Raw genomic sequence first — 69,732 nt, forward strand, 5'->3', positions numbered from 1 at the left:
CTCCACTCTGCTGTGTAATGCCTCAGGCATCCTTCCAGATTTGGTAAAGGGTAAAGCGTTGGTGGTGACGAGAGGGGAGTGTGATTTTAGCCAGAAAGCTCTAGTTGCTCAGAGCCTTGGGGCTAAAACTTTACTAATTGCCAGCAATGAAGATTTGGTAAGACATTTTTACCCATCTCTATTTTGTTAATAGCTTAAGAGTGACATGCATTAATATTTTGCTTCACGTTTTTGCATGTTTGATCTGTATGTCTTCCTTATTGCCTTTATCTGTTTAAACTGTTAGTGTCAGGATACAGCTGTACAGACGTGATTCAGAAATAAGGAAGTGATACACCACTGCTGCAGATATAAGAGTTTCCAACTAAATACACTCATTTTGTTTTTGAAATGTCTTTTCCCTTTTCCTAGCATCATAATCGGTTCATCTTGACAGTTTTTTTTCCTATATTTGCTTGAAAACAAATCATTTATAAAATGATTAGATAAGAAAAATTTCCAGTCTACCCAAATGTATTTGCAAAAAATTCCTCTCTTCTGCTTGGCTTGTTAGACGACTCCATCAGCCAATGACTCAGAGTACGCCAAGGTCAATATTTCTCTGGCTCTCATGAGGTACAGGGACTTCCTGGAAGCACGGCAGGTTGGCAAGTTTTTGCTTTTATTCTGACATTATTGTATATGGTCTTGTTTCAGCCCTTTTCTTCAAATTGGCGAGGAAAGTCAAACGGGATGCAAAGTTGTGCATTAGATAATTTATTACCTCTTGTGTGTCCTCAGGCGTTTGGTGAAGGGATGCAAGTGAAGCTATATGCTCCACCTTACTCAAAGATTGATCCAAGCATTGCAGTCATCCTGCTGATTGCAGTCGTCACAGTCACGTTGGGTGGCTACTGGAGCGGAGCATATGAGAGGTGAGATTTTGTCAGTTGTACATACAAAGCCATAAGGTAAAAGCTCACATCTGTAACTTTTCTCAAATGCATTGACGATATCATTAACTTGATGAAATCAATGTGACTTACTGAACTGTTAAACGTAGTTGGCATTAACACAAGCATATGTATTTTCCCTAAAGTCTGACTTATTTCGGGGCTGTTGTGTCAGTTGATTACCATCCTAGGTATGTGTGTCAGCATAGGGGATGGTGTAGTGTTGTTCTTTTTGTTTATCGGCCACCATTTTTAAATACAATAGGCATGAAAAGTGCACCAACACAATTAAAGTGTTTTTCTGTTTGTGGCAGGGACCGGTTGAATAGTGGTGTGGCAGACACAGAAGGGGGAGATAACAAAGCAGACAGTGGACAGCTTTCCCTGTACTCTCCACTCAAAGTGGTGATCTTTGTCGCCATGATGTGTGGGATGCTGGTCCTAATGTACTACTTCTACTATGTCCTTGGTGAGTTTGACCAAAAAGCAAGCTCTTACATGTATAACTGAATAATGTTATGTGGTATTTTGTTGATTTGCCCTTTTTTCTTTTTTTTTCAGTTTACATCATTATTGCCATATTCTGCCTGGCATCTGCCTCTGCACTGTTCAGCTGTATAGATGCAGTGTTGGAAAAAATTGGTTGTGGCACTTTAAGGTATGAACATCACTCTTTCAAAAACATATTTGCAACACAAATATTCAAACATATTCCACTTGTTTTAGGGAAACATGAAATGGATAAAAGTCAGTAACACAGAAATGTATTTTTGTACCTGAACTACTGTGTGTCAGTATCACCGGATGAACAGCTCGTCATAAGTGATGTGTGAATGTTTTCTTTGTTTTCCTGCTTTGTTTAAAAGTCCTGTAACTTTTTCCTGATCTAAACAAGGTAGACGTTGTAGTCAAAGAAAGGTGTGAAACAGCTGTACATGTTGCTGCATTCTTGTAGCATGTCTGCCTCTGAATCACCCTTGGTCAGAAGCCTCAACCCCACAATAATTTTTGTTTACTGGACTTTCTCTGTTGTCGTTTTTGTAGCTTCTCTGTCCGAAATTGGAATTTCTCGGTGAGGTCTATCCTGCTGGCTGCTGTGTGCATCAGCATCACCGTGGTCTGGGCAGTGTACAGAAATGAAGACAGGTACCGTCACACAAGACAAACCACACACTCACAATTCTTCTGTCTGTTTCAGTCTTATTTTTAGACGTGGCTGCGCCACTGTCGAGAGGGACTGTTTTGGTGGTGAAGCAGGAAGTTCTTTTGGTTAAAATTAGTTTGAAAACACCCACATCATTTCTAAAAGAATTTCTTACATTGCAACACTCAGTTGCTGTTTCCAGTATTCCATACTCCTGAGTAAACATCGTTACATGGATGTTAAATAAAACGTTTTTGTTTGTCAAAGTTTAACTGAGCATTTTTTCCTTCTTTGAACTTGATAATTTTTTTAGGATACAGAATACGTATGTAATCTTGTTTGAAATGCATCTTCAGATGAATACAAATTAAGTGAACTTTTATCACATTGTAGGTGGATCTGGATCTTGCAGGACCTACTTGGCATTGCTTTCTGTCTCAACTTCATGAAGACCATTTCATTGTCCAATTTCAAGGTACTGTTTCACTCTGAGAGCGACACCCTTTTATCATTATTGGCTTGGCGTTTTTTAGGCAAGAGAAGTACTTTTACTATATTTTGGTATTTATTGTTCCTTGCCATTAACATGTCACCCCCTGCCCCATTGTCAACAAGGCAAACATTGAATATTTACAGTTGCTTCTGTCCTTTCAATCTAATAAAGTGGTATAATATTATATTTTTTCCCCAATTCTAAATTCAAGTATAAATGGTGATCCTATTTTTTTACTGGTGTCTCACAGATCTGTGTGATTCTTCTGAGTCTCCTGCTTGTGTATGATGTCTTCTTTGTTTTCATCACTCCTTTCTTCACCAAGGTATGTATATGTTTATTTTTGTTTTCCAGGTTCTCAGGTCTAGAGCAGTACTTTTTCTTCACATACTTAACAGCTATTGATTTAAAACAGAGATGTTTTCTTTTTCATTCCTCTGTATTTCCTGCTCTTATTTTTAATTCTGTGTTACCTTAAAGTTTAGTCTTTTGATATCCAGAGACAAAATTAACTGATACACAAAATGTTTTTTTTTTTTTTTTTAGTGATTGCGTGATTATTTTACAAAGGGAACATTGCACACAACTACATATAGACACATAACGTCAATAAATAAAAGCTGTTTTTGCAGCTCTGGATTCATAGACTTATGCTTTGCCAACAGAATGGCGTTAGCATTATGGTGCAGGTTGCCCTGGGCCCCGATGCATCTGGAGAGAAGGTAAGTTCCCTGCTTTACTTCCTACCATGAAGGGGAACTCCACCAAATACATTCTTAGGCTTTTGTCAAATACACTGTTAAAATATCAGATTTCTCATTTATTTTTTTTCAGTGTGTTGATTTTAAGATTCAGGGTGGTTAAAAAAAACTGAATGGACAGCAAGTTTTGCATTAGTTTTACTATCTAGCATTATGACAGGTTTTGTATTTGAAGAACATTAGGGCCAAAACACTTATTCATCTGCAAACTCAGGCACTTAACTCTAAAGACTGTCCTCTCTTACTTACCTACCTCAAGACATTCAAAAAGTAAAATCATTAATTTTCTTAGAGTAGGGGTGGTTGATTTGCCCAAATGATCTTATGATGATCTTTTGAAGTAGAATGAGATCACATGACTTGCACTCGTGATCGCACAACGAATTGTGCATGTGCTTGTCTGGAATCTAAGCCTCTCACTTCAAATCAATGATGAAGGCAACAAATCTTTGGATCTTGTTTTACCTCAGATTTTATACTCAAAGTTCTGAACAAATGTCGTGATTTGTGTTTTTGCCTGCTTCCGGGGGTATTCTTTATCTGGCATGCTGTATTCTGCCTAAAAAGGAAGTTATCCCTTGAAGTTTGAAAAGCTTCGTCTTGCATGTGTCACAACCAATCATACATTTGCTCAGTTCTTGCAGAAGAGGAAAGTTTTGTCAGAGTTTATTGCTAATTTATGGACCTGATCTGTACTTTTCCTCTGACAAGATCATCCATGATACAAGTTTTTCAGATTGCCCACCCCTAGTTAAGAAATTGAAACATTGTGCTGTAAATACATAAATTGGCGATCAAGAACAGCAGTGTGCAGAAGTTAGGGACCTTAGGAGGACAGTGGTTTTATTACCGAAGTCACGAACAACAAGCTAAAAGCTAAGCTTGGTGGAATTCCCTATTGAGTTTGACCTAGCTTTATTAACATCGTGGCTGATCTGCACTGCTTGTTGTTGATACCCTGAGCGGAATGATAGACAGATTGACTAACTGTGCGCTGGGGTTGGGTGGGCTCTGTCGTAGACACAAGGGAACATGGTGGTGGTCCCTGCCGAACCCCAGCCTCCCTCTGAGAAAGTAAGGCTTCACTTGTTGTTAACTGCCTTTTGTAATGCCACACCTTTAGGTGGGTGGGAAGGGATGGGGGTGGTAGATGTTTTAGTCTGAGAAATAACCTATTTGAACTTCTCCCAAATAAATGAATGATTAATTATCTGCCTGTTTTGTATTGGGTCTTTCTCTTGCTTTAAATACTATTACATATAGATACACATGGACCACCCAGTTTCATGTTACAATATGTTTAAAATTCATTTAACAGGACACTAGCACTAATACATATGCCTGACTCTACTTATGATTTATATTGTTTCTCAAACAGAGAAAACATCTCAAATTTAATGATTTGCTGACTCAGTTGTATGATCATGTCCATGTGTACCTATAATGTGTGTTCATTTTTTCCTTTTTTATGTGACGACTGGCCACCTTATTAAATCAGAGCACTTATGGGATCTCTTTATATTTTTCCTAGCCTTTTCACTAAAGCGAAGCATTTGAAAGAAACACAGCCCAATTTTCACATGATCATCAGGTGGTGGGTGCTGATAAGTCACCCGTATTTTAAAGGCAGCAATTCTGCTCAAGGTGCATTAGTCTGTAAGAGCTGTTTCAACATTCTTTCGTCGCTGTTGCTATGTTTTTGTCTTCTGGGACTCTTTTGTTTGTTTAGGACAATTGTTTTGTATTCATATCTAAGTAAATATTGCCTCCTCATGAATATTTTAAGGTTTCTGCGCTCTGCAGTTAGAGTTGCCAACAGGATTCAGTAAGGAATGTTAAGCCCTTTCAGGGTAGTTCAAGGCTTTGTTCTGCATTTTCTTGGAGCATCAGCTGTCTACATTCACTTGTGCATGCACAACAAAATTGTGCCAGTTAGCTATTTATTGTGCCAAAGTTTACATAGTACAATTATAACAATTTGGAAAAACAATTTACAGTTTCATTTAGCAGACGCTTTTATCCAAAGCGACATACATCTGAGAGTAGATACAAGGCAGGTAGGCAAGCAGCACTAAGGACCTTTTCCCCACAGTGATGGACAACTGCACCCTGACCTTGATTTGAACCACCAGTCTCCTGTGCCAAAGTCAAGGGTGTTGGGATTAACAAAAACAGCAGTTTATTTATTTTAGATGTCACCTAAAGTGGCTTTATAAGTATTTAATTCTTACAATCCCATCGTTATGAACCATGAATCTGCCCATCCTGTCCAATCCTGTGTTTTTCTACCTGCAGGCTGGCCAGGTCACCGCTTTGGAGGTCATTGACGTCACTTAGCTGCCTCTCCAGTGAGTCTGTAGTCTCATGGACGGAACCCCAAATTTGTGGCAGTCCAAGATGGTGCCATAGGATGAAAGGCTCGCTGGACAGGCAACGTAGTGACATCAAGGACCACCCACCTGACCAACCTGTAGGTAGTGAAATGCAAGAGATGATGAGCTGAGGGATAACTGGTTAGCAGCAACTGACTTGTCAAAAAATTGTTGTATATATATATATATATATATATATATATATATATATATATATATATATATATATATATATATATATATATATATATATATATAGAGCACCTTCTAACAGAAAGAAGTAATGTATCAATGCCTTTCTCCTTGCCATGCAGATACTGTCATATTTGTCAAGATGGAGCTGAGAAGCCAAGATGTTGGAAAATACAAAAAAAAAATCTTCACTAATAATGTATACACCAAAATATCTGTTCAAAGTTTTAGAAATTCATGTAAAGTCAAAAGATTGCAGTCTGATTCAGCATATCAGAAAGTCTAGCCACTGTATTTGGCTGCATGCAACAAGAGCAACAATCTTACTGTCACATTTTCTGCCATTTTGAACTTCTGAAATGTTTTATTTTCTCAGCTGCCTGTGGTGATGCGTGTCCCACGGTTCTCAGCTTGGGCTCAGAACCTGTGTGGGATGCAGTTCTCCATTCTAGGTTACGGAGATATCATTGTTCCAGGTGAGGTTACCTACTTAAATCATATCTGGAAACTATTCTGAACACAAGTAACAATGGCTACTGATCGCTGATCAAAACATGTGAACCTCTTTCATGGCTTTCCTGTAAATAATTGCTTTTGGACATTTTGGATACAAACACAGTAACATCACTTAGTAAATGGTGTTGATATACTACCTGACATCCATGTCAATTTAAGCATTCATTACCTTTAAGTAAAAACAAGAGGAAAACTAATAGTGTTGGAATCCAGTAGCTGAATGTTCAGGGCACATACTAAATAACTGCAGCCTCCACATTTTGATTCTAGCTAGAGCTTTCTCTCTATATTGTCTCCCTCTCCGCTCAGTCCCTGATTGCATTTATACTTTCAACTGTAACTGTAAATACACACAGGCAGAGAATAATTTAGGCTGGATCATTTGTGTTTAATTTAAAAGGCCATTATATGTTACTTTAAAAACCCCAACTATATTTTTTTTGGTTTTTTTTTTTTTAAAGCAAAAGGCAAAATGCAGTACAGTCTCTGAAATGAGACTAAATGGAAGCAAACAATTTACTGTGATGTTTGTTGTTGGTCAAACAGGTCTCCTGGTGGCGTACTGCAGCAGGTTTGATGTTTGGATCAAGAGCAGCAAGAAGATCTACTTCGTCAGCTGCTGCATAGGTACCTCATGTCCTAATCTTTACAATTTTTGTTGTAATGTGACTTGTAAAAGGAGGAAAGATCATTTCTGTATGCAAAGCCTGATAAACAAGTTGCCCAGTGAATTGTGTACGTCATAGGAGCATTGGTTAAAATTTATGTACAGTATGCTGTTTCCTTTTTTCATATTTTAATACTGTTCATCATATTACACATACACAGTAATTATTGTCTAGTTTTCCTGCTATACTACACATACTCTTCTGACTGTGCCCCATACATTTTTAGACTTCATTCAATATATTATAGTGTTGCATTTTTTTGATTGTGCATGCGTTTAAATATGTGTTTAGTGAGAGTCCCTTTAATACTTCTTTGTTATGGAAATCTGTTATTGTTTTTTCTCCCTGTTTATCCCCCCCACCCCCACCCTAAAAAAAGCAGTCTACTTAAAAGCTGTCTACTTAGAGACTTTTTATGTTTACCATGTCTCTTTTTTTTCTGTGTTTGTGTATCTCTTTTATTTCCTGTAGCCTATCTGCTGGGAATGCTGCTGACATTTGCTGTGATGCTGCTGTCAGGGATGGGCCAGCCCGCTCTTCTCTACTTAGTGCCCTTTACCGTGATAACCTCTGCTGTGGTGGCAGGGTGCAGGGGGGAGATGAAGATGTTCTGGGCAGGAACCACCTATGAGGTGAGACAAGCAGAGAAAATACAGTGTTTTGATAGCTGTAGTTATGTCCTCAGTGCTTTTAAACAGAGTTCCCCGTGTTTCTGTGATAGTTAATTGTCAGCACCAGTTTAGAAAACTGCAGTCAATGCAATGCTATTCTGAAGACCAAAGGACACAGCAAGGCTTTTTGTCAAGATGTATGGTCACAACTAAGACAGCATTGTAAATATTTCCATTGCTAATATGCCTAACATTCTTCAGTTGCAAGCTTTCTATGTATAACATAATAAAATATGCATCTTGCCCGTGCAGCAAAAAAGCCATTTCCTGATCAGCACTGCTTAATGATTTGTCTTCACAAATTCATTGCAGTCCTGAGAACAAAACTTACTTGTGTAAGTAGTTTGCATCAGTTCTAATTTGCTAAGCAGCTCTTGTCATGCAACTAAACTGCGAAGGAAAAAAAATGCACCCACCAGACACCTGAGGCTCTTGAAAAGAAGCTGCAGTTCATTACCGCAACTTAAGATATCTTTCAAACCCCATTTGAATATACCTTTTGTTTTACATCACTCAGTTCTCTGCAGCTGTAAATACTGAGTAAACACTGCACCATTTCTACACTGTCATTGCTCTTATTACAGGCTTAAGAGATCAAAACGAGTCAGCCACATGTAGGATAATGACCAATTCTATTCCAGTTAAGGTTTTTCTTCTGGCTCAGAATGCGCCTTAGGGGGATGGCTATGCACGGCAGTAAGCATGATTGGTCTGAAAGTGTGTAGTTTTACATTAATGTGGACCACAAGTTCACCTGCCAGTTTATTTTAAGAGCAATTTTACATTTCTTTTCCAAACCATTCTTTTACTTTCCAGATTGTCTTTATACCACCCAGCCAGTCATTGGTATCAGTTATTGCTTGTACGATATGAAATGCTGACTCACATGTGCCAGGTTCACAGTGCAGGAGTTTTGGGCCAATTTACCCACATTTTACACCCCCTGACAATCGAAGGCTAAATCTGGTCTAGCACCCAGTCTGAACCGATGGTCGGTACATATTATTTGGTGGTGTTAGATCCAATCTTAAACCACCAAAACTCTTCACAGACTTAGAATCACTAATGTCACCTCCAGCTCCTGCTAAAGAACAAACAACCCATGTCAGCTGCATCTTCCCAACCATTTCTTCATTCAGACTTGTTTAGCCTTCTGCTTTTGTTTTTCTCACTGCAAAGTGTTATTAATGATACAGTAATTTGTTGCACTACAGTCTTCACTTTGTTTCAATCTGCTTCCCATATGAGTTTCTCAGTAATATCCTGTAGTGTGAGATAAACCATTAGTTTCCGGTCTTGTAGTGAGTCCTTGATTAAAGACAGAAATATCTTAGAAATTTCTATAGTTGCGTGATGCAACATAATTTTAAAATGTTAGCATTTTAAAACTTCTGTAATGTAAGCTCAATGTCACTGTAACTTGAAATTCCCTAGTCATTCGAATTTCAGGTCTCTGCAGATTTCCATATTCAACTGGCAACAACTGACTAGAATATCAACTGTCCTCTCTGGAAATCATTGTGTATCGAAATTCATGCAAAAATCCTTATATTTCTCGTTCAGAGGTTCAAGATAGTATCAAAACATTCAAATTTTGAGACATTTGCATGGACGGTGGATATGCGCATGTGTGTGTTTGTGAGAGAAAAAGAGACCAGGACAGAGATATGATTCTGACCTGCCTTCATTTTCACCAGGTCTTGGACTCATCCAGAGAGCCTTTGCTGCCAGGTGTGCTTCCTTCCAACCCAGTCCTCTCCTCCTGCATCTTTTTTGTCATTCATGTTGCTCACTGCAGTGCCTTATTTCCTCTTACCAGCTTCTTTTATCACCTTTTCTTTGTCTTTTGACAACTAGTGATTTCCAGGGTCAATGTCATAATCAAAGAATAAAACTGATGTTAACACCTCTACAATACAAAGAATCAATAGAACCAAAGTTTGGACAGTATAGTGTTGTACTTTGATTGACCACCAGATGTCTCTAGTTGACTTAAAATAATCGGATGTGTCAGTGAAACCTTTCTCAGATAAAGGCCTTGTCTTAAGCTATGGCCCTGGAATACCATTAACCTCATTTCTTTATTTCTGCAGCTTTTTTTTTGTTTGCAGTTAATCAGTCTTCACTTTCTACACTCAACCATCTTTTCCAATAAACAGGAAATAACACTCTTACCCCTCCATCCTTCATGCAGTTTATCAACGCGCTCATGTAGCCCTCTGCACGTTGTTGCTTGCAGTTAATGTGGGAGAGCTGTGGCATGGATTTAGAGATGTCTTTTCTTTGTGGTTTGGTACTTGTATATGCAGTACGCATTACAAATTGCAATCCCATCCAAGTTATTGTCTGTGTTTGTCTGTTGGGTATTTGGTGATCTGAAAACAATCAGTTGATTTATTAACATTTTCTTTTCTTTCTTTAGAGGGAAGAACTGATCGCTCCGTAGAAGCCACAGGATGCTGATGTACAGTGTTGAGGATGGATTCCAACTGCTGAATGCTTTTTTTTAATGACATTTTAATATTATATTTGTGACATAAGGGAGCTCATCTTAAAACGATATGGGTTCATTTTGATTGAAAAGTTTGAAGGTGGATCAGAAATTTTTAAGCAGTTAAAAAATGTGTTTAGTGCCTGAAAGGTCTGTTGGGTTTACGTTCAGAAAACTGTAACAGCTTTGCCTTGGTGATGATTGCATACATCAAAATGAGAACGCACTTTATAATATTCAGCTTGACAGTTGTTTGATCATGGGAAGGGTCAGGGTGTTTAAATTACTTGTAGCTATACTATGATACCACATTTTGATAACGGGGGTTTTCTGTGTAACCTGTTTGTACAATGTGATTTCTTTCATTGCCTTTCTGAAATGAAGAACTTCTGTTTAATGTTCTTGTACATGGATTTTCTTTTTTCCATTTAAACTCTCTCACAGTTGTGTAAGAGAACAAAATCTTGTAGATTTATCAAGCAAACGCCTGATAGACCAGTGGAAGGTTTTGTGTTTTGTAAGCGAGCAAATGGCCTGATAGTGCCATACATTAATAATTGAATTGCTTAAATAAATGCTACAACAAAGGAAGTTGCTGCCATGAAGAGCATTAAACAGAGCTGGCACGTTTCCATCTCTGAAAAGCTTTGTATTAAAGTAAAGCAAGCCTGCTGCAATTAGGGTGTCAGTACACCTTAAAGTTTCTGAGCAGGAGCAGAGCAGCATAGTCCCTCTGACTGCTCATAATAGCCACTCATCCAGAGTTTGTAAGTTAATGCTTCCTGAACTTACTTTGATCAGATTTTAAAATCCTCTACTACCATTTATGTCCCATTTTATTTCACTCTGGTTCTCTGAAATGTAGAATTAAGTAATTATGATAGATCTTTTCATTTAAATCATGATTTGATAAAAAATTAAATCGGCAGCTATAGAATATTCTCTAAGGATTTGCTTTCCTTCCAAACCCTAATCTGTGACAGGTCTCATTTATGACTGTTGGTATCAGTTAACCGAACAGCCATAAAAGTGAAGAAAGCCGACTATAGTACCATTATCTAGCAAAGCACCCGTAACATGTCATATAGGGATTAACAAATAGTCTACTGATATTTCAGACCTGTTAAAAGCCATTAATGGCAAGCTTTGGTAGCCTGGTTTAAAAATTCCATGGCTGACTGTCCTCTTACATTGCAGATTAGGAGAGTCTGACTTTCTAAATGTTAATAATTCAGTAATGAGGTATGCTTTCAATACTATATGCAGTCAGTAAATGGATTTTGGTCAAAGTGCTTTACAACTCTTTGACCGGAAGGGTCCATTTGAGGGGTATTGCTGATGAATTATTTGCTGAACCTCAAAACCCACCAGCAGGTGAGAGGCATGTTTTGTTTTTGTTTAAGTTAAAATTACACAATTTCTTACAAACTGTAAAAACTTTTCAGCTGTTCGTGAATTTCATATTGTTGATGTGACATTCCACTGAAAAAGCTTAAAATAGTGATATTTCATTTCAAAAGCACATTATTCTACATGTCTTAATCTGAGCTCCTTGTTGCAATTGATGACTTCGCTGCAACCAGTAGTCAAGTGGAAAAAATTGAAAGTTTCGATTTTGAAGTGCAGGCGGTGTTTCCACCGAGCAGACAGGAGATCAGTATGGAAACAAAAATCTAAGTAGTAAAATATCTATAGCATTTAGAGTTAAAATTATTTTCGGTAACGCCTGTGGGCAATTGAAAAATGTTGTATATGTTTATTACGGTGTTTTCGATTTTTAAAAATAAATTAACGAAGTTTGGTTTTAGTTTTTGTCTGTGTTTATGAATAATGAGTAAGGACTTTGGTCAAAGATATTTTTGAGTTTCCACAGAGGTGCAGAACTTCATATTGCAGTGAAAAGTGAGCCCACACAGAGTAAAAATGTGACCGGAGAAACAATCCTGAGGTTCAGAGAGTTGAAGAGGCAAAGCTAATATGGATGAAAACAAACGGAAAACAACCCACGCAGTGTTGTTATAAGTTACCATGGACAGATCTGTCATTTTAATGGGTAAATATTGATCAACGCACAGTACATTTTGACAAAGTGGATCCAGCGATTGTTATTTTAGAGCAGCTGGTTATCTCTTAGCGGTTCAGTCAGCAGGTTAACAGTCAACCAGACTATATAAGTGAGACACGACGAGCACAGGTACAATCGGTGTATCTTTTTGCTGGCTGTTTGTATTTATTAGGAAGTAAAACAAAGCGCACATGTGGCCGCTGGCTCCGCCTCAGCCATGTGACAGTGAGCTGGCCGAGTCAGCCGGCTCGTCATGCAGCGTCAGTCTGGAGTCGCACAATTATGAAAAAGCAACCTTCCGTTGGAGCTGCAGCCGAAGCGGATCTCTCCAACGTCCACCGGGCTTTCCTTCCAAGGCTAACCGAGAGCACCGCCGATAGATGGATAAAAGCCACGACAGAGCTCTTCCTGCGTCTCAACGGTGAAGAGAATGGTAAGTGGTCCTCTCTGGGTGGTCAGCTGTCTCCTCGGGGTTTTATAGTCTTGTTAAATTGGCGCGGAGGATCGTCGTGACTGATCGGGGGCTTTGAGTGGCAGGTCCCCCCGTGCATGCTGCCTCCTGCCTGTCAGGCACCCAGCCGGGGTCCCGCTGCTATTTGCTGCGTTTGCTGACTGTCTGGGTGTTCAGCTAAAACACTGTAACACGAACGTAGCAAGTTCAGCGCACGCGGTGACACACTGTCTAGCAACAAAACCCCAAAATCACACACGGGCGTAACGTTAGCAGGCTAAATAGCTAGCTCGCTAGCGCTAAATGCTAGGTACTTAACCTAAGCTAACTAGCTAGAGCAGCTGCGGTAGCTGGCTGCTGTTAGCGGCGCTTTATGTGCCACAAGATAACGGAGTCGGAGCTTTTGTAAAATAGTTAGCCAGACACGGATCCGATAATATAGTGCTGTCCAGAGGAGCTGGCACTTGATTGAGACACAATTCTTCCAGCTGTCTCATGTGTCGGACAAGACACGCTGTCATTGCCAGTAACAAGTCAATGCCACCTTGAGGGGCTGCCAAGTCTGCTCACACTGAATGCTTTTTATTCGGGAAAAGTTAAGTGGTGTTCAAATGGTGCGTTTATTAGCTCAGACTCGAGTTAAACCGCTGCACGCCTACTGGTGACTGTGTGCTATTTGTGAGAGGTGAATGTTTCAGGCCTGCTGCAGACGTTGTTGTCCCAATATCTGTGTTTGTAAGTTGTAATTTTTCCTTTCCGTGACAAGCGCTGCCTCCTCTTTCCCAAGAATTTCCTGTCTCGTTCTTCTATTCCCGTACATCGAGCAGCTCAGGGAGAGCAGAGAAGAAGGCTTACAGCCACAGCTGTGACTCACATCTGACCACACTGTTGTTGTACACAGCTGGCTAAAAGTGACCGTATCGACACTGAGAATACTGTCTGTGCTTTGATATCAACCTCGACGGTAGTTAGACTGAAGGCCATCTAAAAATTTGTATTACGCTATACATGCGTTTATATCATGACAACGATACCCTGTGATATAGTGGATTTTCTGCGTTTTCTACATTATGTTGATGCATAGCTGCATGCTATTATCATAGACCAGTAAAAGGGACAGCTCCATTCGTATAAATAGCATGGCAAACTCTTTCCATTGTCAGATCCCACAGCTTGTTTTTTTAGATTATATTGGCACTTTAAATGGCCACTTTAAAGGCAGCACGAAAAGTTTAATCGAAAAACAAGAAATATTCCTTTACGTTAGTTATTGTGAAAGTGACAGCTACAGAATTAGTCATTCAAGTCAGATCAGGGTTTTGTTTTTTTTTTTTGCAGATGGTATTAGTTAACTGTTCTGTAACTTGGAAGATGAGAAACATCTATCATGACACTTAATCTGCCTTCCCATGTTAATGTATTGATATGTTGATATTTATCCTTTTTCTTCAAGATATCTACCCTTTATTCATTGAGACTCCAGAGCAGCCGGAGCCTGTTTTAGTCTTTCATTTCCCTCAGTGCTGGCCTGAGCCGGTCACATGCCCCAGCTTACCTCTGGATGAGGGACACTCCTGTACTGCTGCTCTGGGCAGTCTGGCACTAACTGCATGATTTGAACTAATGCTGGTTCATCAGAGTAGTCAGCATGATTTGATCTGTATCACCAATAACATAGGTAGAGGTTTGTTATTGCAAGTCACAGTCTCTTACGTAATGGTGGGTGGTTTAACTGGTCATCAGCTTGGGCTTTAGTTCCCTTTAGTAGAAAATGGTCTTGCATCATTTTGTGCTCCAGAATAGAGTGTAGCGCAACACACACGCCTGTGTGTAACTGCAGTGACTGTGGCATGTGTGTCTAAGCTTGGTATCTCATGTTCCAGTCCACTTGCACCACACACACACACAAGCCCTTTTAAAGATGACTGATAAAGTTTTTTCAGTGGCACTGGACTTAGTTTTCAAAAAATTAGTCACAGTCACAGTTTGTTTATTTTAATGAATGGACCGCTGCTCTGTGTTATCCAGCTTACGGCTTCCCCTCAGTCTGCAGTGCGTAGCTCCTGGTCAGGCACATAGCTGACTTGCACGTTTTCTGATCTGCCCAAAAAGAACTGCGTTGGATATAACTTGGAGTGTCTTGTCTGTCTCGTGTTGCGGTTATTAGCTGATGAAAAATGGTCAAATAGAGATAAGCATGTTTCTACCTTCATAGCAGTTCTCTTTTTTATTAAATAACAGAGGTAAAGAAGCAATACCTTGGCACTGCCCTTGCTGCTGTCTCCTAACTTTAGACTCACTGAACCTAGATTTCATAGGCTCATAAAACCATGAGCAGCAGATGTTGAGAAGAAAAGTCATCACATGCTATACAGCACTTGATTATACAGCTGCTTGGAGCTAGGACTCAGGGTGGCATGCTAGCATAGTATCAGCTCATGCTGTGTAGTCTTTTAGAGCTTTGCCCAGGGGGCATGAGTGTGAGAGCTGAAGAGCCATCACACTTTGGTCTCATGACTGTATGAACTACAGCATGTAGCCTTCCAGGAATCTTATCAGAAGCCTATGGTGAACTTGTTCCCTGCATTTAACATTCTTTTATAGATCTAGATCTCAGAACAGCTAAGATGTGGCAAGAATGCAAGTTTATTAGGTCTGCCTTACCTAAAATGTCTCAAAGTTTGTAAAATATTCTCTTTTATTGAAGTTTACTAGGTGTTCTCTCCAGTGCTGTAAACTTAAATCTTAAATATGAGCCACACTTCATTATAACGGCGTCATGAATTCTAACCTAGGCTAATGTTCAGGACAATTCATGCATCCCCCATGTGAAATCTCAGACTTTGTAGACATAAAATTTATGTCACTCAGACCCTCACACACTTTCTGGCACAGAAAATATGAGCACTGGCATCATGGGTTCAATATCTGCACAGATGAAGATCAAGGCAGTCCCTGTCATCCAGGAGGCCCAGTCCCTTTCCCTCTACCAGGCCCTCACTCTCTGCCAGATGGCTCTGCCCCTTCAGTGTCAGGCCTGTAACTTCCACCTGGTGGCCCAGGCTTTGGTTTTCCTTGGTATCCTTATTATGACTACCAGTTCCTGACTGGCCAGTATCCTCCAGTCACTGTCAGTCACTTCAGCACCAGTTATGAACAGGGAAGAGTCTGCAAGGAAGGAAATAGGCGACCTGTTTATTTGTATGTGGCCAAAATCATTCAATCATGCAGGAGATCAAATAGCCATTTCCTTCAGCGTTACTGAGCTATTAGCTGTACTGCACGGTGAAGCATAACCATGCCCGCTCAGCGGCGGGTTAGACTCCACAGCTTTGTCGTCTGAGGGTTAAATTTGACATTATGCACTTGTAGATTACTGTCACAGGTGGTACCCGTGACCACCATTTTCTAAATTCTCCAGTATCATTATGAAGTGTTCAGAATTACAATAACTTAGTTGTTTTGTACAAGAAATTTGCAGCTCAGCCTCTTTTTTTTTGTACACTGACCATTAAAATGACTTGAAGGGGCATGGCCTTCGCCAACAGCTTTAAAATGTTAAAACACTGCCAGAGGTGCTCCCTTGTTATTTATGTGTTACTGTTCAGGGACATGATGGACCTGAGATATGTTTAGGAAAACATAAGACCTGCTCTGTCGAAAAGGTCTCAAATGACTTGAGGTTTGACACCCCCCCCCCCCAAAAGACTTGAAAGCAGCTCCAAGCACTTTGTTTTGTTACTCTCTGTTGTCGTTTCCTGGAGGGCTACAACTGACTAGAAATTACTTTGAGTCTTTGTTTGGTCACAATGTTAAAAAATAATGAAACCTTTTCATCACAATTTCCTAAAACCCCAAATGACATTTTGAAATGTCTTGTTCAGTCCAGCCAAGCTAAAGATATTTAATTTACTCTGACATGAAAAAATACTGTTTTTATTATCATAATATGATATTATTGTTAAAAAAGAATTCGTAAGATTAAAATATTGGTCAACATTTTTCCCTGTGATATGTCTCAGTTCAGAGAGAACAGCGGTAAGGATTCAACGTTAAAGCATGGAAACACTCATGACAGGAGCCTTAGCTCACTGTACCGTGGAGAACGCCCCAGTTCTGAGTCCATGCTTGCGGCCATACACCACTGGTGCAGTTGCACTTCTTGTTGTAAGATATATTGTATTCATGATTTAAGTTTAAAAACTGTTTCTGACTGTAAAAATGTACTTTTCTGTTTCTTTGGCATCCTACCCAAACCTTATTTCTATCTTCTATGACAAGGAGTGGGAAACTGCTTAAAGCCATATCACAGTTGGTACTCTTTCATAACAGTTTCTCAAAGTAAATGGAGACAAAAATAAAACGGAAATTAATGTTGGTGCTTCTGCCGGTTCTCTGAGAACCACTCTTCTGTTTGGCTACTGCATCTACTAAAGTGCTGACCCCATTGCTTCCACTCTTTCTAATGGGTAATTGAATTGCCAGGCCAGATGTTATCTCACCCCTTGTTACGTCAGGCAGAGCCAGAGGAATGATGGGTTGACCACGACCAGCCAGCCTTGTTGCACTGTTGGGAAAAGGACTGTTGGAGGGGGGAAGCTCAGTTGGCAAGGTTTCTGACTGCAGAGTTCTTCTGAGTTGTTGGGGGATGATAATCAGAACATAAAGCGACAGTACGTGTCATCAAATTTTTGTCTCTCCACACATTCACATCATTTCCACAGAGACACATGGTTCCCCATTATCAAAACTCTCACCATCTTATAATGAGAGGGATAGAAAGGTGCTGGGTTGTATTTCCTACAGGAACAGAGTAATCATAAAACCTGGAGCTCCGAGAAAGAAGCCAGAGAGGAAGAGGAAGGGAGCAGGGAAGTGGAGAGTGAGAGTGTGTGCGTTTTTGGCAGAGGCTCTAAAGCTCAAGTCTTTTGTTGCCTGACATTCTCAGGTACCATGGTTACAGGTTAGCAGAGCACAATCCTGCTCTATCTGCCTCATTAACACTTTGTTAGGTTGCGCTGCATCAAAAAGACAGAGATATTCAGTTGAAAGCATTCTTCCACAGGCCCGCATAGAGATCTCGCGTAAGTCACCGGGTGTGTCTCACTTCGGTCACTAGTTCAGGAGGTGAAACTCTACACACTGAATTTGAATACAGACACTGATTAGGTCACTAATTCAATCACCATGGGGGCAGTGAAGAGTGAATGACTTGCTATACAGATAAAAGGCAGTGACAACGGCATCAGGTCGGTCAGAGGCTAAAATAAATGGAAAAAAGTAACCTCTTTAAATAGGGCTATCATCCAAAGAAAGTCTTGGTCAACTGAAATTGTTCCTGTCTTTAAAGCAAACAATTGGCAGTGGTTGGTAAAAAAAGTCTGCCTGTTAACCTTAGATACACTAACGCACTGAGTGCTCTCTACTTGCTATCTTTATTAACCTAAATGAATTAGACATTATTATTAAAAAATAGTATTTGCAACATATTAAACCATTTTAACTTGGTTGTTTTATACTGAAATAATAACAAATTTGAAGCACATCAGTGTGCCCCTGCCCGTATTTATTTGATTTCTGAAAGTTTACTATAAGAGGTCACAATCTCAGCACAAGAACCACTGAGGAAATTATAATGCAGAGAAGTTAGCCTTCCATTTTTAGATAGTATGCTATGTAGGTTGTTGCAGGTTATCTCCACATAAACTTTAAATAAGTCAGACCTAGAAGTCTCCATTAGGTTGGGCGAGTTCAAAGTTGTGAAAATGCAAGGGTCTTCACAGGTCATCTGTTTGGCAAAAAAAAATAATGGATTAATCCTGGAATTCTACTGCTGTAAAGCTTTTCACCTCATTAAAATTCCCCTGATTATGGTTTAGCCAATGAGAATTTGGTCAGATGAGAGCTAATCAACCAACTAGTCGACCTGGAGACTGCAGTCGTATTTTTAACAGAACTGTAGCAGTAGTTATGCTATCTTCTGTTTCTAAAGGGACCATTTAGAGAGGTATAATAATGTGTAAAACACACTAGATTGAAGAGGCGAGCCTTGACAGTAGTGTAGCTATAATCATTCTCTAATGAGCTCACTGATATCAAACCTATGATTAGCTGTGTTGTATATTCTTTATACCAGTGCTACAAAATACATACAGATCATCATACTTTATTGTTAAATGTGTTCTTGTGTCCACTAAAAGATGTTAATGTGGCAGGAAACACCGATGTCATGTACAAGATGAGAGTTGTCAGATATTAATGATACATAAATTCACATACAGAAATGTTAAGGAATAGTTCCACCTTTTCAGAAATGCTCTTGTTCAGTGTCTTGCAGATACTTGATGTGACATGATGATTAATAGCACTCTTGTGGGTGTGTGTGCATGGATACGCAGCTACAGCCAGTTAACCTAGCTTAGCAAAAAGGCTGGAAACTGGGGAAAACAACTGATTTAGCTCTGTAAAGTTATTTTTTAGGCTTTACATATGCTTTTATAGGCATATTTTCTAGAATGTAGAACTGTTTGGTTCACAGTTTCAGAGCTGTACGTTTGCATTAGGGGAACAATATCAACCATTCAGCTGCACCCACTTTTTTATTTCACTCCTTAATAAGTGGTTTTGATAATTAAGGGCTGGTCCGTGCTGTGTGGTTAACTCAGGGTTCAGGGCAAGGTTCATCCAAAACATACATCCATATATAAAGGGGCGATAATTCCCACTGCTGAGATAATAATTGACACCTACTAAAACCATCGTACTTACTTGATTATCTGCTAGAACACAGTAAATTGTCAGTGGTGGAGATTGTCACTTTCAGTCTGAAAAGCATTTAACCTTAAGTGGGGGTTAAAATTACACTATTACGACAACTTTTGTGAGACTTAAGACCTTTCTGTGAGATGTAGTATTTCCTATGTTCGCCAGCAGTGTGTGAATAGTTAAAAGATATTACATGTATGGATACACCGACTATCGAGTTTTTCCATGTGGGAGACCTTCTGTGTGTGTAAATACAATTCTGTAGCTGCCCTAGTTTCCTGTCTGACTCTCCGCTTTTGATTGCCCAACAAAGTTACCAACAACAAAAAAATCATTAAACCTGTATGTTAACCTATATTTAGGGATCTGTATCTAAAGTGCTCACTGTGGCCATTTTATTTACACATTAGCTTGTTGTCTTTGTCTTGATCTTTGCATTTTTTTTAGTATTATTTAACATCTGATCTAAAATAAGTTTCGAAATAAAGGAGGCCTCTGAAAGCATGAGGAGCCTTAGTTGTTTCAAGAGTTTTTGTGTGTATTCACTGCATAGATCACAGTTGGTGGTGTGTCGTCAGTAGACAACTAGGTATATATCATTGAGGCCTCTGCCCATCCACTAATCCTCTCCCCACACCTCCGCCTCCCTCGTCTCTTTCTCCTCAGCCTAAGTATAATATCTAGTTTGTCTCAGACACATTCATCTGCCTCCTGAGTGGCTTCTTACAGATTAACAGTGGATGGAGTTTGGAGGCTGCAACCTCTCACTGATCACTCAGCTTTTAACTCGGGCCGGATCTGTGTGGTAACCGTATCGCTGTAGACTTTGAGACCTACATGGAAGTTGCGTGCAGATCTTCAGAGACCAAGAGTCTAGAGAATTGTTGCTTATGAACCAGTGCTTGGGGGAGACTGTGGTGACTGTGGTTTGTCCAGGAGATGCATGAAGGAGTCTTGGTATGTTCCTGTACAAAGCCCTTAAACACAGAGATGAAGAGGAGGACATCCAGGTACACACTCAGTGGCTCAGTGTCATTGGTCAAGCGGTGGGATGACCTGTTTATTGAGATGTTGCAGTGAAAATGCTATTTGTTGTAGGAAGAAATGAACCATGTTAACGATGATGTGAAACTTTCTGTCTTTATTCGGCTATGCTAAATCACCTAGTTTCCATGTTGTTTATATCCTGCTGACACTGGTGGTCATGTGCAGGTAGCTCCAGTATAACACGCTGCTGTAACACTATTGTTAGGGTTTCAGGAATTGCTGAAATGTTTTGGTGTAAAGCAGGTGACGGTGTTTGCAGGTTTCCCTCTTTGTGCTGGGAAGGATTAATGGTGCTAATCGCCCCCGGGTTCCTCTGAGCTTTACTGGAGGAACAATAAGGCATTACTTGAGAATTCCTGTAACATAAACCCTTGTTATGAAAAATCGGTCTGACAGAATGAGTTTGATTTATTGCAGTTCATGGCACAGGCAGATACCTGTAGCTGATGTCCGCCTGACCTGTAGCAATCATGATTTTATAGGTTTTGGAATTTTATGTAGTAAGCCTTCTAGTCCTTTTTGATTTCCGTGTACTAAATCCAGGATTAAGGGGTACAGGATCCCTTTTGTCCTTGTGAGATATTAAGAATTTGTTATTTACAAAGAATATCGTTTAACTGAAGTTAAAAAAAATGCGCTTCCATATTTACTTATTTGCTTTACTTGTGTTTTTGAAGCAAGAATTGATAAATGTTTGTGCAACCACTGTACAGAGGAACATTGTTTTTGACATCCTTAGTGGACAATTTTCTCGACTTGCTTCTAGAATTCATTAAATACAAACATAATGAACCACAAGCATAAACATTAGGAGCATCCGCTGCTGTCCACTGCTCACAACTGTTTCTCTTTGTTCACAGTCCCAGAAACCCTGGATAGAAAGCACTTTCACCAAGAGGGAATGTGTGTACATTCTTCCAGTGTCAAAGGACCCCCACAGGTATGTGCTTAGATGTCCTGTAGTGTGTTTTCTGGTGATAGCCATGGAAACGGTGTAATTGCATGGTGTGTGTCTCAAAGCAGGTCCAAACCCTAACCACTACTCTCCAAAGGGTAAATGAGTCTGTTTTAATGTTTATGTCTGTCACTATAATTACACATTTAAGTTAGAGGGAAGGCCAGAGATGAACCTGTGTCGTATCTTCTCCCAGTCTCAAAAATAGGATTTATGTCATTTATTCTCTTGCATAGTGATATTTAAAAGTTAAAAAAAAAAAGGAAAGGTGTTTTCTGCATTTGCACGTAAAGCTCTGATGTTGATGTTCTTTTGTGAAATGTGTCAGGATTTTTCTGCAGACTTGTTGGAATCTTACAAAGCAGTGTTAAAATTGTGTGTAGGCTTCTTCTTGGCTTCTCATGAAGACCACTCATCCACAATGTACACTGTGTGCATGAGAAGCACTTACAAAATAGCTCAGTTAAAGGTACAGTAGCGGATATGAACATTCATCCGACTACAGAGGAATAGACAAAGAGGCAACATTTTGTTTGAGAGATTCTTCGTAATTTAATATTAAGCGATAGTTTAGCTACAAGTATTTACTGTTTAACCTTCCCCACTGTGGGTGAGCCATTATTGTTTTGAGTTACATTTTCAAGAGGTTGGATACCCTCCTTTCTTCTCATAAAGTCACAATAAAACTGGGTGACTCTTTTTCCTGTGTTTACTTTTACATCAATTATTTGCCACTGGCTTTTCTCCGTTAACTGCTGTTGCTCTGAGATAATGGTTCAGAGGTGTTACTGATCATAGGATCATTTAACATTCGGTCAAAGGCCTGCTTGTGACTGCGATCAGAATGAGAGTTCCTTTGGCAGGTTTCATAACTCTCTCTTGGTTAAAGGCCAGTCTAACCAGGCTCAGTGCCCAGCTGACAGATAACCTTCCTTAATGTCCTCACACAACTTTGTTTCCAGAGAACCCCCTTCTCACTAAGAAAGATCAACCCTTTAGCTCTGTGCTATAAGTACATTTTTAGTGTTGCAAATTCCCTTAATGTTTATGTGGTCTAGATTTATTTATATTCAAACTATTGATTGATCATGTTGGTGTGAAATTCCTTCCAGATGCCTTCCAGGATGCCAGGTTTGCCAGCAGCTAGTCCGGTAAGTGTTTGTTTGGTCATTCTCTCTTATCTGACAGGATTAGCATGCTAATTTGGGTACTTTACACCAGAAAATACCCAGGGGCAGATTCTTTTTAAGTGTAATTCCACTGCACAACTGTCCTTGTCAGGAAACAATTAAATTTCAGGTTTTGTGTGTCAGGATACACATTCTTCACTAAAGCATATAAAGGAGTTGAGAAAGCAAAAATACTTTGGTTGGTCATTACTTATAATTATAATGATAATAATATATTGATGAGACACACTGAGTATGCTGTCATAATGGACATTAGGATGACATTTTTATGTTTCTGAGGTTTATTAAATGATCAAATTCAGGCTTTGGGTGTTTCTGACATTCAAATTCTGGATTTTTCTAAATTTCTAGTCATTTTTGAAGCAATGTATCTACCTCTAATTTTATCTCAAGAAGGCAAAAGTAGATTTGTTTCTTCCAGCTGTTGTGTATTCATCTTGTCAGCAGAAACAACAACTGTTGTGAAAAGATTGTAACAAATGGAGTTAATAAGCTAATACAGCTAACATTAGCTCCATGGCTTAGTCTTCCATTGATTTATAATGTTAATGCAAAATGATCTTAAAGATGCAGGGGATGGTTGTTGGGATGATATTTTGCTAAAGACTGAGGCCTTGTCCACACGTAGCCGGGTATCTCTCAAAACGAAGATATTTTTCTACGATTCGGCCTATCATCCACACGAAAATGCAGATGTACGTCATCAAAAACGATTCTTTTTAAAAACTCCAACCAAAGGGAAGATTTGCGAATTCTCCATTTTATGCGTCTGCATGTGGACATCAGTAAACGGGGTTTTGCGTTTCGAAACGTCACCGCCTGCGACAAAATATGTTCTTATGTCACATATGCGACCTGTGTTTACATTCGGTAACAGTATGGATGCTCTCACAAGGTTTTGGGCGCTGTTTCTTGTACAGGCGCTTTTTACTTGCTTGTTTTTACAAGCCCAGATACTGCTCCACATTCAACAACACAGGCGAAGGACGACGTTAAGGACGGTTATTCTCCACCACCTTGCTAGGATTTGGGGAACTACTGCCACCTAAAGGTCCGGCATGCTTATGAATGTGCTTAAAAACGCACTTAAGCGGTTAGGTGTGGATGAAGTTTTTTTTCTAAAAACGAGGTGGTGTGTACGTAAGTTTTTTTCTAGACGGAGGGGGCAGGATATTCGGTTTTAAAAAAACCCTGCTACGTGTGGACAAGGCCTGAGGCTAAAGCTGCATGTTCCGGGCAATTGTTAAGTAGTTTCCATAAAATAAGTGTTGCTAGTGTTGTAGCTAAAACCTGAAACAACTAGACATCATTAATGTTATTTTTTTTCTTCAGTATTGCACAGTTTTTTCACGAGTTTCCTGAAGGTTACAACTGTTCAGCTTTTGAAAACTGTTGTTCTATTTGAACAGATTTTTGTTGATATTACCATCGCATTAGATTTTCTTTTTTCTGCAGCTTTGTGCCATTACTGCTCAGTAAAATAGAATATAACAGGTGTGTTATTGTGTTAACAATTTTAAATGATTCTGTTCATCCTCAAGGTGCTGCTGTGGGCGGCTGGTGCGGCAGCATGTTGGCTTCACAGCCAGCTTGGCCACGAAGTACTCGGATGTGAAGTTGGGTGAAAATCCCAACCTGCCCATGCCCGAGCTAGAGGAGTGGTCAGTGGAAAAACACACAGAGGCAAGCCCCACTGACGCCTATGGTGTCGTCAACTTCCAGGGAGGGTCTCACTCATACAGAGCCAAGGTAGGAGGGCAAATTCTCCCCTGCTGGAGGCCATGTTTTTTGTGAAATGAAGATAATAGAAAAAAATGGTCAAACATAGTATTTTAGGGCATTTTGCTCAGTCTATATTTGCTTGGTCAAGCTTAGTATGTCGTAAATAATCAATCACTTCAAGTTTGAGTTGATTAACTATAAAAAGGAAAATTTGTTTTATCCCTGCTGTTTGTCAGTCGTGATCATTATGTAAAGGTTGTTTTTTTTGTTTTGTTTTTTTTTTACAGAATTTGTTGATGGATCAATATTAATCATTTTTCAAGCAACAACATTTGTTGGTGTCAGCATCAATAATGTTAAGTTCCACTGCTTTCCCCATCTTTATGTATTCTTCTGAACATCCCTTTTCTTCTGTAAATGTGGACAGTATGTGCGTTTGTCCCATGACTCGCGACCGGAGAGCATCCTGCGGCTGATGCTGAAGGAGTGGCATATGGAGCTTCCCAAGATCCTCATCTCTGTCCATGGAGGAGTTCAGAACTTTGAGCTGCACCCTCGCATCAAGCAGGTGGTGGGCAAAGGCCTCATCAAAGCTGCAGTCACCACTGGGGCCTGGATTCTCACTGGAGGGGTCAACACAGGCATGTAGTCAGAGAAAGATTATTTGATTTTCAGCTTCCCGTGGAAAGAGCAGAATTCCTCTACTGACTGTCTAGTTTCTAGAAGACTATTAAGGTTAGATTTAATTGAATTCCAGACAGGGAAAGTCAGGTTTTCACAGGTCAGGGGACATGTGGGGATTTTACCATAATGTATTATTTACCAACTTTTAAATGCATGGAATTGAAATGTTCTTAGCTACTTGTCCACTGCAAGCCTAACATTAATTTAAACCAGATAGTTAATTGTCAAACTCTGCATGGTGTTGTTGGCGTTCTCTTATAAGGCTTGCAGATTCACATTTAACATGCTGCAGGAGTCGTTTTTGAACTGTTTAGTTGTTGTGAAAAATCAGTTCTATGCATGTCAAAATGTGCCTTCAGGAAAGAAAGTAAAAGGTAGTCATTTCAGTGTCTACCATTATGCTTTGTGGGTCATACATGGGTTATTTGTTTTTTCAGGTGTAATTTTCACACAAAAAACATACGTTTCTTTTATGGTGCTTTGTTTGCCTGTGGGTGAAACGCATCGACATGGCTGCTGTTGCTATTGGTTTCCTTACCTGTGGGTGGCAGAGCTTGGTTTCACGCTCGAACTGGTTTTAGTGCTTTGCATCAGCGACATTTGGCATCTTTAAGAGCCAGTGCCATTAAATATTTTGATGTTTGGAATAAAATTTTACAGCAAACTGAATGTAAAATGTCCTTGTCATTAGGGTCTGTGCGAACCTACATTTCATGGCTTTGACATTATTGAATAAAGGTGCAGCCAGATAGCTCTTAATATCTGTCCCTTTACAAATACTAATTAGAGTCCTCTCAAAGAACACTCACAACTACATTATATGCAAACTTACCAAAACACACAGCCACCATGAGGGTGATGTGCTGATGTTGCAGAAGTTCTAATACCGGCCTCTAAGCATGTCATTTGGCTGTGAGTCGTGACTGAGGTGTGTCTGCAGCCACAGAGCGGCGTTAAGATGGTGTGGTCTGATCATAGTGTTTAAATCATTACTCACAGGGTCAATTACCCAGACCAGTGATTACTTTTAATGCCTCTCTGGCACCCTGGCCAGTTTGGATGGTCTCTTGGCTCACAAATTACTGCTGAATCCTTGAGGTCCATTAGCTGAGGATTGTGGTTCACAAACAGCTCTGGGACTAATGCACTTGTTGTGGACTTGCCCCATTGGTGGCGATTTGGTCATAAACTCTCCGGTGTTTTGGTCTTTTCTTTTCACAAGCCTGGTTCAAGGTATCAACAGCTCATTCTGTAGGGCACTTTCAGTTGACATAGAGTAAAATATTTATTTTAAGGGAACAGTTTTATTTACTTGTCTGTCTGAATTTTTAGTGATGTATAGCAAATGTTTATGAGCAGTAAAGACCTGTTTAACAACTAATGAAAGTTCAATTTGTTTAATGCATCTTTCCCAAAGGTGTGGCAAAGCATGTGGGTGATGCTCTCAAAGAACACTGTTCGAGATCATCAAAGAAAATTTGCACTATCGGGATCGCACCCTGGGGAGTCATTGAAAACAGGAACGATCTCATTGGCAGAGATGTAAGATACAGGACTTAAAATCTAACTGTGACTCATCTGAAAATTAATGCATTGCAAATTTCTTAATATCTGTTCTCATTCCCTCCATTTTATGTTTCCTTCCCTGTTTCTTTTCAAATGGCTCTTCTTTTGCACTTTGCAGATTATAGCTCCGTATCAGACGCTGCTGAATCCTCTGAGCAAACTCAACGTTCTCAACAGTCTGCATTCTCATTTCCTCTTGGTGGATGATGGGACAGTGGGCAAGTACGGTGCTGAGGTCAAACTGCGGCGTGACCTCGAGAAGCACATCAACCTCCAAAGAATACATGCGCGTAAGAAAACAAGCAACACAACAGTTTCCATTGCAGTGACGTTGTGCTTTTAGTGTCTCAGATGACTAAAGCATCAAGGTGCCCCTTACAGATCCACTCATCCGTGGCACAATACCACATTGGCCCATGAAAATGACTGAAATCCGTAAAAATTAAAATACATGAGCCAACTTCTTTCCATGTGTCTTTTAAAGTTTATTTTGTGTCTTGAGGAATATTCCTTGGTCAGCATTTTGATGTTTGGGGTGCTTCATCCATCAAAACCATCTAAATCATTATTTACAATTTGTGAAAGTGTTTAAAATCCAGAAGAAAATCTCTACATTTAGCACTAACCGATGGTTCTCCAAATTTACCAGCTAATGTTAGCTATTGCTGTTAGCAATATCATCTCACTTTAAGGCTGACTATGAGTTTATGACCCTACGGTTAGCTAGCAAACATAGCATACGCAGCTTTGTTATGCTATACAGACAAAATGTGTTTATTTCTGTCTCTATGTATTGTTTTTATTTGCATTATTTGCACCTAGATCACTGATGGGGACCACACTGCTATCAATCAGAAATAGAAACTTCAATTTCTTGGTCACAAATTTCAAGTTCATCCATATAATTTACACAGATAATGTATATGATTATTTATATCATAATTTGTCAGATACATTTCATATTTCTATATTTTTGTACAATGTATCTATAAATACTGGGACATGCCCTTCATTCTAGTGGCAGTTTGCCTTTGCTAGGGAGATGATAACAGTGAGTTGGGCATTATCTCAACCTCTCACAAACTGTTGCTTGGGTGGAGCAGTTTTACTTAAATGAGACTGTAGATGATGGGAAATTTGTAAGATAAAACTGAATTTAAACCTGATGTGTTGTCTGTTTTCTTGTAGGAATTGGTCAGGGTGTTCCTGTTGTGGCCCTGATCTTTGAGGGGGGTCCCAATGTAATCCTGACCGTGCTGGAGTACCTCCAGGAGAGCCCTCCTGTCCCAGTGGTGGTGTGTGAGGGGACTGGCCGTGCTGCTGACATACTGGCCTACGTCCACAAGCAGACTGAGGAGGGAGGGTAGGATGAAGAAAAAGAAAGGTTTGGCCTTTAAAGGCTAAATCTTTCAAATAATTTTTTTGTGATGATTAACTGAGTAAAATCCCTGATTAACTAATAGGTTGTAGCACAGCAGAGAATGAATGGAGAAAGTGCAATATTAACCAGTAAGTAAGGAGGAACTTTAAAGAGAACTGAAGAAACTTGAGCAATTTCAAAGGTTCAGCAAGTGTTTTATGAAATGTTTAGATGTGTTGTTAAAAATAGCTGTCAAAGCAAGAAGATGTATGAAAAAATGGCAGTATGAGGCTGTAAGTGATGAATGATTTACTAAACCGTTACTGTGATTTGTCTTTACTTTTTTCTTTTCAATTCCTTTGATGGCTGATTGTTGGTGGCTCTCATCTATTTCTGTTACTGTAGGATTTCAAATACCCCAACTACAGCCCAGTCTGTTTTAGAGGAATTGAAAATAGTTGAATTTGAGACAGAGTGCAGTTTAAATTAATCTGGTAGCAGGTCAGTTAAATTTCACAAACTGCTGCATAATGCTTTTGCACATGAATCTAAATGTGTCCATACCACTTTAGCCAGCACCACTGATTTTGGACAATGATCTAGTTTACAAATAGTGATTAGGTTTAACTCCGGAGCCTCTCTTATGTGCTTTTTCTATTTAAGAGGAATCTGTTCATTAGCTGATATACAGAATCGTGTCAAACTAATCCTGGCCAAATTAGTGGTGAAAAATGAGCTCCACTGATTGTGTCAAATCAAATTTTCCTATCCAGCTGTGAGTGTGTTCACAAAACTGCGTGTGTATTTGGAGCAACCAGCCACTGGGAACATGCACATATCCAGAAATGTGGGTTTAACACAGGATTAAGGTTTAGAAAAAGAAATACTGCGTGTAATTTATGTGTGCTGTAACAGTTGTGTCTTTCTTGTATACATACAATTAAAATTAATCTTAACATATATTAGAGTCTAGCTGCACTTTTTAAAATGTTCAGTACTTTTGATGTGCAGTTGAAAGAGCAGCCATTTATAACTTATGGCCAATTGCCTGAAAAGACAAAATTCAACTTTCTTTGTAAAACAGTGACTCAACAGTAGGGGAAAAGGTTGCCTGAGCAGTAAAACCTGCTGAAACCTCTTTGAGGCATGATGCAATTTTTCATAAATCCAGAAAGTTGAGTGTTTAGAACATTTTCTACTGTATATCTGGACTTGATCATGCGAAGATAACCAGGTGTTTTAGAGGATAACTGTGCAACATTAGCCTCCAATATGATTTACTTAACATGAAAATGAGACTGGGTTTATCCCAGAGGTAGTTTGCTGTATCAGTAATCTTACTTCATGTAGCCATCCCATTGTAGTCTTCAATAGGAAAGTTGTAGTACTCTGGAATTGAACTTTGAAAATAGCTCATCGCCACAGTGCTTATTAGAAATCAAAGTCCTGAAATATGGAGCAGTGAAGTAAAATCACATAAAGATAAAAGATTTTTTTTGTTTGATATGTTGCTTCTGTTGCTTTTTTCTTATCAACATTGTTTTATCAAAGCTGGCACACATCATTGTACCAGAATGAGGTCAGAACGTTTAGATTTGCAAGGATTAGACGTCCAGATGAACATTAGAGTAATTGTCTGGGAGGTCAGTGTGTTGCTGAACACCTTATACTGCACATGTGATAGTCAAACCTATTAAGTATTTTATAGCAGTGTATGTTTGAACAGTGCGTCTGTAACCGTGTTGTGCTTTAATTATTCTCTAGCGGTCTTCCTGATGGAGTGGAGACAGACATCATTGCAACCATCAAGAAAACATTCAACTTCAGCCAGAGTGATGCCATCCATCTCTTTCAGACTCTGATGGAGTGCATGAAGAGCAAAGAACTGGTAAACTTTATTCATATTTCACTTTCAATTTTTCTAAGTTCTTTCACTTGTTTCTCCTTTCTTTAACAGTGAGTGAATTGGTAAAAAAAAAAAAAGTTCTAATTGCAGAGTTATTTAACAGATAAAATGTTTTAAAACCTTAAGTGGCAGGAGAAGTGAGAGAAGATTGTTAAGCTTTCATATAGAGAATCTGAAATCTGACACTGTGGGCTCCCCCTCTTACAAAACTGAAACTCCTGCCATCTAGGGGAGCTTTGTGAGATGTAAACACAGAATATAATGTTGCCATGGAATCAGTTGCTTAGCTGTGGGCTTTGCAGCTTTAAAACTGAGCTGAAGCAGCTATTACACAACTATTAGTTCACGTCTGTCATGTACCTATGGGTGTACAGACAGCCATCACTGGAATACTTTAAAACTGAAGTAAACCTCAAAACTTGACAATTGGACTTGGACAGGGTGTGCAGTTACAAGAAGGATTTTTACGTGTTTTACTTCGACATTTATGGATGCTTATTGACAGTGGACAATAAAGATATTTAATCACTTTATTGAATAAACTCTATCTTGTTTGTTTGTTCAGATTGAGTAATTCTTGGGAGCACAAATTTCAATGCAAATTAAAGCGTACGACTCGCATCTCTCTCTCCACACTCTTTTTATTCATCCCCGCACCTTACAGTTTCAATTTATCGAATACCACAGAGATAACTGTGAATCATTGAGGACTAATCCGTTTACTGAATCATTTACTCTTCAGTTCTTAGTGACAACAGCTGTTGATTCCACTGTTAGAGGTATAAATTGGTGCCTTAGTACAAGAACTTCAAACATCTGGATAATGTCTGTGGGAACCTGATTATAAGTGCTATCTTGTTTCTTGAAAAACAGATCACTGTGTTTCACATCAGCTCTGAGGAACACCAGGACATTGATGTAGCCATTCTGAGGGCCTTACTCCAAGGTTGGTGGATGACTTCTTTCTGAACCTTTTATCCCCCCAACTTCTTTAATAAAAGGACTTCGAGTGAAAGTCACGTATCGTTGATTCAGTCTATTCATATACTGAAGCTGTTGGCATTTGGAGGTTAAGACTTCAAGACTTTGCAATGTTTTCATTCTGACATAGATATGCTTTGAGAACACAGTTCCCCTCCCTGTGTGCCCTTTTCTCTCTGCTCCTGAGGAGATTATGTTGCTTGCATTCACATGGACTTCTTATTACAACACTGTCATTCACTGAGCTCCATGTCTCACAGTCTTATCCCTCCTTCTTGGTGTATTCTGTTAAAAAAAAAAAAAAAAAGTACATTTACAGTATTTTTTCATAATGCTGGAGCGGGCTGGTATTTTTTGTTTTTTTGAACTAACTACTGTAAAAATTAACTTTGAAATGAAAGGAAGAAAAATGCAACCTTTACCATCTTGTTAAATGAAAACAGGCATTTTTCATTAGAACTATAGAACACATATTTCACCTGAAAGTGGGGTGTTGTACTGATTGTAGGGTAGGTGCAGCCCATCTTTAGTGCTTGTTCAGCTTCATTCCACTTTATTTAGACAAAAGCCAGGAATTTGTAAATGACTCCATCTGATCGATAGTCTGGAGGAACCGGTTCAGACATACAAAAGATAAACTCCCCGAAGCCTGTGGCTGAAATGTCCACTCAAGCAAATATTTGTCCGCCTAAGGTGCGGTTGTCTTGGTGGAACAGTAACTCATCTTCAAAAGGACCCTCAGGTGCTAAAGCTCTCAAGCCTTTTAAAGAATATTGGGTGTTGCTCAGAGATCTTTTTATTTTCTACTAAGCTGCTATTCATTTAACAGGCTGTTATTAAATAGCGTGTTTAAAGGGGAATTTCCATCACTATTGTTGATGTCTGAATAAACTGTAGAATATATCTTTAAAATCTTTAAAAAGACTTGTTGAATACTTAGCTGAAAACTATCAGTCTGAGTCTCTTGAGATTCTTATTTGACATCCCGACAATCAATTTTGTGAACTGTGATTATGATCATTTGATTCAGATGGCTCAGAGAGGACAATCGGGCAGATCACTGTAGAAGAGACCAGTAGACTGAGCAGGGATTTACTTTGTAGTCTAATCTGCTCTGTTGCTGTATTAGTGTGTAATTGACTGTATTACTGCCCTGGCCCTACCGTACTAACCCCCTCTAATCCTGCTAGCTGGCTAACAGAAAATACACAGTTAATAAGGCTTTACTTGCCTGTGAATTACGATGTGTTTATGCATGTTTACACATGACTGTACCTCTGCATTTCAGGCACAAACGCGTCTGCCTTCGATCAGCTGGTCCTGACTTTGGCCTGGGACCGTGTAGACATTGCCAAGAATCATGTGTTTGTGTACGGACAGCAGCTCCTGGTATGTCTGCGTGTTTGTTTGTGTGTGCTTTTTTTTTTGTGTGTGATGTGTGTGCATGAACCACAGCTCCCAGGGATGTTTGCTTAGCTCAGCATGAGCTACAAACCATTGGACTCACCCAGAATGACCCCAGAATCTCTGTTGACCACAATTTGTAGTCTGAGGAGCCAGGGGACCGGGCTCAGGCAGGCTGCCATCAACTGCCTGCCTTGATTGTAACATGAACCCTATTACAGTTGTCTTCATAAAGCAGCACTCAGTAACTGTGTTTATTTTAAAACTGGCTCTTGTGTGAATGAGAGGATGGATGATATTTATTTTTATATTGTGTGTGATTTGGCCATATTTTGGTGTCCTCCTCAATTGTGTTTGTTTTATAAGTAAATATTTGCTATAAAAATATGCTTTGTAATCAAATGTTTATCTTTGCTGGGGTGCATAGGTGAGCTCTTTGGAGCAAGCAATGCTGGATGCACTCGTGATGGACAGGGTGGACTTTGTCAAATTGCTCATAGAAAACGGTGTGAGCATGCACCGTTTTCTGACAATCAGTCGGCTGGAGGAGCTCTACAACATGGTAATGTTAGGCAGCATGCAACAACCACTGAAGAAAAAAATTGAGCTGGAAAGATGTATATTTGTGAGTACGCTTTTTGTGTTTTCCTCTATTCCAGAAACAACCTCCCAACAACCCAACTCTCCTACACCTGATTAGAGATGTCAAACAGGTAGCCAGTACAGTTCTTTTCAGTTTGTAAGATCACTTTGACTGATTTTAAGTGGAATCTCTTAAATCTTTGTTTTTTGTGCCTCTTTACAGAGTCATCTGCCTCCAAACTATAAAATCACTTTGATTGACGTAGGCCTGGTAATTGAGTACCTGATGGGCGGGACTTATAGGTGCAACTACACCAGGAAACGCTTCCGAATCATTTACAACAATCTCCATGGCAACAGTAGGGTGAGTGGAAACAGTCACAATTTCTAGGCTGTAATAATAATATAAGATTTTAAGGGCTTGAGTTTACTATGTGAACTTTTGCAGAGATGACGTATGTTCTGAATTGGCACGATATCAATAAAACTGAATTGAATATTAAACCCAAACATCTTTCATGGTGTTAATTTTTGAAGTCTCTGTCTATTTAGTTTTAACTGTGCCATCTACTTAAGATCAAACTTAACTTATCCTGTAGATGCTGTAAAATGAAAAACTAATACATATGTGAAATTTTTTTTTTCATGTCGTGCACAGAGATCTGGGCGCCACACAGCAGGTCCTGGTTCTCATTTGAGGAAAAGCCACGAGTCTTTTAGCATGCAGGCTGACAAGAAGGAGAAGACGAGGCACAACCACTTCATCAAGACCGCACAGCCGTACAAACCCAAGGTTAACTCTTGCTGTTCAATAAAGGAAATAAGACTTCTTTTAGACCCATGCCTGGAAATGTAAATCCACAGAGAGAAAAAATGTTTCTACTGTTAGCTGCTTTTAAAGGTGTGCCGTTTCTTTCCACTTATTCTTTTGTCTCCCCTTAGCTTGAGTCTTCCACTGAGCAGAGCAAAAAGAGAAGCAAAGAGGAGATTGTGGACATAGATGACCCAGAGACACGGCGTTTTCCTTACCCATTTAATGAGCTACTGGTGTGGGCCGTGCTGATGAAGAGGCAGAAAATGTCGCTCTTCTTCTGGCACCATGGAGAGGAGAACATGGCAAAGGCACTGGTGGCCTGTAAACTCTGCCGCTCTATGGGCTACGAGGCCAAGAAGAGTGACGTGGTGGATGACACCTCTGAGGAGCTCAAGGAGTATTCAAAGTAGGTTTTTTGTGGCTTCAAAGTGTCAGCTATAAAATGTTGTCTTCTTTTTTTTGTTTGTTTAAAGCGAAGCTATGAACTAATTGTGCTGGTGTATATCAGTGAGTTTGGGACGCTGGCTGTGGACCTGCTGGAGCAGTCGTTCAGGCAGGATGAGACAATGGCCATGAAGCTTCTGACCTATGAGCTAAAGAACTGGAGTAACTCCACCTGTTTGAAGTTGGCCGTTTCCTCCCACCTACGGCCCTTTGTGGCTCATACCTGCACCCAGATGCTGCTGTCAGACATGTGGATGGGACGGCTGAACATGCGCAAGAACTCCTGGTACAAGGTTCATGTTCCATTTAGATTTTATTTTTATTAGCAAACGGAGAGCTGGATAATTGTCGTGCTGGAATCAGTACTTTGCTTGTGGATCCAATTTACAAAAGTGATTCAAAAATATTTAAATTTGTGAAAAGCTGCAAAATTAGTTCAGTACACCACCATAGCAGTCTTTTCAAGTTTCAGGTTAAATTTGGGCTTTCACAGTAAAATACATGGGTTTCATCAGTGTATTATTCAGAAGACTGTCCGGACAAATATAGCTTTATATTATAGCACCAGCCCACATGAGTGTGTATGTGTCTCTAGGTGATTCTGAGTATCTTGGTGCCTCCTGCCATCCTACTGTTGGAGTACAAATCCAAGGCTGAGATGGCTCACATCCCTCAGAGTCAGGATGACCACCAGATGACAATGGAGGACAGCGAACACAACTTCCAGAACATAGCCGAAGACATCCAAATGGTTCGATTTACTCAGTCTCTTTGTCACCATTATCTGCCATCTGGCAGTGCAGCAGCGTAATAAATCCTTGGAAAGAAAATGCTCAAAATTATTAAAAGAGCCTTAAAGATTAAAACATGGTCCTTTGGTTATAGTTTAGACAAAAATGTATCGTAGACAAATAAAGTTGGCAGTGCATTAAATACCGGGTTTTGGTACCCATCCTTATGTGTAATAACCATAAAAGTAGCAGGACGGAATTTCATATCATATTTTAAAGCTTAAATCCCTTTCTTTACGTTTTCTCTGCTCACATTCTTATTGATACACTGCTTTCAGTCTGATTTTCCTATATTTTTTGTTATTTTTCTCTGCCACCCTGTGATTTGCTGTTGCCAGATTTAGGTCTCTTTAATCTCCCTACAGGATGTTTTTAAGGAGGCCAGATCCCATGACCAGGTGGAGGTGAAAAGTGAAATAGAGACACATGTTCGCTCCAGAAAGCTGCCCCTTACCAGGAAAATCTATGCCTTCTACCACGCTCCCATTGTCAAGTTCTGGTCCAACACGGTACGTGGATTACAAAAGAATATAGACACAGTCACACACACTCATGTCTTCTTATTCATCAAACTATTCATTTTCTAGAGTGACGTTAAGTTTAGAATGACGATCAACAGGAAAACAATGGTTAGCTTAATGGCTTAAGGCTGCTGGCAGTAGCATGGTCCACAAAACCTGCTTTACTGCAACCATACCCTCACTTAAGGCATCTAAGTTTTCTCACCCTCATCTCACACTTAATTAAGGCCCAGGTACATTCTACTGTCACTGAATCAGACACCCTCCAGACATGAGAGTTGTATTTCGTTGCATCAGAAACATGTCTCTGATGGATAGATGTTCCCACAACACTGCCCAGAGGAAAGCTCAGGGAATATACGGTCACCAACATCCCAGTCCACAACAAACATCTATTTAAGACTCCAATTTATTTTAAAGATTTTTTTTTTCTTACTGGGTCCAGCGCTCAGTAGTAAATTGCAGTCTACTTTGTAGCACCTTAGCATAGGCTTTCCCAGTTGGCATTCACAGGTAGTTGAAATACCATCCAGCTCCCTCCCATATGTTTTATTTGTGTTTGTATTTAATAAAGCACAAATCCACCAATTTGTCTGTGCTCCATTACAAACTATTGCAATTGTTCACAAATGGGGGGTCAGAGAGCAACCTGTTTAAGTGCTCCTACTGGTTGGCTTTGTGGAGTTTTTAAGGCTTGCACATAACTGAAATACTCATTTAAGGATCCGATACTTGCCATAAGAAAGCCAATTAAAGCTTGTTATCAACACTTTTTCCTAAAAGCACCTGTGAACTGTCCAATTTAAATCTTTTAAATGTCATCTTTTCTCACTGCCCTTATGTTTATTTATATACACAAGCCAGAGAGCGGTTCTCAGGAACTTGGGAGTCATCATTGTGGGTTTAATGTGCAGATACAGGGTTGTTTTTCAGGCTTTTCAAGTCCTAGAAGTGCTGATACCATCACTGAACTTTCTAATCTGCATAATATAACCTCTGCCGAAGCTTATCTACATCTGCTATACCCGTTCCATCCTGAATTCAACACATCAGTGTAGCACTGCACCATTGACTTATCCATCACCTGTGGGAGAGTGGCTGATTTTCCAACAGGTCACAACTCACATGTCACGGTTCAGTGAGCTAAACTGTAGACCTAATCAAAGTTGCATCCAGAAACTTGGACATTTTCAGACTTTCCCACAGTCCGCAGTGGGGTTGACCTGTTTTTTAAACATAAATCCATTTGACTTAAAACTAGAAGCCTAAAACCTCAACCTTTTGGTTGTGCTATAAAGATTCTGTCAGCATGGCTACAACCATACAATTACAGTAACAAAACAGCAGAAAACGATTTGCTTAGCTGTTAAGGTGGTAGATACATGCTGAGCTGATTATAGTTTAAGTGACTTCATGTTTTTGATTATTGCATTAATAGGTTTGGCCAGTAAGGAGCAGATGAGCTACTAAGCATAGTAGAGATCATTCTGACTAATGTGGGGGTGATGAGATTTTACAGAAAGTGTGACGTAAAATCAAACGACAAACATAAGAGGCCCGAAAGCCCATAGGTCCAGAATTGGGTAATTACTCTATAAATTATTAGTATGGGCAACCAGTTTCATATTTAACACAGTAACTAAATTCTGTGTTTGTAGTAAGATAATGACTCATGCATCTTTAAATGGAACAGCTGGCTAAGGAATTCCATCTCCACTTTTTAACATAATCCTTTGAACTCTGTACTCCTCCCTTCTGAGAACTGACTTTGTTGGGAACTGTGAATTTCAGTGGAGACAGAGAAGATGAAATTTTTCTCTTACATATAGTCCTTATCCAGATGGCAAACTGCCTGCTGAGCTCAGAGGCCAGAGGCCTCAGTGATAATGGCAGACTATTTACTCCCAACTCAAAGTGCTGTGATGAGGTTCAGCCCCTTAAGTGGGCCTTGTGACCTCATCTCAAAATATGTCAGAGAGAGGAAGACCCTCGCTGTCTGAATTTAGAGACTTTTTGTCAACACAGGCTAATTACCATTTAAGATCAACATTTTTATCTACTGTTCAATAGGTCTATATTCATGACACATGTAGTTGGAGAAACAACAGCATTCCCAATCTGAGGAGAAACTCTTCTTATACTTTCTTTTGAAGTGTGTTGTGTGAAGACTTTGGAGTTGTTCAAGCGTTGTATTGTTGTTTGTCTTCTATGTTCAGCTCTTCTACCTGGGCTACTTGATGTTGTACACGTACGTGGTGCTGGTGAAAATGCCTCAATGGCCTTCTCCTCAAGAGTGGGTGGTCATCCTCTACATCTTCACCTCTGCCATTGAGAAAATTCGAGAGGTATGTAGAACAGATGTGTCAGGCTCGATACATTGAAATTATGAGATCATTCATATCGCAGCAAGACAATGGCTTTGGACAGCAGCTTTTTATGTAGTCCAGAGTTACAAATTTACTTCAACAAACACTAATGACTGAATAATCTCCTCTTCATTTAAATTTTCCCTTCTGGTATTTGTTCTCCTCCCTTTTTCCAGATGTTTATGTCTGAAGCAGGCAAAATAAGCCAGAAAATAAAAGTGTGGTTCAGCGACTATTTCAATGTGTCCGACTTTCTGGCCATTGTGACCTTCTTTGTCGGCTTTGGCTTGAGGTTGGCTGGAGGTGACGCCTTCGTCCCTGGGAGGACAGTGTATTGTCTTAATATCATCTTCTGGTATGTGCGGCTCCTGGATATCCTGGCTGTTAACCAGCAAGCTGGGCCATATGTCATGATGATAGCTAAAATGGTGAGTCTGTTATAACTGGAATACTCATTTGAATGGACACAGCTGACATGTAGTTGTGGAACTATTGACACTGAAGGCCAGATTTACATTGTGCTTGTAGTCTTAGTCAGTGACAGGAACATTTTTCTTAGAACATTCAGCCTGAGACATGCAGAGTGCATCTCAGGTGAAAGCCAATCTTTGCCTTCAGGTTAGTGAGCCTATTAGATACTTTTATTGAGTTTGAAGCAATATACAGCAGGCGTAGTACATCTGGCCCCTGGTTTGACATACTAGCCTGGGAGATTTACAGAGTAAAATGTGTCATTATTATACTTTTTTTCTTTAAAGGGGTTCCATAATTAACACAGGAACAAACTTAATGGAAATACCGTTTCATAGTCATATGCTTTCCCTTACTCTGAAACAATTCAGCTATCATGTCCATTATGGTCCTGTTACATAATGTCCTCATGGTATGGTAGACAAGGCTGAATGCTTGTCTTCATTTGTTTCAGAACTTTGTAATCTGAACATACTGTCAGAGAGTTGTTTGTGCATTTAGATTTTTTTTTCACTATAACCATGTTTTTATTTCATCACTTTGAACATTCACATTTATACAGCATTGATCATCTACATGCTCTTGTCAGGTATTGTACCACACCATGTTGTCCTGAGCAGCTCAATCAGTTTCACCATGTGCTCTGTGCATTTTACTAAATATAAGCTGTGAAATAAGTTGAGTTTTTTCGTTTAATGTGACGTTTTTTGGAAAAGACGCTTATTGGCTTTTTTGCTGAGATTTCCTCTAAGTTGGTAGACGAAGCTAGCAAATGTTTTAGCATAATTTACCTGAAGTTCCTAGCCTGGCTTTGTCCAAAGCTAAAGCAAATCCTCCTACCAGTGCCTCTAAATTTTACTATACTCTTTTACTAATTTCACTGACATTCCTGTTAACGCATCTTACGTGGTTTGTTTAATCCACACAAAAACAGATTTGACCTTTGGACAGAACCGGACAAGCTGTTTTTCCTGTTATCAGTCTTGAAAGTTAAGCTAAGTGTATGCTGGGTATACCTTTACATTTAGTGTGCAAGCATAAAATATGAAGCCAATTAGATTAAATATAATACTAAATACAAATATACCTAGATCTACTGTTTATATTACAGGGGTATCAATCTTGTTATCCAGTTCTCAGCAAGAAAGCAAATAAACGTATTTTCAAACTTATAGAACTCCTTTTTGTGAATCTAGATTTTACTTAGAGCATAATCAGCATAATAATTCATTATATACATCTTCATAGCTTTGTCCTCAGTATTACTCTGTCTGCCCTGGGGATTTCAATACAGACATTATAAAGGCATTATAAATACATACAGGCATTATTAAGATTTTTACTCAGCAGCTGAAATCAAGAGTTGCGTTGGTATAGGCAGATCAAATCAGAGAATAGTTGAACATAAACGTGTTTCTGTTTCCCCATATGTATGTAAAATTTTTTTAAAATATAAAATTGCAGAAAAAGTGAAGCAAATTACACTTTTCGGCAGAGATTATAAACTAGGTCTGACTTGGGATCCCCCGGGTTGACATATATGCACTAAAAAACATTAAAGGCAACTATTATTTCAGGTAGTGATGATGCCATCAGTCATATGTTTCATACACTGTATGTGACATCTCTTGCAGGTGGCCAACATGTTTTATATTGTGGTAATAATGGCTATAGTTCTTCTGAGCTATGGCGTTCCAAGGAAAGCCATCCTGTATCCCAACGAGGAGCCCAGCTGGACACTGGCTAAAGATGTGGTCTTTCAACCGTACTGGATGATGTACGGGGAAGTATATGCCTATGAAATCGACGGTAAGGACGATGAAGATGGTAAGGGAGATTATGAGGGTAAGGACAGTTTTATTCAAAGCTTCTCACCAAATCTCGCCTAATCTTTGGCTCTTCTCACAGCCTCTTTCTCACAACATGGTTCTCTCTCAGAGGCAGCCAAGAAGGGTCTCTGTGGGGAGTGCAGACCTTTTTTGCTTCACCATGGCGTTGACTGCCTTGACTCAACTATAAATGGTCTAGATAAAAGGCAGCAATTAAGTGATCATCACTTGAGTCGGACGCATTTGAAGCTTAGGTGGAACAAAACGTTTGACTGTGCTCCATAACCTGAGTTGGCTTTCTGAGGTTTCACATGCTGCTGAAATTCATCACATGGTGCTTCACAATGAATACATACAAAAAAAAGTCTAAAGAGGAAGATTTCAAGTTAACACAGTTGTTCAGTGTAAATTTCAACCCCTTTTACCAGTGATTTTTATCCACGTTGAATTTCTTTTTTGTGACAAGTGCTTATCTCTACTGAAGCTGTATGGTCCTTCTTTCCGGTTGTAGGCAGGCAGTTATAGAAAAACATGACCTAGACCTGGATGTGTGAAATGTGTAGAACATTAGTGGACTTTTGAAGTTGGAGGCTCGGTTGATGTGTGTGCACACGCATGTACACTCTCAGGTATGTGCTCATCTTAACAGGCTTCTTCCCTTCACAGTGTGTGCCAACAACAGTGAACAATCAGTAAGGGGCCTGTGTACGGCAGGAGTGTGGCTGACTCCTCTCCTACAAGCAGTCTACCTCTTTGTACAGTATATACTGATGGTCAACCTTCTAATCGCCTTCTTCAAGTTAGTAAACAACATATCAGTGTGTTTCATCAAGCTGTGTTTTGTTGATTTGAGCACTTTGTTAAAGTGGATTGTAATTCACCTGTTTAATTTTGAGCTGTTTACTGATATTTCTCTTTAATTTCATTGTTTATGTTTTTATTCTTACATTAATGATGCCAACCTTGAAACTTTAAATATCCTTGCCATTCTTCATAACGTCACTGTCATGTACTTTGTTTTCCAGCAATGTGTATCTGCAAGTGAAGTCCATTTCTAACCTGGTGTGGAAGTACCAGCGCTACCACTTCATTATGGCCTACCATGAGAAGCCTGTCCTCCCACCCCCCTTTATCCTCCTGTGCCATATATACTCCCTCTTCTGTATGTGTAGAAAGAGGAAGAAGGAGAATACCTACGGACCAAGTATATCCACACCTACATCCACTCCATGAACAAATACCAGACATGTTTTATCAAGCTCACACATACATGTTATTAGATTTATTCTGTCCTCCACTTCTGGAGCTTTGCGTTGGGGCGGCTGTGGCTCAGGTAGTAGAGCGGGTCGTCCAATGATCGAAGGGTCGGCGGTTCGATTCCCGCTCTGTCCTAGTCATGTGCTGTTGTGTCCTTGGGCAAGACACTTTACCCACCTTGCCTCCAGTGCTGCTACTCACACTGGAGTATGAATGCGTGTGAATGTGGGTGGTGGTCGGAGGGGCCGTAGGCGCAGATTGGCAGCCACGCTTCCGTCAGTCTGCCCCAGGGCAGCTGTGACTATGAATGTAGTTTACCACCGCCGAGTGAGAATGTGTGAGTGAATGAATAATGGATTCATTGTGAAGCGCTTTGAGTGCCTTGAAAAGCGCTATATAAATCTAATCCATTATTATTATTATTATTATTTGCACAAAGCAAAAGTTAAACTCTGCATCAAAGAAATCTACTTCAGCAACAACTCACTGTTTCTTCTCTTTTTCAGAGCTGTTTCTGACAGAGGAAGACCAAAAGAAGCTGCACGATTTTGAGGAGCAGTGTGTGGAAACATACTTTCATGAAAAGGATGATCAGTTTCACTCGGGGAGTGAGGAACGCATACGTCTTACCTCGGAGAGGTGGGACTGCTGTTGGTATTCAGAGTAAAGATGTACAGATTTGAAAATGTTCAAAAAGCATGCAGTATGAATCAAGTGCATAAGAAAACCTCCTGAATTTACAGCAATGATGAAACTAAAACATTTCTTTAAATTACTTGAAATGAATTAGAAAAATTTGATGTTTAGAAAGTGATTCAGTGAATAAGCATGTTGCAATTTAACAAAAGCAGGTAACGGGGGATTTTTATGTAACTGAATCTGTAATTTGGCTATTTCCAGGGTTGAGACCATGTGTTTGCAGCTGAAGGAAGTCGGGAACAAGGTGAACTTCATAAAGCGTTCCTTGCACACATTGGACTCCCAGATCGGCCACCTGCAGGACCTCTCAGCCCTGACTGTGGACACTCTGAAGACCCTGACTGCTCAGAGGGCATCAGAGGCCAGCAAGGTCCATAATCAGATCACCCGGGAGCTCAGTCTGTCTAAGAACGTGGTCCCCAGCATTGCCCCAGTGGCAACAGACACTGGCCCCCACTCCAAATCGTCCATCATAGGCAAGCGCAGCGTGGGCGCCTACTTCGGCTCTTCTTTTCCCCAGGCAGGAGCCAACATTGCAGATTCTCTTTTTGGGACTGGTGTAGAAGGTGGGCATGGGACGGAAAGTCGCCGGAGAGTCGGGCCCAGCCCTGGAACAGAACTGGGGCTGGACCCCACCTTAAACCCAGCATTTAGTCCAGAGAGGAGGGGCTTGTTTGGGCTTGGACACCTTGCTGCAGAGGCTGGCTCCTCAGGCAGTGCCGGCTCCAGTGCCTTTGTCCAAAGTGCTGTGGCCATTTCCCCTCCGGAGCTGCGTCTCCGAGGCCACTCCCTCACCCAGAGTAAGCTGACCCGTCCACAAGAGCCGGGCCTTTCCGACTCCCCATCCAGCCTGCCCAATGTGCCCTCCCAGGGGGCTCAGTTCCACATCAGCAGCACCCCTTCTCAGCCCAGTGGCTCCAGCCACCCCGAACTTGCCCTAGTTGGGCTTTACCAGCAGCCCCTCCAGCCTGACAACACCTCTGTAGAGTTTGGTGCTTTTGTGGGTAAGTATGAGAATGAGGTTGAATCTTGTGTTGAGAAGATAAAAGAGGAGGATGAAAACTGTGTGTGTGTGTATCCTACTGTTGTCGTTGTCTCTAAGACTTCGGGCTCTGCTAAGCCTGCCTGCTTGCCTGCTTGCACTGTTAAGCCTGAGAGCACAGAGGGGTTAGGAAGGGGGAAGAGAGAGAAATATAGAAATTTGGGATATGTGAACGAGGCATTCTGCGATGACGAGGGTAGATCAGCCTCTCTGAGCAGACTGAGTACAGACACTGAAGTCCCACTGGCTCCGGAAGCTGTTCCACCACTGGCTGACACCAGTGGAAATAGTGGCCCTCAAAGTTGCACTGTCCCTGCCGCGCCACCCAGACGACTACACAGACAAAGGAGAAGAGAGTGGGGTGTGTCAGCACCAACAGCATCCCGCTCTGAGTGTCAAAGTGGGTCAGAAGGCCGTCTGTACAAGAGGAACAAAGCAAGAGAGCCAAACACAACCAGAGGTTTGAGTTTCAGTCTGAGCTTAAGCTGAGAGCTGCATCTGCCAGGTGCTGGGGCCTATCCATCTCCAGATCAAGATTCCTGTAGACTTTCAGCTGATGCCTTGTCCTTTCCTGTCTCTGCTCTGTCTTCACCTGTCTGTCTCTGTTCCTGGGTGGTTCTGAGGTTTTCACATATGATGCTACTAAAGCACGAATGATTGAAGTTTTCAGCTGAATGATAATGAAATGATGAGGCAAGATATATGTGTCATATTTATGGTGTACCTGTTTGTCAGGTGGAGGTGAAGGGGAGGAGTCTTTAATAAGAATCAGATATTGGAACTGTGATTATTTAACCATTGTGGTGTTGGTCATATCACCAGATGAGGCCGTAATTTTGTCTTGTTCTGAGTGCTACACAGGGATTACCTTAGATTTCACCACAGGAATGTAATATAATATTTTCTTACTTCAGGACATAAAGACAGTTTGGATCTCCACCACTCCACACCCAAAGAGTTCTCCACCTCCAGCAGACAGCAAAGCCCAACCACACAGACCAGATCGCAGGTGTGTGTGTGTGTGTATATATTATTCCTATCCACTGCTGGTCACAGTCAGCCTGATGTCTGACCTGAAGGGACACACTGAGATTTTTGTCTTCACTTATAAATAAAACTCAGAAGGTTTCCTTTTTCTCCTGAATTTTCGACATGCTGCTCAGACTAATCATTATGAAACAAGCATACAGTGTGATCAGTCATTCGGTCAATATCTAAGACAGATCCCGACACATTTTTATAACTAATGTCGATACTGGATGGCAAGTTTCTTGTCTCATTGAAAACAAGGCTTTTTTTTGAGTGGTGTAGCACAACTGCTTATTTTCAGTGATGTAAGGCTAAAATTGTAATTCCAAAAATTGTAGTAATTGAAGAAAAAAATAATTTTATGCATCTATCTCCAAAGAGTCTCATGCCTCTGCTAGAAAACACTGCAGTGAACTCTAAACTACAGAGTTCTGTGTGTACTGATAGTCTGGTACCTTTACAGTACTGTTCATTGCAGCCATACTAAATGATTTAGCTGAATAAGATTATTCTAGAAAATGCTCCACAAATCAGTGTTGATGAAGTCTACCTTGTCACACTTCTCTGCGGCTCTTTGTCCCCATCTGCAGGTTCAGCCTGAAGGTCATGGTCATATCAGAGCAGTCAACTCCTATGCTGGCTTCACAGAGTTTGACAAAAACCCAGCGTTTCTTCATCCTGACTCAAGTAAGTGCACATTATGATGACATAACTGTCAAGATCCAATCTCAGCAGATATTTTTTTTTAACAAATATCTTTTTTTTCCATAAATGTTCAGTATCTCTGTTTACACATGACAAGTGCTGATCATTTGTTGTGTTTTTGTAGCTCTGACAAAGAAGGACAGGAGCAGAGTATCTGCTGAAGACATTCTCATCCATGAAGACCCTAGGGCTGCACTACTGGTAAGAAGTGTGCGTGCGTGTGTGTACTTCCATGACTACAGAGGGAAAAAAAAACAGTGTCGTTAAGCTCTAAACTTTCATAGAGCTGTTGTCTGTCACTTGTTAACAACTTCTTGTTTCTTTACCAGGAAAGAGTTCAGGTCAAGTCAGCCCAAGCCATCAGCCTGTAAGTGCACATTGTGTTTACTTACAAATACTCCAATTGAAACAAGTGAAAGTCAAACCAGTTTATGTGTGATTTAAGCAGGGCTCTGGTGCTTTTGTGTCTCACTTATTTTTCTTTGTCAGGCGAGCTCCTGGGGAAGACACACTAAGTGGTAAGATTGTAGTTTCCCTTAAGTTTCTCAAGCTGATCTTTAATCTCGCTCAGCTTCTTGCGTTTATAGTACATAGTAATCCACACTGTAGTAGGCTTCAACAAAAATATAAGGTCCCTTTTTCTTCCGTATATGTTCAATATTTACCTGATGAATTGTGATTTGGCTTTATCACCATCATTGTGTTGGAAAATAATCTCTGCAAAACCAGAGGGGAGAACAGGTCATGGCAGTTGCGCAAGATCACAGAGTTTCAAGAAGCTTATTTCAGACAAGCAAAGGTATAGAAGCTGATGAATAATCTGGAGTCGTCAGACAATATTAAAACTACAACTATAAAAGTAACAGTTGTAGAAATGCATTAAAAAGAAGTTTTTGCATGGAATTTTATAAAATACTTTGCTGTGTAATACTTGATGTTTTTGTTTCTGGAAGAAAGCTTTACTGTGCTTTTCTTCTTCTGTGGTTACAGCCGCAGTTTCTCTCTACACGCCACGTCACTCCCACCTCGGAGCCAGAAAGGACTGTGAGTCTCACTAACTGACAGAACAGCAGAATAAATATCTGCATGTTCCCACTGAGAACTGAAAGGATGATTAATTAGTTGATTGGTGGGAAATTAATCCAGAACTATTTAGAGAATTGGTTCCTCATTTCAGCCAGGATTAGTTGTATTTCTGTTTCTGTGACAGATCTATTGAAATGCTGTCCAGCCAAAAATAAAGACATTTCAATATTATCTTAGGCTCTGAGAAATTGTAGACCAAAGAATTTATTATTCAATAAAAAAAAAAAAAAAATCATCCGATTGAAAATATGATCACTAACAGGACTAACTTTCATTTTTTGTGTAATTTTCACCACAAACTTTAAAATTGACTGAACATCTTTTAAAGTAATGATGCAAATAGACTGATGTGGTTAGAATATAATTTTCAGATTTAACAAATGACACGTAGCTATTATCATTATAAGAAAACAAGTAAAATTTGCCAAATGTATTATACATGTAAAAATTTATAATGACAAAATTTCTATACTGTGTGTATCTGTAAGCTTCTGATTTTGAAATACAGAAAGATTTAAGAATTTACTCTGCTCTTCATAATCAGTTTTATGCTTTATTACTTAGCAACAGAAGTTACATCAAGCATGGCGCTCGTTTTGTGCTTCTGTTGTTGTGAAGTTGTACAGAGACATCTACTGGTGGATGCTGGAACAACTCAGAGTATTTTTATTAAATTACTGTGTCTGGATGATTGCTCAGTGATAGTACAGGCATGTTAACATTTTGGCATTAACTTATTCTATAGAAAGTCTTGTAGAAACATTAACAGTCACTTTGTTTCCTCTGCAGCTATCGGGTCACCATTCAAGCCCATGGAAAGCTACCAGTACTCAGGTGAGATGGCTCATGTTTTCATGTGTTGTTATCATTATTAGTACTTCTGTAGATTCCAGAATTATTAATTGTTTTGAATATTTACATAACTTTTCATACATTCACTCCACTCTAAACATGATGCAGGACATCAATATTTAACAGTTTCACTCCTGAGGCCTGTACTACGAAATGAGTTCAACATACACAGAGGATTTTTTCATGGTCTGGCTTCACTAAACCAAACAACTTCAGTCCAGCTAAGTGAAGCCGGTTATCAACTCGATAAGTCGACCCAGGATTTCTGAATTTAGCTGCAACATGAAAGAGGCGGTGTTGGCACCAGATGAACAAACGCAAATGTTGACTGGTCTGGAGCTACACAAGGGGAACAAACTATAATCCTAAATCAATATGAGGAGTTTTTAAAGTACAGGTTAAAAGCAACAGAGCTGCAGCAGTCAAAACCATGAAGGAGAGCTGGTGAAATGTGTTGACTGTGTGAATTAATAGGTTCTTCAGTAGCACTGTCTCATATATGGCACGATCTGAATAACATTTTATTAATGTCTAAAGTGTTTAGTAGTAGGTTTCTTATTCAGCATTTAGTTAAATTATCATGTAACACAAGATTGTACAGAAAAATCACACATGTAGTCATTTTATGCTACTCAGAAAAAAGATAATTTAAAGAGTAAATGATCGAGGAATAAGAACAAAACTGTTTTCTTGGTGAGGTGGACGATGCATTTAGTAATCTCACATTCAACGGGATATTCTTCTTGTGCTTAAGACAGGTTTAGCCTTGTTCTTTCAGCTGCTCGGTGATGTTAAATAGTTTTGGGAGCAGGTAAAATCCAAATATAAAATATAGAATTCAACCAATAAGTTTGTTTACTGAAAATCTTTTAAAGTCAAGAAGTTAAATGATATATCAGTCTCTGTTTTGGGATTATATCAGTTTACACAGTCATATAGAACAATGAAGTGGCTCTGAAATTGCAGCTCAGAAAACTTGTGTCCCCCTCAGAGATCTGGGAATGGTGATGCCATTTTCCAAGAGATTTGATTGATGTCTAACATAACCTTCTCTGGAGCAGGTTACCTCGCTAACCTCAAATCCTGCTTCATAGCACAGAGCACAGGCCTCTATTCCTTCTTCTTCTGCAGGCGTCTTTACTCATGCTTCTGTTGGTGTGTTTTTTTTGTAGCTGTGGAGCGCAACAACTTGATGAGGCTGTCTCAGAGTATCCCCTTCACCCCTGTGCCCCCCAGAGGTAAGGATGGAGCACAGCGCGTTCCTCGACATGTCAGTTGTCAGGTCAGATTAAAACACAGACGGAAGCTCTGAAAAACAACGGCAGACAGTTGGCAAATGCAGAAGTATGAAAACAGATAAGAGATCTGATTTGTTCCCTCCCTCACCTGCAGCTGTTTGCTTCACAGTCACACCCAAGTGATTGATGTACCAAGAGCAGGTGATGCCTTTGTGTGGGTGTTTTATGTAAATTTCCAAATATTTTGGCTTCATAATTCCTGTTTTATTCCTCCCTGAAGAGGAACTGCTGATGTTCATGATCTGAATGCTACAGTTTTGGACGTTATCCATGTTGTTAGTAGTTTCTTACTGTACAACTGTACTGTTTAGGAAAACTCGTGTATACTGCCGAAGAAAAGCACTAACTAAAGAAACAGTGGCCTGGAGAATAAAAAAAAATTGAACATTGCCACATACAATTCTTGAAGGTTAATAAAACATTTAGATACTGCAGGTTTTAACCACCTGAAGGACACAGGAATAGATACAAGTACATCCCTTCTATGTCTGTCTTGTCCCTTTGAACCAATGAGCCCAAAGTCTGATGAGGTTCATGGTGTTGATATTTTGGTTGCCTTCTTCCACAGGGGAATTTTATTGTCTTTTTCTGACACCTGGTCGAACTTCCAGATTGGTGAAGCCATTTTAGCAACATGTAGAGATATTGTCTTGCAAGTTGTGCGTCATCTGATCAGCACTTCTCATTTAAATCTTCTGATCTTGAAATTCACTGATATCAATCTAAAATCTCTAAAATTCATATATGAAAAACAAATACAGCAAAAAATTACTGTGTTGGCTTTCTCGGGCAAATAGACAATATACAAAAACATAGAAATAACCAGCCAAAGTAAATACTGTACTGGGAACAGCCCATTTATTAGAGAGGCAGGTATAAACATTATGTGGTCTAAAAGCTGCCAAACTACCAAAAGATTTTATCACACCTGACTTTATTATGTGTTTCCTCAACCCTCCACCTACTCCGACTGATAGGTGCAACAGGAACAGTGGAACAGTAAGTCCTCATGGAGAGAAGCTCTGTGTCAGTATTCCGATGAACACATATAAATGGGCTTGTTCAGTAGACGACACTAAAAGATGTCGCTCATTGACCACGGTTGCAATCCGGCCCAAAGGTGTCTCTTGTTCAAAAGAAACGTAAATAACAGAAATAAAATACCGTACAGGTCAGATAGATCTGCTAAAGAGTTGGTGGATCAAACCTCCTCTAGAACAGCGTGAATGTCAGGGTTACTATATATGTAAAGGATGGTCTTCAGTGTGTTGCTGTAGCTCAGCAGCTGCTCTGTGTTCCTTCAGGTGAGCCGGTGACTGTGTACCGTCTGGAGGAGAGCTCCCCCAACACTATCAACAACAGCATGTCTTCCTGGGCCCAACGGGGCCTCTGTGCCAAAATAGAGTTCCTCAGCAAAGAGGAGATGGGTGGAGGACTGAGACGGGCCCTCAAGGTGCTCTGTACTTGGTCAGAGTATGACATCCTGAAACCAGGACACCTGTATATTGTCAAGTCTTTCCTTCCTGAGGTGGTCGAAACATGGCAGAGCATCTACAAGGAGGACACTGTGCTCCACCTTTGTCTCAGGGTAAGAAGCACAAACATACACTCTGTCTCTTCACTGCATCATTCAACCTCAAAACACCGCCAAAGATGAAAAAGTTTTGAACTTTAAAGCACACAAATACCAAATATTCTCCATTTTTGGCAGCATGCTAGTCTTTCATTTAGCTGGTTTCCTGTTTGCTACCCTCACACCTCCACTGCTGCTGAAAGCCACTCTAGGTTATCAAAGTGAAACCAAAGTGAGTTGCTCTTCAGCAGAGTTGAGGTATAAATTCTATTTTAACTGGTGTTTCCTCGTCTCACTGCAGGAAATTCAACAACAACGAGCTGCTCAGAAGCTGACATTTGCCTTCAACCAAATCAGGCCCAAGACGATCCCTTATTCACCGAGGTAAGCGTGCATGAACATTTGCAGAGCACAGAATTCCCACAGACACACACAAGCACACATCTTTAAACAGTTTACATGCTCACCTCTTGGTTTGCTTTTTATTTCCTTGTGTGAGTCATTTCAAGTAGGCTGTACAACATCCTACACCTGTCTTGATGAACAGGTCTGTCACTGGGTTGACATCATTCTTCAGCTGTGGCTTTTAAAGATTCAGTTGTTTAAATGTCAAATTACAGATGAATCAAAATCAGTTTCTAAACAAATTTCATAGAAGAACTGGGATATGAAGTTACTTAAGTGCTTAATTTTTACACCTGTAACGTATATTTTGAATTGCTGTTCATGAACCTCGTCATGTCTTAGATCATGTTAATTACTCTTCATGTTTTGTCTCAACTGGTTCTCAGTGGACGTTTTGAAAAACTACATAAAAATTGGAGGCTGCAGTAGAGTGGTGGTTTTGAGACCATCATTGTGTCTTTGTGGACTTTCCAGCTGCATCACTGACCACCTCACACAGCAGAATTTGTTAAGCAAATTCACAATTTGTTTATCATTGCATAGTATGTTTTTACAGGCTTCATTTTCCAATATTTTATCTGCTATTTCCTATGGTTTTCCAGTTTATCTGGTTTTGCTGCTTTCAGATAGTGATACAAATGAGCTGTCAATATCCAACTGCTGCTTTTTGGGTTTTGCACCAAACTTGATATGCAGCTTCTTATTCAGCAGGGTTTGTTTTTGTTTTTTAACTTTAGAGTTTATGTATTTTTAAGTTAGCCTCAAACTGATTTTTTTTTTTTTTTTAATTTTATTTATTTAATTTATTTTTTTACAAAGTCTGTTATTCTGTGTTCAGGTTTCTGGAGGTGTTTTTGCTGTACTGCCACTCTGCCGGACAGTGGTTTGCTATAGAAGAGTGCATCACTGGCGAGTTCAGGAAGTTCAACAACAACAACGGAGATGAGATCGTCCCCACAAACCTCCTGGAGGAAACCATGCTGGCCTTCAGCCACTGGACCTACGAGTACACCCGTGGAGAGCTGCTGGTGCTCGACCTGCAGGGTAAAAACTCTGCGCACACACTCGGCAGGGCACGGGCATATGACACCACAACACATTCTTCTGAATACAGTCAAGTTAATTCAAGGAGAGCACAGCTTTTTCATTCACTACATGGATCTAATACTTACCAGTTGTGAAGACAGGAGAGCTGAACTAAGGACTTGTGTTTGTAGTAATCATGAGGTTCACGTGGTGAAGCAATTCATCTGTTCCCTGCATGTGACAAATATGTGAAGTTAGCAGAGTTGCATTGATGTTTTTCTCTTTAATGTCTTTGATAATGAAGCCTGTCTGTTTGGTGTGTGTGTGTGTCTGTAGGCGTTGGGGAGATTCTGACAGATCCATCTGTCATAAAGAGCGGTGAGAAGGGGTAAGTGCTCTCTCACCATCCCACACAAGTCAGCCAACTTATATTCTTGTTTTATTATTATTGTCAACTATGAATCAAATTTGAGTAATTTCACCAGCTACTTTTCTCCAGTCAGTTTTGCCCTGAGTGACATCAGTGTGACTTCTGCCTACAGATCTTATGATATGATATTCGGGCCTGCCAACCTGGGGGACGATGCTATTAGGAACTTCCGTGCAAAACACCACTGCAACTCCTGCTGTCGGAAACTTAAGCTTCCTGGTGAGAGAACTTTTAAAGCTGCTGTTTTGTAAAATTATTCCTATACTAGATCAAATTTGAAATGAATATCCGAGTAACTAAAAAAATCCCGTTCAAAGATGTATAAAAATCTGTGGCTTTAATTTACGATTCTGCCTGATACTGGTTTTTCAAAAAAAGTTAAATGAACAACCTTTAGGGCGCTGTTTGTCCGTTGCAATGTGTCTGTCACACATAGCAGACAAAAGACACTACAGAGAACACAACAGATACTACAAAACCTTTGACATTGCACTGGAATTAAAAGAGGACATTTTAATTCGATAAAAAACAGAAATATAATAGTTTAGTTTTTGCTTTGTGATGGACTGCCCATAGGATAAAGAGGGTATAGAAAATGGATAGATAGATGGATATCGTTTTGTTTTTGTTTTTTAGCACTGGCAAAGTAGTACTTATACCAATGCGGTGTGAGAGGTCACTTCCAGGCAGTTTATAAACTTGGTGAGAGCCAACAGTTTCAAAGGGAGGGACACACATGCACTAACATGCCTGAGTGTCTGGACAGGCCACCAACATATAAAAGAGAGTGGCTCAGACTTCAACACAAACATAGAGTGTGACTATTACCTGTTAAAGAAACCATTACTCCACTATATTTTTACATAGTAGATAGTTGTTCATTGCTTTGTTCTTGCATGTTGTGTGTTAATGTTATATTTGTGTTGGAATTTTGTATATAAAACATTTAACAGTTTGTAAAATTGTTTCCTACACCTCTTTGTCCTTGAAAAATCCTTCAGGAATACATGGAAATGATACTTCTCTCAAAACTAGAGACTTGAAACTGCAGCATCGCATTTCCAAATTTCAAAACTAGCTGCGACATTACAAATCCTGTTTGTGCATAAACGTCTTAAACACCAACAAATCTCTGACGCCCTTGTAACATTTTTCCTTCATTCTCGTCCATCAGATCTGAAGAGGAACGAGTACACACCAGACAAGGTGACGTTCCCACAAGAAGACCCTCCCAACTCCGGAGGTGGCGTCAAAGAGTCTCGCCAGTCAATGAGACTGATGCTATGATCAGAGAGCGAGTGAGGCAACACTATTCTGATCAATTTTAGTCATAGCCAAGAAGCAGAGAGGTGCACTCAATCAACTGGAAGAGTCACGGCCGTGTTTCCATGGAAACCAGTGCATGCAGACTGTGTTACGTTTTTGTCGATCCCACCAAAACGCTGTGTCGAACACAAATCAACTATGTTAACCTTTTTGTTTTTTTAGTACATACATGGGGGGAGGTTTTAAAATATTTTATACATGTCTATATATATATATATATATATATATATATATATATATATATATATATATATATATATATATATATATATATATATATATATATATATATATAATATGAACTGGATATAAACAGGTACAGTGTCAGTGCAGAGGGTTTATTTATTATTACATTTGAGAAGTTGCCTTGTTTTACCAAAAAAAAGAAGAAAAAAGCAGAACAAATCTAAGTGCATTGTACATCTGTTACAGCAGCTCCAGACAGGACAGCCTGCTGAGACTGAGTCACTGCAACACTGCAGATTGCCACCAGATCATTTTTATAAATGTATAAAGACTTGTATCACAACTTTTTGTCTCTTAGTTAATGAAAAGATATACATGAATTTGAAAATCTTGTAAGATATGGGCAGATTGCAATGCAACTTTTACAGAATAATATACGTAATTTTATTGTATTGAAAATGTGTCCACCAAAATATTGCTGATAGTTTTTATTGTTACAAAGGTACTATTGCTATATCTTTGTCATCAACTATTGTATGAGCAAATTACAATCTAGTGTATCTTATAGATACTGTTATCTGGCATGAGCTGAACAGATTAAAATATTTTATTCAGGGGAACTGACAAACATAAGGGTATTACTGTATACATTTTGTACTGGATATCATTTTAAACTAATAAAATGTTAAAAAGCTTTAGCAACATCGCTCAAGTCTTAAAAGAATGACTGTGTTCCATTCAATGGTATTTCTCTCTGCAGCTTTTAAGTAGAAATCTGTGAAGGGTGTCACACACTGGTGAAACTGGCCATCGACCAACCCTGACATCCAGCAGGTGAAGCATTTGTAAATTCCTGAATATATGCCTTCAGGAGGAGACAGTGACTCTGCTGTTTTCACACAGGCCTCAGATTCCTCAGGTGCACAGCAGCTGCTGATATTTGAATCCTCACACGATAACTTCTGTTGAGCCGCCTCTGACGAGACTGCTCACCTGTGCACCTGTGTGATAACGTGATGCTTCTATGGGGAACTATCACTGGGGCCTCAGCAGCGGAGATGTGGTGAGATTTGCATGAGCACAGTCTCTGGATCATCCGCAGACAAATCAACTGCAGCTGTAATTATACCCAAACAGCATTCTTTGATAGGTAGTCATTTGAAAACTGCAGGAGCTCAACAGTGGTCCCCCCCTCCCACTGGGTGTGGTTTGCTTTCTATAGAGTTCTGTAATCGTGACTCCGCATTTCATTCCTCTTTGCTGCGCTGAGTTTACAGAACTCTACTACAGGCTCATAAATGAGCTCTGAAACCATGGCTACAGTCACCGTAGAATATTGGTGAGTTTTTAATTTCCTCCTCTGATAATTCACTTTACAGACACACTGTAATAAACACACATTTATTGCAGTTATTACCAACATTACATCCTGTGATTCTTCCATATGTTTGTTTTTTAAACACCAGGTAATAAATTGAATTTATCATATTCATGTTGGTTAGAAGTGGAGAAATGTTTTTTTTTTCCTAATAAGTTGTTATTTTTTTTCTTGTGGTTCATGTGACAGTAAAGGATGAGGTTACGCATACCGCTACCAGGAACTAGCCAGTACCATCAGGCAGGTTCCTGGTGTGAAGGTGAACGGAGTCGTGGGGAGAAAGAGTAAGTTGCTTTTTTTCCTTCTCATTATTAAAAAAAATTAGCCCCTTCTTTTAAAAAAAACACGTTTACCATTTTAAAACTCATTTGGACTCCTTGTTTTAATATGCTATAAGTTATTAACAAAATAAGCCATAAGCACCAATGATAAGCTCAGATTTCAGGGTTTCATATGTAACAAACCAACAGAAACTAGTTCTTCTTGTAGAGGGACTTTCTGTGTCAATATTCTCATTCAGAAACTTCTGATTCAAACATGTATGGCTGAATGACTCCAATATTAGATCTTCTCATTGCTTAGCGGAGTAGTTTCGTGGTGTTTGAGCAGAATTGTAGGTGAGCTGGTGTGCTTGAGCTGCAGCGAGTGGGAAGGCAAATATTTTATAGTCTGCACATTTTAGATGAACAGTTATATTTACACCATTTGAAGGCAGGAAGAGATTATGTTTCCTGTATTACTTTTACAAGGGAAAAAAAAATAAAGTATGTAACCTTGATGCACAGAGATGAGTTTGTAGGATCAACCATTGACGAGGAGTTGTGTGCATAGTGAGTAAAAAATGTGAGACTAACCTGCGCTTTATATACAAGCACACCTGATAGTTCCGGCAGTAGAAGCAGAGTCAGGTAAACAAATACGTCAAAAATTAACATGAGTCAGAGTTTTGTGTTTGAACACCAGTTGCCAAAAACCTGTTTTTGTCAGGGTCGGTACAGCACTGTGCCAATTCTATCATATACACCTGTTAAACTGGTTCTCGGGCAGACACTGTTGGTAAATGTACATCATGAATCATTTTTTATACTGAACTAATGTCCCATTTTTCGCCTCGACAGACAGTTTTGAGGTGACACTGAATGGGCAGCTGATCTACTCCAAGCTCAGTACAGGACAGTTTCCTGATAATGAGCAGGTGAGTGTGTTAGATACAGAGAAAAAGAAATAAATATGTGGTATTTTAGTGACATCTTATTCATTATCTTATGTTTTTGTGTTTCATAGGTGGCAGCGATGGTGAGGAAGATGGTTGGTGGAGGACAAGTGCAGAAAAAATCGAAGTCTCACAAAACTAAATGCGCTCAACATTAGGAGGCGGAGGATGAAACGAGCTGTATTCACACTGACAGAACGATGGTTTGGTTTGTTTGTTGTTTTTTTTCTGTCTCACACGCACTTTTTTGAATGCAAAACTCAATTTACCCATTGAAATATGACATGAAAACAGTCTAAACATTTTAATCGTTGGTCATTAAAGCCTCTCTCTGTGTGACAAGGGAAAAGATCAGACCACACAGTGTCTTCACTGTGAATACAGACACAGACGACAGGTTGACGAAAGCAACTCAGAGGGTTCTGGCACTGATCTGCACTTCTGTTTATGAATGTACACGCTTAAAAAAACGGGGGTGTGTACACGATGCAAGTCTAGAAGCCTTTCATCTGACCAGAGTCTGAAGATGTGCTCGCATCACGTCTGTCTGGCATTGATACGTAAACCTCTCATGCATTTACTTGGAATGGAAAAAAAAACAGCTCTTTATCAAGCCTCAGATATTTTCTAATATGATTCTCTGTTTAAATAACTCTGTGATATGATTGACTACATATTTAAAAGGCATTTTTGGAAATAAATTTATTTGCTTTTTTGCCAAAAGTAGGCAGGATGAGAAGATTTATACACACTATAGTGATGTGTATACCATAAATAAATAAAACACTACTACTAGCAGCTGTTTGCTTAGCTTAGCACAGTCACTGGATACAGGGAGAAACGGCTAGCTCGACTAGCTCCCTAATTAACATGTTATATCTTTTTTGTTTGATGCATTTAAAACCTTTGTAAAGTATAAAAAATGACAAATTGCAAATAGACATTATTTTATTATAATATGGTGGTGCTGTTAGTTACATTTTCGTGACTTTGGACAGAGCCAAGCTAACTGCTAGCTGTTTCCGGTCTTTATGCTAACATATGCTAACAGGCTGCTAGCTGTAGCCTCATACATATGGTACAGGCATGAAAGGCAAGGCAAGTTTATTTGTATAACACCATTCATACGCAACTCAAGGTGCTTTACAGGGGCATAGAAATACATTTAGAAAGGAACACTGAAGTTAAAATTACAGTATAATTTCAAGATATGAAGACATTAAAATAGACATTAAAATCAGAGATATGGTTTAAAGCCAATAAAGGTGCATTTTAACGTACAAGAATGAAAAATTTAAGAACTAAGATGATTTGTCTGAGAAAGCTGTCGTAAACAACACTGTTTTCAGACCTGATTTAAATGAGATGACAGTTTTAACAGTTTGTCCTATAGCCGAGGTGCATAATAACTGAATGCTGCTTCACTTTGTTTGGCTTTGGTTCTGGGGACACACAATGAGCCTGTTCCTGATGACCTGAGAGGTCCAAGACCAAAATACATGAAAGTAGTATAGATCTTCTCATCAAACTCAACAAGAAAGTGGATAAGGGTATTTCCAAAATTTCAAACTACTTTTGGTGTGGGTGTTGTAAAACAGAATATACATTGCAAAATTTTATTTCACATTTAAATTATGCCTATCTAGATTGTCAGTCATCCATGGTCTGGTAAATGGTGTCCATCTTATCGCATCCCTCCTTCATGGTAGTCCTAAGTGCTTAAGTACAAGTGGTGATAACTACCTGATAAATCAACACCACTAATCAGTTACTTATAATGCAGTCTTGAAATCCCTCCCTGGACAGTTTCACCACCATTAATACCTTCAGTCATCCCAACCAGCCACACCTGGTGTGAGTGTTTGGTTGCTAACCGGTCGTTAGCCATTAGCCATTTGGGTGCGACTATCTGACCCAATCAGTCAGCTGGAACTGAAGAAGCTTCTTGGATGAAAGACGAAACAATTTTAAGAACCAAAAACAGTCCAGTTGCTGTCTACTAAAGCACGTAGGACTCCTATTTGGAAAAAATATTGAGCGTCTCAGTGCTCTCGAAGAGCCTTAACACAACCTGAAAGTGAACCCTTTCTTTGACATATTGTATCAAGTACATATCATATTGAGTATTTAAAATGCATAGCTGTCATATATGACCTACTATTTGAAAAACAATACATGGAAGTATTATTACCAGGATGATGCTGTGAGCTAAGTACTGTGTATGTGCTGCCATTTGTTACCATTCTGGCATTTTAGAATTTGAAAATCAGACTAAAATCTTAATTTGAATCATGTTACTGTATTGTATTGTTATACTGTTACCCATTTTGTAACCACTTTTTTTCCCAGAATTGCAATAAAACATCACTGACTAATTGAAAAGAAGCTACTCAGGCTGAGCTGTAGTCAAATGTGTTGGATGATATGATCGTCCACGTTAAGTGTCACAAAGGACACACTTCATGAGCTGTTCCACCAGACAAAATCATATCTGAAACATGATGACAGGATGGAAATACACGTCCTCCTGCTCTAGCTATTTTATGTAATGTTAATGAATAGTGTCATGTACTCAAAAACGATGGATCAATTTTAAATTATGTTCAGTACAGATACTTGTACAGATACTTTTCCCTTTTTCTTCTCTCCGACTTGCTCGATTGTTCTTCTCACTCGTGTGCTTTTTGATTTCCATTGTGTAAAGGATAAGTACTGACCTCTGATGTCTGGCCCGGCCTGTAACGCTGCCTCTCTGTTGCCAATCAGAGAGGTCAGAGGGTCCAACACGTCTCATTAACCCTTGAATAGGTGTCCTAGAAACGCTGGATCGACTGTGGCATAAGCTACATGTCAGGGCTGAAACCCCATCTGGAAATTAAAGGCCCCTCAGCCAAACTGATCCCTTATCAGCATCTGTTGACAGTCCTGAGGCTATCATTATTTTATCATCAACAAATCCCATGAAAAGCAGTGTGACTCTCAGTACCTTTTGTCTTCACCAAGCCAGTGTGACCCTCAGCCTTGTTCTTCCCGATTCTTTCTATAGCTGTAAGTCGTAGTTTCATATTTACTGTGTTAAAATCATTTCAGATAAATAACGTAACAGCTGGGCACTGTTATTTTTTAGAGGATATTGTACAAGGAACCATTTTTAGCTGTGTATTCATACATGTAAATGTTTAGGACAGTGTAGGTGGGATTGACTCAGAATAAACCACAGTTTATCACGTTAAAGGGCATTAATGACCTCAGTCAAATACCAATTAATAGCATTGGCTCACTTTTAGTTTTCATCATTTCTGGGGATTTGTTGACAATGAAACTCGCAGAAGATGGATCCTTTAAAAGGACACATCAATCAGCTTATGCACTTAAACAATGAGAAGACAAATTGTAGCTGAGTCCCTATAATCTCGTATAATCCATAAAATAAACAGATCACGATAACAACAAGAGATTTGACAGCCGTTTGCGATGCTCTTTTGGGGACTCACCGACAGACTGAAACACTATCAACAGGAAACAGAAAGCCACATCAGAAACAGTCATGGTTCTCTATTTCAAAACAACGTGACAACACGGTGTGTCGTAACTGTAATGGAGAAATGCGTAGGAGAGTGTGTGAACAGTGTGTGTGGGAAATGATCTGTTTCAGTGCTTCAACCAGGCCGTGGCCTCACCGCTGTATCGTAACTCCCTCAACACTCACTCAGCTTCTTTGTATTAGACAAGTTAATCTCTTCTGTCAATATCTCTTGGTTATCGGTTTTCGGTTTTCTGTGATGCACTTTAACACTGGGATGTAAAGCTCCCAGCCACTTCCAGACTAAAAAAAAAAAAAAAATCTGTCTAATAAACGCTTATAATTTGTGCTTCTTCAGTAAAATTGTATTCTTGGTTCCCTGAAAGATAACCAAAAACTGATATATTACAGGACTGTCACAGCTGGGAGACATTTTTGAGGATCTTTTTGCTGACTTAAATGTTGTAACTTGTCAAAGTAAAGATAGTAACCGCTCACTTCTAGTTTCTTCAGAAAGGAACTGTGCGTTATATTTTAGCTGATGCTGTTTTCTCTGGAAAAATCTTTATCTTCCAAGTAACTGTTATAAATGTAGCCTTTCCTCTGAAATGCAGCTACTGTATCAAAAGCATAAGGTGCAGAGTCGGCTCCCCAGGTCCGCAAACACCAATAAAGATACAACAGTATTATTTAATTATAAATAATAACATCAGCTTAACGATTTGAGTGAAAAGTTACATTTCTAAATATCTTGGCATAAGTTTGCTGGGCTGGACTTTAATGGCAGCAGAATTCAAGCTGCATGAACTCCACATGTTGGTCCAGAACCTGATAACTAACTTATCCCAGCATGATGTGACAATGTTCAAAGAGCATGTTGTCATGTCAGGAATGTTTGGCTTTCAAAATCTTCAAGCGTTAAATAAACGCTCAGTGGGTTTGAGGTCAGATGACTGCAGATGAAAGTCCGTGACAGTCGGCACTCCTTGGTCTTCAAGTCAAAGCTTTGAGGTGTGTTTGGGCTCTTCGTGTTGCATGAATCCTCCTTCACAAAAATGTAAACCAGAAGATGGATCATGTCTCTGAAGAATGCTGTGTTCCTTCTCCTCGGTCAGGCGGGAGTGACTTTGGCATGTCCAACTTCAAAGTTGATTGGAGTCTTGACTTCTATATTTTACTGATCATGCAGTTGCTTTTACTCTGCCTGATCCAGTATCCACAATGTTTGAGATTGCCTTGGTCTGCTCATGATCTGACAAAGCCTCTTTTTTACAGCAGCGATCTGATTTCTGACACTTGCACTCAGTTCTGGTGCCATATTTCCCACTGTCACAGTGCAGTGAGCAATGTTCTGCTGGAAATGTGAGCCACAGCCATTTTTTTTAACAGTTGAACAATGACTGCAGCTTGATTTACTTCAACAAGCCTCTGATGAGTCGATCAAATCCAGCTGATATGATCTGAACGCTGCTTCAGTGGAAAGATACGACTCGCATTAATGTAACCTTTTATACAAAGGACTTAACATGGTCAGTACCATTACTGTTTCAGCTTAAGTGCTGACCCCAAAGTAGTGCAGAATCTGAAATATTTCTTAGTAATTTTATCATAATTTGTTCAGACTTACTTCAGAAAGTACAAAACTTACATAAGGGTATTATAAGCCACATCCTATTTTGAAAAACTGATGAAATTGTAATTTTTTTTATATTTTAATCCATTCAGCATACCAAAGATTTAAAATTCTTTTCCCAAGTGTGAAACCTTCATGTTTTTTTATCTCCACCTTTGACAATGTGAGCCTAACAGGTGCTCCTATCTGTTCAGATTCATCTGTTAGATGACTCACAGTCGTGTGTTGATGATGCTGGGTGTGTTTCTGTAGATGGTGTGCTGATTGTGTTGTGTGATCAGATGGAGCAAAGAACGCTGATAAATTGCTTCCTTCCTCATTTAAAGCAATAAAGGCATTGTTTTATAGTAGCACAGCAATGTGATAATCCAGCTGGGCGCCAAATTAAAATGTTATTGTAACATTTTAAATTCAGATTTTAGAAATTTGAGATTTCATAAATATGTAACAAATTTCATATATGAACAATGCAAAAAAATTTTGTTTTAGTGCATATTTTGCAAGCAATAGGTGGCCATTAAATTAGCTCAAACACAACATTTGATTAGGTGATAATTGGTTACTTAACCCTCTTCAAATTGAAAGGTGTCACAGTTGGCTGAGATACTTCATGTTTGTATTCTGTGTGATTAGAACATTATCTGCAGCATTTGACTGACCGTAGTGACCTCTGGCCTGAAGAACTTCTCAGACTCCTTGTGATTCTAAAATGTTTTATCAGTTATTCCCTTCTTGTAACTTCATGTCTGACTCATCCTTATCTTTCGTATTGAGTACTTTAGCTGTGCGTAACTGGAGCACTGCGATGGCCAGAGGATGAGCACAGCATATCTTATTTATGACAATGTGTCTGCACAAGAGGGGAGAGAGACTCATTTACAATTCATATTCCACTGAACACCATGACCTGCTTTATAGACCTTCAGAGCTTAAAAAAAAAAAAAAAAACAGTCATAAAACCATGACACCACCATAACTGGTCGCTCACGCTTCATTGAAATCCCAAGACTCTCAAAGTCCACAATTGTTTCCTTTTATTACAAAAAACAGTGACAAATAAATAAAACAAAACAATGTAAAAATATAATGTTTCAGAGATTTGGGAGAGGGGGCGTTACAGCAACGGTTTGTTCTAATAGCAATATGTCTGAAATCAGATTGGTCCCTGGTTTGGTAGACTGATATGAGAAACATTTCACAACATATTATAGCACCGTTGTGTGGTCATCAACGCTGTACTGTGCAGCTCAGCTGACCTCGTAAATCACAGACATTTCACATGAATGTAGGACAAACTTGAAAAACAACTAAATTAGCTGTGGATCGGATAGAAAAGGGCCACTGCTCACGCTTTCGCTTCATATAAATATAATATATTAATTTATACATTGTACACTAGAATGCCTCTATACCACATACACAACTCAGGTAAACGTGAATAAAAGGCAGCTGATAATTGTAAAATGAAAACAAACACAAAAAAGTCTGTGGGGAAACTGAGATTATGTCTTTTAGCTGCACAGTTGACGATACAAACTTTGACAGCGAGGTGATTCTGTGCAGAAGCCTGTGCTTTAGTAGTTAACCTAAGATATGCAAACTGATGTCACTCACTCCAAAATTACCGAAGGCATTGAAATCGTTTTTACAATCTTAGGGAGCAAGTGACAAAACGTCAGTATTAATATGTGTGTGGGATCAGAGTATGTGCAAACATTCAATTGATGTACATGAACCCTGAATTCACTACAGATTGAGCCTCTAATCCAGCATTACTGTTAGAATTCAAATGTCTACGCAGTTGTGTCAAACAAATTGAAAACATGGATGATGGCATGGTATGGATGCAGAAGGCTGGTTAGCGCACCAGGAGGAAGGTGAGCCCAGCAAGGCCGACACCCGCAGCAGCAAACAGCGCTGTCTTCATGGACAAGTCCTGACTCACCTCTCTGGCACTGAGGGAGAATTTACAGAAGCCTTCCTATAGGAGGGGAAAAAAGACAAAAATCTGTTAGGTTGAGAGGATAAACTTTCTATTTACTGACGAGATAGAATATTTATCTGCTATTTCAAGGAATTTCCTCAATGTTAGAAAATAATGTGCATAAGCTGCTAAAATGACTTCAAACAAAGAGCCTAAGCTGGCAGCTGGTGGCAATTATACAATATATTTTGGAAAATATGTCAGAGTCACTGACAGTCCTGGGTTTCTCCATTAAAAAAAGGGAAAAACATTCACACTCTGGGGCCACCACTGAAATCAGCAACTTTTAAAAGATGCTGACAGCGCAGTGGTTCTTCAGTTTAAACACATAATAATGTCAAAGTGTCAACCTGAAAATACTGGAAAACGCCAAGGTTGATGATATTAATGGTAAAAATATTTCAGCTTCTTGTGTTCCATTAGTGTCACTGTTAAAAACAGGGTAAGTCCGATGCTGTTTAAAAACTCAGCTGCATTTCTCCGTCATGTTTTCACACTAAAGCCACACACTGGACCAGTGAGTGCACCTGCTCTTAGCTCCAGGTGTTCTCGCTGCTTTACAGCTGCTTGTTTTTGTAGTCATACCACATTAACTTTCTATACGTCCAATGCCAAATTCAACACACTAAAGCTTTGACTGTTACTACAAAGTCCATCTGGCTGAGCTGGTTACGTGTCTGTTGAAACCAGCTGCCAGCTGAAGAAAGGAGGGGCTAGTCTGTGTGTGTTTATGTGGGTGTTGGGCAAGCCCATTCATAAAAGCAGACATTCAACTGATGTTGTGCTCTGTTTGTTAAAGCTTCTGGGACTTCAGTCAACCCAAAGTGCATGTGCTTTTTTTAATACATAAGTAGCATCAAGCCAAATTATCTTTGTCCTTTTGATTTCCAGTTGCTGGATAAGCCTATAACCCAGTACTGCCTGACAAACTTTTGTGCAACTACTACAAAAAATTCTGGATACTCTAAAGCCCAGCATTGTTTGATTGTGGCCACGACTTTACACTGTTGCCTTCTTGTTGTTACAACATACATTCATCTGAATCTGGCCTAGAGCTGCACTACAATTCTCACAGCAGCAGATCTGGTTGGCAAACAAAGGAAAAAAGACAGCATCTAAAAATAATGGTTTAGCCATATTTTATGCCAGGAATCTGAACATAAGCGCCCACGGGAAGCAAACACGATCCTATCAAACTAGGTGGTTTCCAATGGAAGATGTTCAAAAACACTACTTTCACATTTAGCTTTCAGTTTTAAACTATCTACCGCTCCAGATACAATCAAAATATGTGTCATATCTACAATTCTACTGTTGAGTAAAATCAGACATGCAGCAGCCTGTTATCAGTTTGGCAGCAGACATGTCAGGACTTACCCATCCATCATTCTCCAACAGCCAGTCTTTCTTCTCCTCTCCCAGGTAATCAGCTATGGTCTCTGCCAGTTCTCTGCAGTTTACGGGCCCCTGTCCCAGTTCCTGCTGCTTCCCGGGGTCCAGCCCCAGCTTTGTGTCCTTCTGCTCCAGCAGCTGTCTGGCCAGCACCCCAGTAAAGGTGAAAAGGGAAACAACCCTCCCCCAGTTCAAGTGTCCATCTCCCACCAGCTCCTCCATCACCTTCCTGAGGCTGGAGCAGAGGTCCGGCCCGCACTGCCTCAGGAAGGTCTGAGTGAGGGAGTGGAAGCGAGCCTGGTGCTGCTTCTCCATGTCCTGGGCCAGACGCCTCATGGCAGCCGCTGACTCGCTGGGAGGTGGAGGGGCTTGATGTGGGCTTGCACAGCACAGGGACAGGTAGTCCTCTGCCAGGACCAAGGTCTCTTTCCATAGCCCACAGGACATTTTCTACCAGGGGACAAGAAAAAACGACTCCCTTTAAAACGAACTTGTTGAGATTTGACGATCAAGTCACTTTACTGCTATGAAGGACTACAAGTGTGGTTTGGTCTACATGCCACAGACATGAGTGACAAACGACCAGAATGACTTGTGCAGCCCAACCTTCAAATGAAGATGGGATTTGGTTGATTGTTTTTCAAAATTGTTCATGATCTTGTTATATGAGTAATCCATTAATCATTTGATCATAAAGCTTTGAAAACAATTAAAGTGGTTTTTACATCCTGTAGTCAGCACATCATACAATTTGAGACATTATCAAGAAGCTCTTACCGACCACTTAACAGTTAGTATTAGTTCTAAATCCTTCAGGCTAATCTTTATAATTAATAATACTTTACGGTCTTAGTCTTAATATTTACTATTGTCAGGTAAAACTGTATTTTATATGTTATTTGTAGGGTTTTAATCCTTAATTACATTACTCGGGTAAGTTCACACCATAATCAACACTGCAAGAGCCCAATCTCAATCTTTAAACTTGTTAGGATATTTTATAACACCAGTCTTATTTCTCTACACGAAAAGCAGCTTTACTGAGCGGCCGTGGCTTTAAATATGATCTATTAATAACAGAGATATTAGCAACGCTATTCGTATATTACCACTGACCAGCTGCACTTTTTACCTTGGTAAAATAAAACTGGGTCAAAGTCAAACGTGAATACTTGGTGTATCGGTCGAGTTTTTCGTGTTTAAACCAACTTGACACGGTGCGTTAGCGTCTACGTGTGAATTATGTCGGTTAGCTAGCTGTGGGGCGCCGCTAGCAGCAGCTTTATGAACAGAAATAGCTCGTGTTAGCTAACCGCAAGCCGGATGATGCTGAAGATCGCACACAGCTACGGAAACTTAATAACACTAAAAACTGGCATAAAAACCTCCGTGTTCGTGTTTCCCGGTGGCATAACGTCAACAGGCCGTTATCTGTGAGGTTAAGCCGTTGAACTCGCAGCCGGTTAGCCGCTTCTGCTGCCGTTTCCTCCGCCGACTAACCGTTGATCTGTCATCATCGGAGCAATGGAGGACACAAAGGACCGCTGACACACCGCAGCTAAAAGCTACCGGAGCCACGTCTACGCAGCTAACGCCGCTTCACGCCTCTACACCGGCATCAATGTGCGGGTAATTTTCCGTGTTCCGAAAATAACACGCGTACAAATGAGTGAAATGCCGTTTTTCGGTGCGTAAATGGTACAAAAGCTTACCCTCCCAGCGATATCAGACTGCTCTCAGCACACTCAGACGGCGGAAGGAGAACCTCGGTGGAGTCGCAGTTTCCCTTCAGCCCTGCTCGCATTTATCACCGACTCCTCCTCCCGGTGCTTTATGTAGACGGCCGCCTTCCGTTGAGAAAAAGCCCCGCAAAAGTCCCAGCTTTAGTAGAAATAATGCCTCTGCTACTGGACGGGAGATACACATACGTTATCTCTATCAAGGTGTGAACTGGAAATGGAAAATTATTTGGTATCATGTTGGGAAAAAACAAAGGGGCAGTACCTAGGATGTTGTTTGTGGACTTTAATTTATAATTGTATTAAATTTATTGTCGTTGCTGTTGGCCTATACTTGCAATAAAAGGCTATAAAGAATGTGTAAGTGTTTATACAACTAATAAATCAGCAAATTGCAACTGCAGCATAATAGAAAATAAACAACAGTCTCACATTAAACCCAGGATGGCATTAAATCATGCTGTTCAAAGATGTTGTTGGGCTTTAATTACAGCAAAACAACACACTTTCTATGTCCAGGTGAATTTGTAGACGTCGTTTTCACAGGATGAATCCAAATGACTACTTGTGATGTTTCCCTGCGGCTCTCAGAAGGCTGCTGTAAGTTTCAGGATCTGGTGTCATTCATCCCCAAAGTGTGTGTCTTCCTCAGTAAATGACATAAAACACACGGTGCAGATCAGTGAGCAGCACGAGGAAGTGAAACATGCAGCAAAATGTGTTTGTATTCAAATGCAGTGAGGGCAAGCCTGGTGATATTTTTTGGGTACTTTTGCTACATCATACTCTCATCCTTCATTCCTCTTTCTTCCTCTGACTACCTCACCGCTCTCTCTAGACACTGGTGTTTCCCTCTTTGAGTGACTTTTATGATCACTGATTAAACCTCCTAGACTGTATTGAGAGATGATCGCCGGATTTGGTGTGTTTCACCACAGTGGAGTCACGACACACAGTTTGTGGATCATGTCATCACTCAGACAATGTTGTGTGATATATGAAGTGGTGATGTGGATAACCTTTGACTACTGTTAGAAAAGCAGACGTGTAAGATAAACTGATCAATAACAATCTGAGGGCACAAACTGGACAAACAGTAGTGAAAAAAAAAACAGATTTCTCCCGTAGGAGAACAACTAAATGCTATCCTGAAGTAACTGTAGTTGTATATCTGTATTTTCATTTATTTTATATGTATATAAATAATAAAAACCAATGTATATATATATATATATATATGTGATTTTATTTTCTTTAATTTTAGTTTTAATTATTTATATCTGAATAAATATATATTATTTTTGCTTTTATATATATATATATATATATATATATATATATATATATATATATATATATATATATATATATATATATATATATACACCCAAAGATAGAAAAGAATTTGCAAAAATATGTATTCATTTAATATAAAAAATGAAAACTAATAATTAAAAAATTTTTTGCAACTTTTTTGCAACAGTGGGTTTTACAGGGTTTGCAACAAGAATTTCCTTATTTGGTATAAATGAAGCATATCTTTCTAGCTATATCAACTATGCATACTTTACATTTTGTTGACCATTTTCACACTCATACTGTATACTTTTAGTTTTCCAGATGTTTTCTGCTACCATGCAGACAGTCACTACCTCTTGCTTCCATATTCCATGAAAATAAAACATCAGATTCTTTAAAGTTGCTTAACTTGTCAAATCAATCACAACAAATATCATATTGTCTGGGTCAAATCTGCAGACGAAAGAGGTCGGGACTTTAAAATCCATTTGTAATGGAACTGCATTCACAAATGACAGCATTTGACAAATTAATGCAGACAGTGTTTACTGTGATGGATTGCACGAGTCTAATCAGTTCGGAGAGTCTATGAATAGATTTTCACATCATACAGAGATGAATGTGAACCACTGGTGACTGGAATCATTTTTAAAAACAGATGTGAAACGAACAAGTGTGGTGTGGGATTTGGATACAATGAAACATGCAAAATCACTGGTAAAATCCCTTAAGGTTTGATAATTCACACAGAATAATGTCCACAGGTGACATTTGACATCTATTGGTTGAATTCTTAATGCAGGGCAGAAATCGCTCTTCTCCCAGGACATGGGTCCGTGTATTTATCTGGCAACTGGATTTTCCGTTCTGAAACGGGTATTGAAAAACGAAAAACGAGTGGTTGTTTGATTTTTGTTTTAAAATACAAAAATTAAAATTGAAATACAAGGCGTTTTTCCTTTTCATGATCAAAAAGGGATATACGAAATTTTAAAAATGCTTTGATTTTCATTTTATATTTAGAATAACAAAAAAATAAAATCAGTAAGAGACAGAAACGAAAAAAGGTCCGTGTTTTTATTTTGTGGGACCGGAAGTGGTCATCAGCAAGTGTGGAGCCAAACGACAAGAAGATTCTCAGAGGGCGGATCCAGAGAGCAGTGACTGGTGCAGACCATAGTTTTATATAAGACAGCGCGCTAGCGGATCTAGTATTCTAAGTATCTATGGTCAGCACGTCTGGTAGCATCTCTGGCTGCTATTGATCTTGTTTTTGGAGTAAAACACGGTAAGAAGATAAATACTTCTAACCTGTAGCGTTGTTTTGTTGTACGTTAAGTCAGCGACTTGTGAAGAGTTGTGTTTTGTCGTGTTTGAGCAGTTGGTCTGGACGCGTTAGCTAGCTAAGCGGCTAAGTTAGCTAGCAGGCTAATTAACACAGGTGGGTAACTTACCGCTGAACACCTGTGTTAGTTGCTGCTGCCCGTCATTAGTAGAATGAACTTCTCACCCTGTATTTCTCTGCTGTGTATTTTAGCTTTTAAAAAAAGTTATTTTACTTTAAGGTTAACTGAAACCCGTTGAGCTGCACTGAAGTTTAACATTCAGCTGGTTTGAATTCAACCGCCCTTAACATTGCGCAACATTACCTTTCTGAATCTCCATAATTTGATTAAATTCCTTCTCTCTTCCACTGCTCAAGTTCAATCCAGTATATAAAATGACATTAGTAGTGAATAAACTAACAACCAGCCATTGTATTTATTTATTATTGCATGTATTTGTAGTAAAACATGAGTTGAAACATCCTACTTTTGGATCTAGAACTGCACAAGCTGTTCATTTTCAGTCACCTGATGAGTTAAACTCCCCTTTTTATTTGAGGTTGAAGCAGAAAGTCTGAGTTAACAAAGAAAGTTGTTTATAATTTGCGATACCTGTTATCTCTGACTGAGGCTTTAGTTTTTGTTGAGCTGATTTACACATAGAAACTTTGTTCAGGAAGATTTCTCAGTAGCTCAGAGGACAGGCTGCTTTTTACACAACCTTGTAAGAGAATGTCTGTCAATGCTTTCAGCAGAATTTAGAAACACAACACTTCCTAAACAGATATTTTGAGGCTGTGAGGTTGAACGTTTGAGAGTATATCAGTGTGTTTGTTTGTGGTCTTTCTGTTTCTAGGTGGAAGCTGAATTAGTGAGGATGACTCCTGCTCCTGTCATCTCTAAGCTCCTCACACATCTTTACCTGCACATGAGGAAAATCACTCCTGTAGAATGCAGGTATGTTTGTCATTATTATAAAAAGATGTTGCCTGGTGACCTGTCAGAAACCCATTATACAGAGTCAGCCAAAATAATGTTTACACACATCAGGAAAAGAAAAACTTGAATAAATATTTCAATGCCAAATTTATTCAGACATCACGAGATTAATAAAAGTTATCTTTGGTCTCTACAACACAAGAGGTGCTCAAAGTGGTGGCCACTGGCTTCCAGACATT

The 69,732-nt window shown here is 39.6% G+C and overlaps 3 protein-coding genes and 1 long non-coding RNA gene across 10 annotated transcripts in view; 3 read left to right on the forward strand and 1 right to left on the reverse strand.

Annotated features, from left to right (window-relative positions):
• zgc:123258 (uncharacterized protein LOC641502 homolog) overlaps window positions 1-10,637 on the forward strand; it is a 12,128-nt gene extending 1,491 nt beyond the window's left edge. Inside the window, exons 3-17 of one of the 3 annotated variants that reach the window (XM_023270139.3) lie at window positions 1-157; window positions 554-643; window positions 781-914; window positions 1,247-1,401; window positions 1,494-1,590; window positions 1,977-2,078; window positions 2,470-2,551; window positions 2,820-2,894; window positions 3,235-3,291; window positions 4,351-4,404; window positions 6,271-6,370; window positions 6,957-7,037; window positions 7,550-7,710; window positions 9,447-9,480; window positions 10,172-10,637. The exon at window positions 1-157 is cut by the window's left edge and continues 26 nt beyond it. In XM_023270139.3, coding sequence (XP_023125907.2) covers window positions 1-157; window positions 554-643; window positions 781-914; window positions 1,247-1,401; window positions 1,494-1,590; window positions 1,977-2,078; window positions 2,470-2,551; window positions 2,820-2,894; window positions 3,235-3,291; window positions 4,351-4,404; window positions 6,271-6,370; window positions 6,957-7,037; window positions 7,550-7,710; window positions 9,447-9,480; window positions 10,172-10,212 — 1,420 coding nt within the window. In that variant the 3' untranslated portion in view covers window positions 10,213-10,637. The remainder of the gene's footprint in view (window positions 158-553; window positions 644-780; window positions 915-1,246; window positions 1,402-1,493; window positions 1,591-1,976; window positions 2,079-2,469; window positions 2,552-2,819; window positions 2,895-3,234; window positions 3,292-4,350; window positions 4,405-6,270; window positions 6,371-6,956; window positions 7,038-7,549; window positions 7,711-9,446; window positions 9,481-10,171) is intronic. The other 2 variants (XM_023270140.3, XM_023270141.3) reach the window with 2 other exon arrangements.
• Window positions 10,638-12,557: 1,920 nt separating this feature from the next.
• trpm7 (transient receptor potential cation channel, subfamily M, member 7) lies at window positions 12,558-53,102 on the forward strand. 4 transcript variants are annotated; one of them, XM_023270132.3, is made up of 40 exons: window positions 12,558-12,738; window positions 21,429-21,508; window positions 22,636-22,674; window positions 24,255-24,462; window positions 24,863-25,076; window positions 26,537-26,661; window positions 26,804-26,975; window positions 27,874-28,048; window positions 29,810-29,933; window positions 30,825-30,897; window positions 32,221-32,321; window positions 32,764-32,898; window positions 32,996-33,049; window positions 33,142-33,282; window positions 33,577-33,711; window positions 33,861-34,138; window positions 34,241-34,469; window positions 34,772-34,927; window positions 35,333-35,476; window positions 37,705-37,833; window positions 38,031-38,282; window positions 39,960-40,170; window positions 40,821-40,953; window positions 41,180-41,358; window positions 41,918-42,050; window positions 42,312-43,114; window positions 44,067-44,161; window positions 44,772-44,868; window positions 45,011-45,087; window positions 45,216-45,253; window positions 45,376-45,404; window positions 45,877-45,930; window positions 46,762-46,806; window positions 47,997-48,062; window positions 49,427-49,710; window positions 49,997-50,079; window positions 50,939-51,144; window positions 51,463-51,514; window positions 51,669-51,775; window positions 52,731-53,101. In XM_023270132.3, exons 1-40 carry the CDS (start codon window positions 12,736-12,738, stop codon window positions 52,841-52,843), a joined length of 5,772 nt encoding a protein of 1,923 aa, XP_023125900.1. In that variant the 5' UTR covers window positions 12,558-12,735; the 3' UTR covers window positions 52,844-53,101. The 4 variants fall into 4 exon arrangements, with proteins under 4 accessions (XP_023125900.1, XP_023125901.1, XP_023125898.1 ...); XM_023270130.3 differs by lacking the exon at window positions 12,558-12,738 and adding an exon at window positions 20,343-20,531 and having other exon boundaries at window positions 52,731-53,102; XM_023270131.3 differs by lacking the exon at window positions 12,558-12,738 and adding an exon at window positions 20,344-20,531 and having other exon boundaries at window positions 39,960-40,134.
• A 65-nt stretch (window positions 53,103-53,167) lies between these two features.
• Window positions 53,168-58,048, forward strand: LOC111568474 (uncharacterized). Its single transcript, XR_002746123.3, has 4 exons — window positions 53,168-54,407; window positions 54,636-54,730; window positions 55,565-55,641; window positions 55,731-58,048. It is a non-coding gene; the product is annotated as an uncharacterized LOC111568474 (long non-coding RNA).
• Window positions 58,049-61,832: 3,784 nt separating this feature from the next.
• bcl2l10 (BCL2 like 10) lies at window positions 61,833-66,059 on the reverse strand. Of its 2 annotated transcripts, none has more exons than XM_023270143.3 (3): window positions 65,904-66,059; window positions 64,177-64,641; window positions 61,833-62,796 (listed from the first exon to the last, which is right to left on the reverse strand). In XM_023270143.3, exons 2-3 carry the CDS (start codon window positions 64,636-64,638, stop codon window positions 62,674-62,676), a joined length of 585 nt encoding a protein of 194 aa, XP_023125911.1. In that variant the 5' UTR covers window positions 64,639-64,641; window positions 65,904-66,059; the 3' UTR covers window positions 61,833-62,673. The 2 variants fall into 2 exon arrangements, with proteins under 2 accessions (XP_023125911.1, XP_054868359.1); XM_055012384.1 differs by lacking the exon at window positions 65,904-66,059 and adding an exon at window positions 65,577-65,876.
• Window positions 66,060-69,732: the final 3,673 nt, after the last annotated feature.

The sequence above is a fragment of the Amphiprion ocellaris genome, chromosome 1 (assembly GCF_022539595.1).
Source record: "Amphiprion ocellaris isolate individual 3 ecotype Okinawa chromosome 1, ASM2253959v1, whole genome shotgun sequence".
Classification (NCBI taxonomy): Eukaryota; Metazoa; Chordata; class Actinopteri; family Pomacentridae; genus Amphiprion; species Amphiprion ocellaris.

Bases quoted from the DNA above. Each gene is read 5' to 3' on its own strand.
- bcl2l10 (XM_055012384.1), bottom strand. From the start codon at position 65,603: ATGCCACCGGGAAACACGAACACGGAG. The intron at 64,642-65,576 runs GTTTTTATGCCA...GTCCCCTGGTAG, and splicing joins CGGGAAACACGAACACGGAG to AAAATGTCCTGTGGGCTATG. The intron at 62,797-64,176 runs GTAAGTCCTGAC...CCCCTCCTATAG, and splicing joins TGTTGGAGAATGATGGATGG to GAAGGCTTCTGTAAATTCTC.
- trpm7 (XM_023270130.3), top strand. From the start codon at position 20,481: ATGTTCCTGTACAAAGCCCTTAAACACAGAGATGAAGAGGAGGACATC. The intron at 37,834-38,030 runs GTATGTAGAACA...CCCTTTTTCCAG, and splicing joins CCATTGAGAAAATTCGAGAG to ATGTTTATGTCTGAAGCAGG. The intron at 51,145-51,462 runs GTAAAAACTCTG...GTGTGTCTGTAG, and splicing joins GCTGGTGCTCGACCTGCAGG to GCGTTGGGGAGATTCTGACA.